This window comes from Panthera onca, chromosome D1 (genome assembly GCF_046562875.1).
Source record: "Panthera onca isolate mPanOnc1 chromosome D1, mPanOnc1 haplotype 2, whole genome shotgun sequence".
In the NCBI taxonomy this organism is placed as follows: Eukaryota; Metazoa; Chordata; class Mammalia; order Carnivora; family Felidae; genus Panthera; species Panthera onca.
Window position 1 is genome coordinate 102,910,854 of NC_138348.1, and position 71,802 is coordinate 102,982,655.

Below are 71,802 nucleotides of genomic sequence, written 5' to 3' on the forward strand. Positions count from 1 at the left end.
TCTCTATCCCTCCCCACTTGCGCTCTGTCTCTCTCTCTCTTTCAAAAATAAATAAATACTAAAAAAGTTTTTTTTTTTTAATTTTAAACTTGTGTTCTGTGAAAGACTCTGCTAAGAAAATGGAAAGACAAACTTCAGACTGGGAGGAAATATATTCAAAACACAAATCTGATAGAGGACTGTTATCTAAAATATACAAAGAACTACTAAAACTCAATAATAAGAAAATAATTTTAAAATGGACAAAGATCTGGGGCGCCTGGGTGGCTTGGTCGGTTAAGCATCCGACTTCGGCTCAGGTCATGATCTCACGGTCCATGAGTTCGAGCCCCGCGTTGGGCTATGTGCTGACAGCTCAGAGCCTGGAGCCTGTTTCCGATTCTGTGTCTCCCTCTCTCTCTGCCCCTCCCCTGTTCATGCTCTGACTCTCTCTGTCTCAAAAATAAATAAACGCTAAAAAAAATTTTAAAAATAAAAAATAAAATGGACAAAGATCTAAACAGACACCTCACCAAAGAACATCTACAAAATGGCAATAAGCATATGAAAAGGTGCTCAACCTTTCATTAAGAAAGTGCAAATTAAAACAACAAGGGGATACCACAACACACCTATTATAACAGCCAAAATCCAAAACACCGACACTGCCAAATGCTGACGAGGGTGTGGAGCAACAGGAACTCTCATCCCTCGCTGGTGGGAATGCAAACGGTACAGCCACACTGGGAGACAATTTGGCAATTTCTTACAAAATTAAACATACTCTTACATGATCCAGCAATCGTACTCCTTCCAAAGAGCTGAAAACATACGTCTGCAAAAAAACTTGCACGTAAGTGTTTAAAGCAATTTTGTTTATATTTGTCAAAACTTGAAAGCAACCAAAATGTCTTCCATTAGGTGGACAGATAAACAAACTGTGGTACATCCAGAAAGTAGAATATTATTCAGTGATGAAAACAAATTAGCTTTTAAAAATGAGCTATCAGGGTGCCTGGGTGACTCAGTTGGTTGAGTCCCTGACTCTTGATTTCAGCTCAGGTCATAGCCCCAGGGTCAGGAGATGAAGCCCTGCATGGAGCTCTGTGCAGAGCATGGAGCCAGTTTGACTTTCCCCCTGCTCCCCCTCTCTCCTACTTGAGCATTCTCTCTCTCTCTAAAAAAGAGAGAGCCTGCTTCAGATTCTGTGTCTCCCTCTCTCTCTGCCCTGCCCCCACTCGTGTTATGTCTCCCTTTCTCAAAATAAACACTAACAAAATTTTAAATTATACTTATTTATATATAAGGTATATATGTTACCGGACCTATATAGTCTGTATATTTTGTAAATATGCTGTATGTACACAAATATAATTTTTAACGATATAAGTAAAAATAATCTTTTAAATAACTATTATATTTCATTGCTGATTTGGTAACTAAGAGCATTCTGCTTCATCCTTTCTAAAACTTGAAAAATATTTTGAAATTTTTGAAAAACTCAATTTGGAGGTCTCATTTTAAGTTTTTTTTGTTTGTTTGTTTGGTTTTTTTTTTTTAGATTTTAGGGGCTGTTGAAGTAGAAAGTGATCCCCTCATAAATATTCATAGAAGTTCATAACTGACTCTGCTTTCTAAAGCATGATACTGTATTTCAATCCACACCTAAACCGTAAAAACAGACAATAAATATATTACACACTTCTCTCATGAAAATCTTTACTCTTGAAAACTAATTGAAATTTTAGTTTTTATTTTTCACAAATGGGGCCAAGACCTACCAAAAATCTCCCTTTAAAAATATTTTTTAGGGGTACCTGGGTGGCTCAGTCGGTTAAGCATCTGACTTCTTGGTTTCTGCTCAGCTCATGATCTCGCGGCTTTGGGATTTTGAGCCCCACATTGGGCTGTGTGCTGGCAGCAGGGGGCCTGCTTAGGATTCTCTCCCCCGCGCCCCCCCCCCCCCGCCCTTCCTCGACTCGTGCTGTCTCTCTCAAAATTTAAATAAATAAATAAATAAATAAATAAATAAATAAGATTTTTTAAAAGTTGGATAACTTGGGGCGCCTGAGTGGCTCAGTTGGTTAAGCCTCTGACTCTTGATCTCAGCTCAGGTCACAATCTCACTAGTTTGTGGGTTCCAGCCCTACCTCAGGCTCTGTGCTGACAGTGCAGAGCCTGGGTGTAATTCTCTCTCTCTCTCTCTCTCTCTCCGCCCCCCGCTCTCTCTCTCTCTGCCCCTCCCCCACTTGCACCGTCTCTGTCTCTCTCAAAATAAACAAACCTAAAAAAAATTTTTTAATAGAAGTTAGATAACTTGATGTTCTTATGTAAAAATTCCTTTAGGATGATATAATCCTTGAATCCACTTAACTGGGCATGAGTCAATTGTAATCTGTCACAATATGCTGAAAGCAAACAAAAAAATGGAGGGAAGCACCATTTTGGTTTCTAGAATTCCCTCTCTTGTCCTGTCCCCAAGGCCCCTGTGGGAGACAGAGCTGTCTCACAAATGAACTGAGTAAATCGACTGATTTTAAGTATGCTTTTAAAAATTTGTGTGTTAAATTGAAATCAATGTTCTATTATCGTCTTCCTTCTATTTTGGATATAGCTGGCTTAAATTATAAGGGCTTTGCTATCACAGACTTGGAATTAGAGAGTGGTTCCAAGATGGTTAAAACAATGGCCAAAGCAATCGCAAAGACCCGCGTTCCCTCCATTGTTATGCTGCGTCATCCTCTGTATGGTTTTTATTTTTTGTCCTCAGGTCTGTCCCCCTCATGGCTGCAAGACGGAAACTTCAAGGATCCCATCTTCATCCCATAATATTCAAAGGCAAAAAAAAAAAAAAAAAATTGGTTTCTTCTCTATTTCCTTTGGGAGTGCAGAAATCCTCCCCAGAAGCTCTCAGGTCAATTTCTCCTCGTCTCTCATTGGCCAGTTTACACCAAACATTCACGCTGCCTAAACCAATCGCTGGCAAGGAGTAGGAGATCATAGGCTACTCATGATTCATTTACTAGGCTCAAAGGGAACCACGCAAAGAAAGTACTGCTCTGTTAGCAAGAAAGAGAGGGAATGTTATTGGGTAGGGAACCAACTTTGGCTGCCTCCAGCATGATGCAGAAATGATAGATACGATTACAGAGGGAGTGCTTGTGTTAACCAATGTGACAAGCACTCAGGTACTAAAGGAAAACTCTTACTGGGTCTTGCATGAAATTATGGAATCATTTTTTTTTCTTGTTCATAAAATACCTCCGGTGAGATGTGGGGTTATTTCAAGAATAAGCATTTCTGGGGAGTAACCTCCAAACACCCCCAAATTACACTTAAAAGTTCAGAGTTTCCCCTTGAAATTAAGTACTGTGCTTCCCACCTGTCACTAAAAAAATGAAAAAACCACCAAAAAAAAAAAAAAAAAAACCAAAAAACCAAAACCGGCCTGGTCATGAATTCTGCCACATTTGCTTATATGTTGTTAATAATCTCTTGTTTGTTGATTGCTGCTTCCTGCCAACGCAAAAGTTAGCAAAAGTTTAACTAGAAAATGCTGTGTTAATGTCAGATATTAGTGGCCATTACCAAAACAAACTATATTTCTTTCCACAACTGTGATCCGTGTATAGATGACCTTAAACTTGGGGTAGTCACCCCCAAAGAGTGATATCTAACATCATTCTGTGATGTCCTGACAGAAAAAGCCAGATCTAATTAAAGCAAACAGCATGTATCCTGAAAACTATAGAGGACAAGATTTAAGTGCCATGAGAACAGAAATCTTATCTTTTCCACAACCATAACCCCAGTGCTTAGGGATGGTAACTGATAAATAAAAGCGGCTCAATAAATATTTGCTAAATAAATGGATACATGAATACAAATGGAATGAAATTGTTAATAATGTAAGCATCATTAATCCAAATCAGTTAATATTTCATCATTATTAGAATTGCTTTATCACTATCGGAATAATGAATTTAAATTTTATAAGGAAGGCAACTGAATAGTAAGAACATGTCAGTGCTTAGCCAGTACATTCCAAAGGAGAGTGGCTACACCTAGTGAGCCCAGATTTCCCCATCACTCCTCTTTCTTCACAGTAAGAACGCTTCACGAGGCTTTTGTAGACTGAATGAAATCCCTCAAGACCATCCCAGCTCTAAATTCTGATTATCTGACCACCGAGCAGCCTTTTGGCCCTTGATACAGGTGGCCAGCTACTCAGTACCATAACGGGGCTCCTTTGAAAGAAGTCACTTCCAGTCACTAGAAAAGTACAGCCACCACCTTAAGTTAATAAACTGACACTCTATGGTATATAAGAAACATCATGTCAATGCCTAAGTCTCTAATTTTGGGGGGAGATGGTCAAAGAAGGCCTGTCAGTGGTGCCAGTTAAGAAGTAGGCTATCATGCTCGGGGTTGTTTATTGCTCCCAAATCTCCAATTTTGTATCTGTCTCAGAACCGCATCTTGCAGGTGCTAAGGTGGCTCCACTTACCTGGACCTATCTCCCTGAGTGAGTGCTGAGTGACAAGCTAACTCAGTTCTCCTTTGTGGGGCCCTCAGATCTGAAGAAGGTCCGAAGTCCTAGGTAACCCATCCACAGGGGTTGTCTATCTCAAACATGAAATGACCCATTTCTTCACTTTCCCACATAATCATAGGTCCCGGCTATAAATATTTATGATTTGGGGGCCCTGAGTGGCTCAGTCGGTCGAGCATCTGACTTCGGTTCAGGTCATGATCTCACAGTTGGTGAGTTTGAGCCCCACATCAGGCTCTGCGCTGTCAGCTCAGAGCCTGGAGCCTGCTTCGGATTCCGTGTCCCCCCTCTCTCTCTGCCCCTCCCCACTTTCTCTTGCTCTCAAAAATAAACATTTAAAAAATAAAAATAAATAAAATAGCATAGATAAAGAAATACATATTTGTGATTTGTAGCCGTTTGGACAAGGAGAAATTATTTTAAATTATCTTAAAGTGTTTGGGGAGTTAAGACTATCCCAAAGTCTCCACAAATGACACGAGGAACAGAACCTAGGTGTGCAGCGGTCCTGTCCTCGCTTCTGCTAATTACTTACTAAAGGTGGCCACCTGCCCGCAGAGTTGGCTTTCTCTACTGCACTCTGTCCAGGGACTACAGAGCACGTAGATCTTCTCACGCCCCCACATAGGTATGGCTCTAGAGCTGATGTGTGTCGTAAATATCTGCCATCCCCTGGAACTTCCTGGGAAGACACGTGATGCCTCTTCTCATGTAGGTTGCATCTCAAGGGACCATTTGAGCAAAGTTCTACCTGAGGAGGTTTAAGATGGGAACGTCTGGGGTGGAGTCTGGGTCCTTGCCATGGAGGGGATTGGAATAGCAGCAAGTTGGGAGAAGGTGATGAGAGGCCCGGGCCATTGCTATAAAACGCATGAGATGTTTCCAGGTTAACCTCATTGGTTACTAGTGGCACGGAATAGGAGTGCACTTTCCCCACATACAGATCCAAGTCTGGTTGAACATTCTCAAACACCCTCTGCCCAGCAAGGTACTTTTGAGACATCATCGGGCTGTCCCGGTCAATGCCTGTGATGTACTATGGATATTCTCAAGGTAGTTTTTGGTTCCCAGGGCCACTCTTTGGACAATGCCTTCACCACTGCATCAGACAATGGAACTGGCGCTGGTTCTGGGGAATACGGCTCCTATTCCACTGCATCCACTTCGGGTTGTAGAGAGCAGCTGAATTACGGTGACTGGCATCTGCTTAGGCCAAGGCACACAAAGAATGTTTACTAGGTAAATTGTGCCTTCATGGTGGGGAGAATGAGCGAAGCAAGAGATCAGAGAAAGGAGGGTCCTAGAAGGTGTCCCAAACAGTGTTGGCAGTTTGACTCTTACTGTTCAGCTTCTTGAGAGCCTAATCAACTCCAGACAAATGGATAAAACTCACTTTGTGGGTATCAAGAGCTGGGACCGTAACCTGGATCATTTCCCATGACACCATCAACGTTCTGACTTTAGAACATCCTCCTGTACCAGTGGCATTCCTAGGTAGTAACGATGATATTTCCTTTTTTTTCTTCTCGAAAATATCTGAGATTTCCTTCTGATAATTTAAAATTCAAGACTTTAAGAATGTTGTATTTTGGCTATCTTATATTTGTTATTGAAGGATGCTTCAAAACTGACCTCGAGAGAAAGAAAAAGATCAGCAACGGAGCCACTAGGCATAGACCCAGGAGGGCAGGAAATAATCAGAAAGCGCAGCTGAGACATTCTCCATAAGCAAAGATAAAAATACACATAATACCTCAAAGCTAATAACCCAGGAGGGTAACTGGAAGAATGGCTTTTCACAAACCTTGAAGACGATAAAGTAGTGATAAGGGTGTGGAGCGGAGGAGGGTGGTTACAAGCAGGACTGCAAATTGAAAGCATGGCATATAATTGGTTATACTAACAAGGGGTGGGGACGGAGGGACACCGTAGTTAGACATTTTGATAAACCAAATAAAGGATGCTCTGTGGGCTCCAAGGGAATTTACTCAGTAAAGGCAGACGGCTTCTACTACCAATTAATTAAAAGTAGGAAGGGACTGTAATTGTGGCTGAGTTTGTACCCAAGTCAAAATGCATTAGGAGTGATTTCAAACAGTGGTTCTCAAACTTGACAGTGTGTCAGAATCACCTGGAGGGTTTATTGAACATAGATCACTCAGAAACCCCACCCCTAGAGTTTCTGATTTGGAAGGTGTGGAATGGGGCCTGAGAATTTATGATGCTAACAAGTTCCTAGGTGATGTGGGGTGCTACTGGTCTGGGACCACTTGCTGAGAACGACTGATGTAGAAGAACAGTAAAAAGGCTTAAAACAACCCTGTTCCTGACTTATACCCTCACGTTCCACAAAAATAAGGGACTTTTCATGTTGTGTATGTCTATAAGAATTAAAAATCATATTATGAAAAAAGGAAATAGAATGCTTTTTTCAATGATAAGGAGATTATTCCTCTTTATGATTTAAGACACGGGAGAAATTCAAAGTAAAAAAATAATGATGTGTAGAATTACATAAAAATGAAGACTGTGCAGTAATGAAATTCCACAAAACCAAGACAAAAAAGAGATGTAACAGAATAAGAAAAAATGTTTGCTATAAATACGGCTGCATATTTAAAGTTTAATGTCCATAATGTATTGAGTCATTCAAACCAGATTCCCAGTGGAGACATAGCCTGGGACACACACAGGCAGTTCATAGACCAGGAAAGCCAACATAAACCCACATTTGGAACACTAAACCTCACAAGTAATTAAAGAAATCCAAATGAAAACAATTATAAGGGGCCATTTAACACATATCAGATAAACATGTATAAGGATAAATGATAAAACTCAGCACCACTGTGACGGATGGGAATTGGTTGCTGGTACAAGAGTAAATTGCATTTTGTTTTGTTTTAGAAAGAGCCATAAAAATGATCACACCAGAAAATGTATCCCATATAAGTAATTCATAAGAAGAGCAAACTTATAATTATAAAATATTTATAGCGGAATTATTTATAATAGCTAAAGAATGAAATTACCAAAATACTCAATAGTAGGGAAGTAGTAAAACAAATAATGTTATATGAACCTAATATTCATTCATTAGGAATGCAAGCACACGCAGACTACACACAGAGGAAGCGTCTATGCCGCACTGAAATGTTAGGGGGAAAGTACTGGGTTTGGAGCCAAGAGTCCTGAAATCAAGTGACCTTCAGCTAAGGATGTAAACTCTCCAAAGGTAGTTGTCTACCAATGCAGTTTTGCTCTAGCCCAGCAGTTTTCAACCATTTTGATCAAAACCTTAAAACTTTATATTCTCATCTACTACACACACGCACACACACACATGCACACACACACACACACTACTGGTAACACATGGTGGTCTATTCTGTTCTGTTCCCCATTTCATTCCTTTCCATTCCATTTTAAAATGCGGGTCACTACATCGATTTCAAACCCACTAATATATCACAAGCAGCATCCGTCTCATTTACCGGAGTGCTCAGACTTTACTGCTATCCCTTCTCCACCTCTCCATTCAATATCCGCACCCTCCCGCAACCACACACACATACACAATATACCCCAAGAAAGCTCTATGAAAGGTCGTGGCCCAGCAGAGCTGGGAGATGGCAGTAACCGTAGTAGGCATGCAAATTTTATACCCCGCTAGGTATGAGGGCCTATATACCAGGAGGAATGGTGGTTTTTAATGCAGCTGGGGAGCTTGTTGCTCGGGTGGTATTAACAGCGATCTTAAAACTTTCTTAGGTTATTTCTTCCTTCCTATGCTCTCCCATAACTCCAATCTCAGGAACCACATGACTTGGAAAAAGTCACATGATCAAATGCACCTACTGCTTCTCCAGGCCTGAAGGTATTAACCGGCTTCGATAAGGATCTGGCTGCCCATTCAGCTTCTAGTCTTGGCAAAGTCTGTGATGGTCCGGCCTACCTCAAAAGCCCTAGTTGGTAGCAGTGCTGCTTTTCTCTGTGTATCTTCCATGACTTAAGCTCTTCAAAGCAGTGGTTCTTGAATTTTAATATACTTAAAAGGCACCTAGGTAATTATTCAAGTTGCAAATGCATATGTTGCATCACCAGAGAGTCTGATTCAGTGATGTGGTGGGTCCTGGCAATTACATTTTTAACAAACACTCCAGGTGCTTTCTCCATATGTGGATAAATCCTTCTGTGGGTCCCACTGCCAAGGGAGAAGGCTGACTGGGATCCAGACCTGGGTTGTCTTGGCCACTGCTTTTCTTCAGGTATGTCTAGCGACCCTTAGTTTTCTAATCTGTAAAACATGGGGAATATACCCTATCTCTAGGCCTTTTGCACCTCTACTCTTATATGCTTTGGCTATGATATTCAATGAAAGAACAAAGAATTTTTTGTACATTGTTTCCAATTCCATTTTGTTATAAAAAAACTATAAATATAGTTAAAGTCTAGAAGAGATAATATAGATATGCAACTAACTGCAATATGGAGAAACTGGAGATGTGGCTTTAAAAATAAGCTATTGAAATAGTACGTAATTTTTTAAGAAGTGGTCAAAAACAATGACAAAGACATCAAGGAAGGTGAGAACCAAGAATAGACCTCTGACTTTGAATGCAATAGTTACACCATCGCTGATGACCTTAGAGAGAGCAACTTAGTACAGCCATGGGCATGAACATCCTTCTGTGGTTCGACAGTAATAGTAAATAACAAGAGTGAGCAGTAGCTCAAGGGATGAGCAGAGTTAAGACAAGATCTCTTTCAAGGTAGAAGAGCCCTTTGTAGCCAGATCAGAGTCCCAGGAGACTCTGAAATTCAAAGGATTGCAAGGAAACAAACTTAGCAAGAAGATGGGTTTCTCGGAGAGGAGGTAAAAGAGGATTTTCTACTAACTCCTCCTCCGACACGGGAACATCGGTCAACCTGCGAGCAGTGGACTCCTCTTACACCATAACACACTTTAATTCAAGCCACATCTTGGAGGAGAAAATCTTGCAGCTAACAATCCAGGTGCCGGTGTCTGGAATGGGAATGTTCCTCAGAGAACGGACATCTGCACAAGGCCAGGTCCCAGGAGAGGGCACCATGCCTCACCTTATCAGTTTGGAGACTAGCACTACCTTAAATGTGTGCTCAGCTTTCATTTCCCAAAGACTCATATATGTAATTTCAATTCATCTCCACAACACAGTGGTTAGTGTCTGTTTCTTCCTTCTCTCCTCCTCACCCTCAACTCCTCAAGTCCAAGGTTCCTGCCAGAGGAGCCCATGACACAAAGGTCGGTAGCCCTCTGGAAAGGTCACTAGTTATTCAAGCTGGCAGGATAAGAGCCCGCTATTCCACGGTAAGGTCTAGGAAAGCTGAATTGGGAGGGCTAAGCCCAAGTCAAGTGGGGTCTCCTCTCTCCAAACTCCTATCCAAATTTCAGAGCTGCACTCTCACGGGTACCTGTGGCTGGAGGGTTGGCCAGACCCCACAAGGGGTCTGTGTACCAATTGCACTACAAGGACGTTTGGGTGTGCAAGACAGATCCTGCTGGTCCCTCTCACAGCAACGGGAGGAAGAAGATGCAGAAGGTGTGCCGGTCTAAGCCCTGACCTCTAGTGCTTTCACACATACCCCCACCCTCCGGTGTAACTTGAGGAAGGATACATGACCCACATATCAAATCTGTAACTCTTCCTTCCTTTTGGGAAAGGAGTGCAGAGTAGGTGGAAATCAGGCTGGGAGGTCCCACTTTTATGGGCCAAGACTGAAACATGAAACAAAGAACAGAAACAGCCCCTCTTTCTTCACAAAACAGGCAAGGAAGTTATTGCGATCCCATTATCCCCATTTTACAGATGATGAAACGAAGGAACGGGAAAGTGAAATGATTGAGTTATTATCACACAGCTGGTAAGTAGTAATCTTGGTCTGCTGATGCTGATGCTGAAGGGCGAGAAGATGGCCAGCGCCCCGAATCCCTGACGCCCACCCTGACGCCCACCGGCTCATCAGCTTCCTACTGGTGCTGCTCTGTGGAGATCGCAAAGCGAACCTAGACAAGGAGGGCTGGCTGAGGCACGCAGTCTTGCTCTCAATCTGGTCTTCTGAACAGGTGAGCTGGGAGGACATCTGTGAGCCTGTTTGTCTCTTCAACCCCAGGGCTAGGATACAGGATGGCCTACTCCATGCTGCCTTTCCTCCCTAATAATACAGGGGCCTCATCCCTATCTGGACTGAGCCCCCATTTTTCCCCTCTCAAGACCAGAGGAGGGAAAGTAAAGATGCTTCTCTCCTGAGCGAATATGCTGTTTTGGAGCACATATCATCAGGTCCCACTGACTCAGTACCCTGGTTTCCATCTAGGTGTCCAACCTCCACCCCCTCCAGCACCACCCCCCACCCCGCCCCCCGCGTAGCCTGTGTATTTAAAGGGAAGCACACTCAGTCCCAAGGATGGACGGACTGAAGGCCATCAGTAGGTCCCACCCCTCCCCCATGACCGTGACTGGAACAGGAATGGCCATACAACCTAATCGGGTCAAGGACACACACAACAACAACAACAACAACAACAACAACAACAACAAAAACAAAGACACATTTCCTAGAAGATTCTAGGGAAAATGACTTCACTTTTCCTTAGAAACGACTTGAGGGGCATTCTCTTTCCTTCGGATGTGAACACGCAGTACTTAGTCCTCAAAGCTACTTGCAGCCATCTAGTGGCCACTAGGGGAAATACATGTATTGGAAGGCAAAGAGGAGGAAGAAAAACCAGCTGGGTCTTGGGGTCAACGCCAAGTTGCCGGAGAAAGCCTTGACTGAGGCCTCGTATTTCTACTCTTTTCAGACATGTGAGCCAGTAATTTCCCTCTAGTGCTCTCAACACAATTTGAGTTGCGTTGTCAGTGACTGCAGATTTACAGTTAACATGTACTGCAAAAAGGATATGAATTTAGGGAGCCTGTCTCACTGTTTGCCCGATTCCTGCTTTAGTTTTCCAAGGATAAGATGACTGCCAGAGTTGGAAGTCAAATTTTCCTGTATCAGCCAAATGGGAAGGAAGAGGAAACCAAGCATAAGAATACAGATCTTTAATAACATTCCTCCAACATGCACAAATTTAAATGAAATAAGAGACTGGTATAGAAGCCTACACTCAAAACCAAATACCAATATTATTATAATTACTACCTTTGTAACACCCCCAACCGAATGTTCTATCCCCTGCAATGGTGGCTCAAACTCCATAAATTCTATTGTAACCTTGTTCTGCTGCTGGTGGGGAAAGGCAAGCTTTCGACTACTATCATATCTTAGAAAACCTGACCACTAGACCCCACTCGTGCTATAGTGTCTGTAAAAGATACAGAGCTCTGCCACATCAGATCTTGTGTCATCCCAGAAACTGCTTGTTTTCTTAATCTTTGAAAATGAAGCCAGTGAGATTACTACCTAGGACTCTTCAAATTCAAAAAACAAGAAGGATGATTCTTCAGCTTGCTTCGAAGCAGAAGTGGCCGCCACAAGCCTGCCAGGTGGGGGGGAAGAGAGGGCAAGAGTAGGTAAACACGCCAGGGATCCTTTCTAAAGGAGGTCTGGGTCCTCTCCCCTCGTAATCAGCCATTTTTCTTACTCTAATGAAACCCAGATGCTTCCGATAAAAGGAATGGCTGGTGTTCAAGCCATTTGCTGATTCTGCCTAGAGGTAGAGGGAAAGCAAAAAGCTGTGCCCCACATCATTAATTTTAAATATCCTATTTTGTTTTATTTTCAGAATGAAATGGTATGGAACAGTGTAATGAGCAAGAGAAATATGGAACCAAGAAGCAATTATATCTTCAAAGGAACAAAATGAGAGCAAATAAAAGGCCTCGCACACGTTAGCACACAAACAGGCAGATCAGAACATCATTTACAGAGTCCAAATACATGCCTTTTGGTTATGTCTGTAAATTATCTTCCACAAACATCATGTTCTATCACTGAAGACTCATTTCTGGGTTACAAAAATTGGGTTTCTCGAGAGGCCCTAAAACATATCAGATTCAGTCTCACCAGTATTGAGTACCTCTGATCTGCAACCATTATGTTAGGTGCTAGGACAGCAAAATAAGTAGGGCGTAATCTCTGCCCTCAGAGTGCTTACCGTCTAGCTATGCACGAGTGACCATAACACAGCAGGTGCTGGGTGACACAAAGCAGCGTACCGTTAATTCTGTTTGAGAAGACAGGAGGAGGCTTTACAAAAAGGTAGGTGGGAGCTGAAGCCACGCAGTATAAGCAAAGCATGGGCTAGATAGAAGACGTGGAGGCCAGGTCTTCGAACTCTCCCTGAGAAGTGCCAAAGACCATTCCAGAAGTGGATGGGAATCAGAACCTAGCCTCCTGCCGGAAGCCTGGGGCCACACCAAAGCCATCCACTGGTGAACTGAAAATAAGACAGTTCCAACTAAATTTTTAGAACTGTTCCGGTTGGGATGACAGGAAGCAGGGATTCCTGTGTAGAAACAGGAATTGAGCCTGGGGCACCTGGGTGGCTCAGTTGGTTAAGCGTCCAACTTTGGCTCGGGTCACGACCTCGCCGTTCCTGAGTTTGAGCCCCACATCAGGCTCTGTGCTGACAGCTCAGAGCCTGGAGCCTGTTTCAGATTCTGTGTCTCCCTTTTGCTCTCTGCCCCTTCCCCACTCATGCTCTGTCTGTCTCTCTTTCTCAAAAATAAACACTAAAAATTTTTTAAAGAAAAACAGGAATTGGGCCTATGTATGGCATCCAAAATGGTGCTATATGGAAATGGTCAAATATTGGATCAAGTGGACATATGATATACATTGGACCAAATGTCCAACTGTGTGCATCTCAGAGGACCAGACTGAGCCATCAATGAAATCATTAAATAGGGAGGAGCAAGCATGAGAACAAAATTCCCATGCACAATCAGTTTTCATACAAAAATTACAGAGCACATAATGACACACATAACAACGAGAGCTGGCTAGCAGACCCAAGAAACAGGACAAATCACATCTAAGGATAGACATAATGGTACCACTCACCAAGGTGTTTAAAACAAGTTAGCTTAGGATCCTTAAAGAGATAAAGAAATAGCATGCTTACAATGAGAACAGGTCATTAAGTTGGAAAGGGCATATATGAATATGAACCAAAAATTACAGAAAAAATAAAAACTGAGAAAAAACTGAGTAGGTGTGATCAATAGACTAGTTAAGGTAAAATGAAATCCATATATTGGCAAAGAGAGACTGGCTAGATTCTCACCGAGACCCTTTCCTGTACCTGGGCACATAAGAAAACCGTATTTCCCAGATGCCCTTGCTGCGACATCAGGGCCATGTCACTGGAACAGGAGTGAAAAGAAACTTTATCACTCCCAGGCCTGGCCACAAAACATCCTGGATAATTGTTGTGATGGTGGTGACATCACAAGATATAGGTCATACATTGGAGGACACCTGTCAAAAGAACCACCCCCCCCCCCAACCTGCCTCAAACTGTGACAAAGGCAAGAAATATATCTTTTTAAGTTTTATTTATTTCTTTTGTGAGAAAAAGAGAGACAGCACAAGCGGGGGAAGGACAGAGAGAGAATCCCAAGCAGGCTCCATGCGAAAACGCGGAGCCCGAGACGGGGACTGGTCTTGTGAACCATGGGATCATGACGTGAGCCAAAGTTGAGAGGTGCTTAACCGACAGGACTATGTAGGCACCCCAAGAAATAAATCTTTGATCTGCTTTCTGAGTTTGTTTGTTGTACAGCACAGCATAGCCTGGCCTGGATATGCAGCAAATCACTCTGAATACAATAACACCAGATAAATACATGGAAAAAATGAAAATAAAGGTATAGAGAAGAGACCAAGAAGCTCCAACATACATAGAATATGAAACATATGTGTTCCAGGTAGCAAGAGTTGTTCACGTGGGGAAGAGAAAATACTACAATAGATAATCAACTGAGAGTGTGCCAGAAATACAGAAATCCTTAGGATACAAGAAGTCATTCCGTGTACTGGTATATTTGCAGTAGTAATTTTCACAATAATGATTTTAAAACTTGTTGACCAAAGCTTAGAAATACACTGTAATCTTTTTATAATTCTTCATTCATTCATTCATCCATATAAGAAACATCAAGAGCCCATTACCTGTCTGGTCCTTGTAAGGAACTGGGATTTTATAATCTAGTGGGAAATGAGAGAAGTCATTGGCAGTTACTATATGGGGCACACTACAGAGAAGAGTGGGCATGAGAGCATTTGGACAGAAAATGGCACAATACATTTAGGGGCGCCTGGGTGGCTCAGTTGGCTAAGCATCCAACTCTTGATTTCAGCTCAGGTCATGATCTCATGGTTTGTGAGTTTGAGCCCCAAGTCAGGCTCTGCACTGGCAGGGAGGAGGCTGCTTGGTATTTTCTCTCTCTCCCCCCACTTCTGCCCCTCCCCCACTCATGTCCACACATGGGCATGCCCTCTCTCTCTCTCTCAAAATAAGTAAATGAACTTTTAAAAAATAATAAGAAGAATTTAAAAATTTTTTTAAAGATGTTAGGGGCACCTGGGTGGCTCAGTTGGTTAAGCGTCTGCCTCTTGATTTCAGCTTGGGTCCTGATCTCATGGTTCACTATAACTGTGGAGCCAGTTTGGGATTCTCTCTCTCTCTCTCTCTCTCTCTCTCTCTCTCTGTCCCTCCCCTGCTCATGCTCTCTCGCTCTCTCTCTCAAAATAAACTTTAGAAAGAAATAAAAATAAAAAAGATGCTAGTAATCAGGAAAGGTTCAAGTAAAGGAAACATGTGGGCAGGTAGCTAGACGTAATACCAGAACAGTACTCAGGAGCCCGATTCTGAACTAACGCATTTGCAAAATAGCTAGAAGCCTTAGAAAGAACGTGCTTCTGGGATGATTTTAAGAACAGTAGAAGGTTTTCCTAAAATATCCCTGGCCCACTCACCTACCTGAAAGGCCAGCGCCACTCAAAGCAGCCGTGGACCTTGACTGGGACCACACATCCTGCATTTCCCAGCATCCACACGAGAGCAGTGTGTCTGAGCCAGGTAACAGCACTGCTGTGATCCAGTCCCCTTATTTGTGACAGTGTCTTCTTCACCACCTCAGAAGTCTTCCTTCTGTAACTGTACTGCCAGGCTTTCATTGTGACAAGTGGGGGAACGGGTCAAAATGTCAAACTGAAGAGGCCCAGAAAATGGGCAGAGCCTGGGGCTGCAGAGGGAAGAATGTCCAGGAAGCAGAAAAAATGGGTATCCGTGGGGTGTGACAGCCAAGTGCTCAGGGCAGAAAAGCTTAGGGGAGACAAAGGAGGAAAGAGGAGAAAATTGCTGTAGGGCTGCAGGAAGAGTTTCAAAAAGAGAATTTCTGGGAGGCCTCAGAGAAGACCTATGTTACTTTTTTTTGTTTGTTTATTTTTGTGAGAGAGAGAGACAGACCATGAATGGGGGAGGGGCAGAGAGAGAGGGAGACACAGAACCCAAAGCAGGCTCCAGGCTCTGAGCTGTCAGCACAGAGCCCCTCTCAGGTCTGGAACCCACGCACCATGAGATCATGACCTGAGCCAAAGTCAGACGCTTAACCGACAGGCGCCCCAGACCTGAGTTACTTTTCAATGCTTCTGGACTCAGGTGTTTTTGTTTTTGTTTTTGTTTTTATTTTCAGATGACATTGGTAGAGCTTGGCCACAAGTTTTACTTGGGTTACATATTCATACACTGTTTCCTCACCGTGAAAGTCCCGAGGAAGCAGTGCCCATCACAGTCAAAGGAACCTGTTGCTGCGTGAGAGACAGAGAAGAGGCAGTTAGCAGCCTCTCGTGAGCAGGAAGTTTCTAGAGAAGGAAGAGAGCTGGGCGGTGTGGGTTAATGGAGACAAATTTCATCTGCTTTGTCATTTTGACCAGATCCATTCTTGCTGTACAAATGATCCCAAGTCCATAGGCCAAGGCCTTGGAGAAATTAGATTGGTCTGAATAATAGAAAGTATAGTCAAGGGAGAATCTGTTGAAGGTGAAAAAGTCACCCGCAGATCCAGGCTGTGGCTGTCACTGTTCTCAGGTGCCCCCTCAGAATGAGGGGGGAGTGGGGCGGTGGTTCTTGGAGAGGGTCAGTTACTTTAGAAGCGCTGGGAGTGGGGAGAGGGGAAGGGGGCTTGGGTTCTTCCACGGGATGAACTCATCAGAGCGGCTCAGGAAGGTGGCCTGTGAGAGAAAGGAGGGTCCTCTATTCATCTGACGTGGCGGGGGGGGGGGGGGGGGGGGGGGGAACAGAGACCAATGACAAGCATTCCCTCTGGCAGGAAGAAATGTAGAAATGCGCATAGGCAGTGGCCACCCCTTCTCTAGAGATCCTGGCCTTTCCATTCCTGAAAAGATCTGAAAACTTGCTCTGAGGTGTGGAAATTGCTCTCACCGGAGACATTCCAGAGCCTCCTTCCAGCCACAAACATTCCACGCTGGCTCCCCTCATCTCCTGTGACCACTGGAAGGACTCAAAGGAAGATTGTAAGCAGCTCATAGTGTGAATGGGGACAGTGTCTTGGGGAATGGAGTGAACTTATGTTCAGAATCAGAACATCTAGGCCACAAATAGGGCTTTGAGTCTCAGCTCCCCTTTGGCGGGAGGAGTCACGCTGTCCCTGTCCCCAAGGTGATACTTCTTTTTATATCCAGCACAACGGCCAGTTCCTCAAGGGTCAGTGGATAACGGCAGAGGAGTCGATAGCCAGGGCTCTGGCCTGGTCCGAGGCCCAACTCGGACCCCAGAGAGTGTGGGGGATGATTACTAAGGCGTCTTCCCTGGGTGGGGGGGCTTCCCTCCTGCTACACGTGGCCTTTTAGATCCTGGGTCATCAAAGCATGACCTTACCCCTTCTCACATGACCCGGTGCCGGACTGCTACTAAAAGACTCTCATGGCCCAGGGTCATGCCCCCTCTGGGCCCCAAACTTTGCTGTCTGGGTGCCAGCCTTGGTCCCCACCCAGGTCCTGCAGTGCCTATGCCACTGTCTTCGGGCAAAGAGTTCAGACAACTCACCTGCCACAACTGACTACAAACCTTTCTTGTCTCCCCCCCAAAGGAGAAAACTCTTCCTTTCAGACAATAATAGTCTTGGCCGTGTGCCTCTCCAGCCAGTGAGTGAATTCAGTTGTGGCCACACCTAGCTCTCCTGCCATCATTCCCACTGCTCCTCCCTCCCTCTCTCCACTGGGGTCTCCTGACACTCTCTGAGGCCCACTGGCTGATTCTGCTGAAGGTCCTCTATTTCCTTTCCAAACATTTCTCTCCCAGGGCTTGAATTCACAGTCAGGATAGTCCACCAATGAAGCACGTGGGCTCTTGAGTCAGAGAGCTCTGTGTGCAAAGCCTGCCTCCCGCACTACTTACGATGTTACCCTGGGCAAGAATTACAATCGCCACTAAGTCTCGGTTTCCCCACCTGTTAAGCGCGAATGATAACAGTACACCATTCAGAGAATTCTTGTGCGAAGATGCAACTGTAACACCTCACAGAAAGATCTCCCTGTTTTGTCGTCATGATTTTTGACTGCACACTAAGCACCTGAGGAGCTCACAGTGTGGTCACGGACACCAGCAGAAGAAATAGACACATAAATTACAAACTTCAACTCAGAGTAACAAGTGCCATAATAAAAACACAGTTGATTCTCATTATTCACAGAATCTGTATTTGCGGATCTGCCTATTCGCTAAGATGTATTTATAACCCCCAAATCAATATTTGCAGTGTTTTAGGGATCATTCTTGGACATGCACAAAGTAGTGACACATTTGAGGTGCCCGACATACACATTCCTAGCTGAGGCTGAACAAGCCAATACTCTGTCTTATTTCAGCGATCCTACTTTGAGTGTCCCTTTCATGGTCTATTTAGTGCTGTGTTTTTTGCAATTTTGTGCTTTTGTCAGTGATTTCACTGTTTAAAATGGTCCCACAGCATAGTGCTAAAGTGCTGAAGTCTCTTGTCACTAAGCAAAGAGCTTGTGATGTGCCTTACGGGGAAAATACATGTTACATAAGCTTCGTTTGGGCACGAGTTACAGCGCTGTTGGCCATGAGTTCAATGTATGAATCAGCAATATATATTAAATAAGGTGTCTTTAAATAGAAACACTCATAAAACCAGGTTGCGTATTGATCAGTTGATATAGATGTTGGGACTAGAGGCTTTCAAGACACTAACCATGTGTTTCCCCCAGGAGCAATGGCTCAGCATTCGCTCAGTGTTTGCGATGACTAGATGACCGTATAGACTGCAATCACCAAGAATAACCAAGAATCACCAAGAATAACAAGAATCAACTGTAGGTACAAAGAGCCCAGAGAACCCAGAGGAGGATAAGTCAGCTGTGCCAAGGGAAGAAGCTTCTCAGAGGAGGGACTTGAGCTGATTTGGCAAAGGAAAACTGAGAGCTTCCTGGTGGATCAGAGGGCTAGTGCGATTGAGGGAGGTGAGCCAACACACTCAAGGCTCGAGGGCCTGGAGGCAAATCTGTGAACTACTGAGCTAGAAGTCCAAAGGCAACCCATCATTCTTTCATTTAACAAGGAACGACCGAACATATCCAGAGCCAGGCAGGCATGGATGGGGGCTGAGAGTGGGGGCAGAACTAGGTGGGGCCATTGAGAAAGACCCCAGACACCACGCTGAGGGGTCGGAAATTAATCCATGAGCAACTGGAGGGTCACCAAAGGATCTCAGGCAGAAGTATAGAGTGACCTAGTGCAGCCATTGTGCAAAAGGCTTAGGTAAAATCAAACGTTGTCTTATAGTTGCAAAGTAGACTAAGTCACCCAAAGAAGCTATGACATTTCCTTCCCCGGAAACGTTGAAGGGCAGTGGAATCTATGTTTCTCAAGACCAGGTTTTGTTATTCCCTCACTAACAGCTTCGAGGGTCTCTCATCTGAATTAAATACAGATGCCTCCAGCCTGTCTGACTCGGCCCGCTTCTCAGAGCCTCTCTTACCACTTTTGCACTTCAACCCTGCACACCAGCCATAGGCAAGGCATCTCAGTTCCTCAGTGAGCCATGCTTTCTACTGCCTTAGGTCTTGGCTGCATTTGGTCTGGAATATGGTGGCCCCTCACCCCAGCCCTATGCCTGCAACACATGCTTTGCTTACCCTCCCTGTCCTCCAGTCTCAGATTAAAAGTCACTTTCTCAGGGAACCATACCCAAGCACGTTCCTACGGGATGCTTTTCACACTGCATTGCTTGACTTGATTTATGGTCCATCCTTGCCAAATAGGCCGTAAGCTCTGAGCGGGCAGGACCACAGGGTTAGATTTACTATCTGTATTCCTGGTACCTAGTACCTGGTACCCTAAAGGTGCCTGTGAGCCCAAAGGCAGGGAAAGAAAAGATTTACTCAGGGGACTTTGGCCTCCAGCTCACCTAATCTATGAATTGGAGGTTTTTCATCACATTGAAGGTTGAAGGTTCCATTCTGTTCTATGGGGATTGCATAGTCCCCCAGGATCCAAGCTTCCTTACACCCCACATTCTAATGATTATCGAGTCACTGAGAATACAGAATTTGCCCCCCAGCCAGCAGGACCCTCTGTGAACTGTGCAACAATTGATTCTTCTCCAATGCACTAAGTGCACTTAAATGTCTATAATTACAGTTGTATTCTCTAGAAGGACACTAATTATCTTTAATTCATGGATTATACTTATTGCCTAGGAGCAAGAAAGGAAAAAACACATTGCAGTGGTGGGGAAGTGTTCTGCTTCTTTGATTCATAGTGGGGTTTTGTAGAATTCTTTCTACTCACCATTCGATGTCCAGCTGCCATCCTGTTCCACTATGGTAGGTCATTCACCCTGATATCTAGGGGCTAAGAGGAGAGAGGAAAACATGGAACACTTTCAGGTTAGTCTCCAGTTAACTTATCTTACTTCAGTGTGTGGTCTTCTAGGCTCTGAAACTTAATTTATCACTGTGTCCATGGCCGCTCTGGTCATTGATTCACAGTATTCAGACTCCTAACAGATGGAGTCATAATCAGAAAGCAGACTGTTTTCACCTGGTGAGAGGAGTGTGCATTGCCAGAGTTGGTGGTTGTGATCCAGGGGCATTCCTGTTCTCATACCCCAGGTCAAAGGACATTAGATATCTTTGAGGTGTGTTTTAGTCTAGTTTACCCTGATAAAGCAGAGAGCATGATTATTCCCACTTTTCAAAAAGACTAAGGCTCAGAGAGGTTTCACCCAAAGGTCATGATTTTCTGGATCTTGTCATCCTTTAGAACAAATTCAGGTACAGGCCTAAGTTTTATTAACTGTGATCTAACAATCAGAAATATAAATGGATATATCATATGTGAATTTTTATTGAAAGCCCTAGTAACTTAAGTCAGTGAAGCCTTAACCTGCTAACAGGTGGGGCTCAAATTTGAACCGAGTGCATATAAAGATTTCAGTCTCAACAATTTTCTCTTTGTCACTGTCACTTTGTGACTGTCACTACAGTCACTCACCCTGTGTAGTATCCCTCTCATCTCCAGGCATTTTGTGCTGTTCTTGTCTCTGCCAGGAACTTGTTTCCCTCCCCTCTGCTCGGATAAATCTTATTTCCCCTTTAAGCCTCATCTTACACATAACCTCCTCCAGGAAGCCCTTGCCAACCTTTCAAGACTTCTCTAGATTCTCTTCTGCTTTCCCATCTATACCACATGACATATTAAAGCTGACTCCCCACTTGCCCATGCCCACTTGACTGTAAGCTTTGGGAGGTCAGGCACCAGGTCTGACCTACGTTCCTCTCTAACCAGCACTTAGAACTGTCCCTGGCATTCAATAAATACTTTCGGAGGTACAGGAATTAATAATAGCCTTCTAAGGGTTTAAATTTGGAAAAAATGAAGTTGCAATTTGTTAGAAATAAGTCCATCAATCCAGTCAATGGAGGGACACAGAGACTCCGAGCACAGTGAAGCAAGGCTTTAATCAACGTTCTTACAAGAGCCAGTGTCTGATGGAGAGGCATGATCTGGGCAGTTTCAGCAGACAATTTATCTCCTAGTGTGCAAGTCCCTCCCCTGGTTGCTCATTGGCTGAGCACTACAGAGGTAAGTCCCTCCCCTGGTTCCTCATTGGCTGAGTACTACAGAAGTTACAGCCTTACCAGAAGTCACCTATGCCCATGTAAGGCAAAAAGCAGTCTGATTGCAACAAATGTACATTCCCTGAGGTGATGCAGAGAATTTCAGTCCCCCCTCCCTTTATTCTTTGGCACATGCTGATTGCAAAGCCTGCAAAACTAAGTCGGCAAACAGAGAGGGGAGGAAGAACCAGGAAGTGAAGTGTCTAAGGGTTTGGGACTCCACTGGGGGAGGGGGCAGTTTGTATGCATTTCCAAAAGATTGTAAAGCTACCGTTAAAGTAGATAGCACTGCTTTTTACTTGGTATTTCCGAAAATGAATCATCTCCCTTCTCACAGAGTGCACCACAATAGAGGCAGGTGGGTGAGAGTTGATGTCGTTTGGAGTGCTGGGGTTCAGATCTGACGGCCAAGAAAGAATTCCTGAGACATCTTTGGTGCAAAAATGTGGTTTTATTAAAGCACAGGGACAGGACCTGTGAGCTGGACTGGGATTGTAAGGAGTGACTGGTTGTATACTTGGGAGTTGGAGGAAGAAAGGATAAGGGGAATTTTCCCACAAGATTTTCATATGCGAAAGAAGACTCCTAGGATCCTGGAGGCCCAGCTATTGTACAGCTAAGGTTCTTTTTCCCTCTAGAAAAGCATTAAGACAGTTGGGAGTTTCTGGAAGAATGTCATTCTTGGCCTGTCTGAAATATATGTCAACGGGCTTCAGATTATAAGGAAATTTAATTTTATCTACATTTCTTTCTGCCTTTATTTCCCACATCGAGTGACATATACATTATTGTCCCATTATCATGAACAGCGGGAGAGTTTTCGGGCCAGAAAATGTTGTCCTTATGCTGAACAACAGCTGGCTTGTTTTGAAGTGACAAGCACAGTGAACCTTGTAACTGACGTTTTCCCTCTTTGCTTTGGGGGCTAGGAAGCTCACAGAACCAGCCCCCGATGAAGCCAAGAGGGCAAATTTTCTAATTCTAAATATGGGCACTAAAGTTTCTTTTAAGGAAAACACCCTGAAGTTGTGAAGGAAGTGAAGCCACAGGGGTGAGGTCTAGACCTGAAGCAGCCAAGTGAAATGAAGAGCTGGGTACAGATATTTGGAAGGGGAGGCAAGAAGTCAGGGAGGAGGGGACTGGAGACCAGAGAAGGGACAGCAAAACCACCTGATGAGAGGCAGCTAGAGAAAGTGAGTCACTGAGAAAGTCCCCATAAGGTTAAAGGCAAGGGTGCCCGTATTTTAAGCTGCCGCCATCCCACCACATGAACTCCTTCCATTGCCTCCAAGCCTCAGCAAAGTCTGTTATTCATATATGTTAAGTGCCATGGGATTCCAGAGAATGAAGGGATCGGGAGTGTGGTCAGAGCATCACGTGGTACAGAGAAAGATCAGCACATGCTCAAAGTAAGATGATGCGCAAACCGGAACTCAGTGCCAGCAGGAACACAGACTCAGGGGTCACCTGAAGAAACCTAAGTCACCGCCCCCCAAGGCCCCCCTGGAGGAATCATGGATTGTGTGAAGGAGAAAGTTTTGAGCCAACTTCCCTTGAGCCTTGAAGAATGGGATAAATGTAGGTGGCACTGTGTTAGAACTCTATTTTAGTATTATTCTCTGATCCAGGAATCATCCAATGCTGGACCTCACAGCTACTTAATTCAGCCTCTCACTTTACAGCAGAGACACCGGCACGGGAAGAGGAAGTTCCTTGCCCCTGGTCACCGTCTTAATTTTGTCCCCCCTAAAATAGGACGTTTTGACTTTCACTTTTGTAAACCTGAACTCACAAGGAAGATTACAAATTCCATGAGGGTCAGGGTCCCTTCAAGTGAGTGGAATTTCCATGGCATTTAACTAATATTATAGGGTCATGAGAAGGAGACAGAAATACCCTCCTCCTGGAAACATCTTCTTCTTATGGCGCATGGGCACTCACTGTCCCTGCTCTTAAGGAAAATACCAGTCACCCTGCCTTCGGCTTCAAAGTGAGTTGGTCCCAGTACCGTTGATCTTTCTGAAGAGAAATCTTACCTTTGACAGTTCCCATCTCCTCTCCTTTTTTAAATGTTTGAAAACTCTTCTCTGGTCACTGCGCCCAGCGGTCCCCTGAATGTAAGTCTTGCTGCAACAGTGTTTGGATTGAACACACCCAGGGAGGCGCCTTCTTCCAGCCCCCGATCACCCTGCAACCTCCTCCATAGCAGCAGCCTTCTCCACCACCTTCACGCCCCCTGCCTCTGGGACCAGCCAGCACCGGCTTTTGAGCTTCGCCCCTATTGCCGACCAGCCAGGAGCTCCCAGATTTGCAGAACGATTCCACCCACGTGGAGGCCGTGGCCAGCTGCCTGGCCAACCTGCATCTTGCGGGCCTCCTTCCCTACCTCTCTCTGGGCTTCTATTCGCACCGCGACGATGTGGCATTTCCTCCGCCAGTGGGCAGACGACCAGCGCCAAGGCACTGAGAGCCCCTTGATGCCAACACTGCACCGCGGCTGTGCCCTCTTCCAGGACGAGCAGAAGCCTCCCAAGACTGACAGGGCAAAACCCTGAGCTCAGTGGAAGCCTCCGCCACCCCGCCCAGGAGAAAACCCTGAAGCAGGCCCTTCTAGATCTGCAAGCCCTGGGCCCCGCCCACACACACTCGGGGTCTTGCCAGAGGACCGAGTCCTAGAGGAGCAGGTGAACCTCATCGAGAAGATGGGGTGCACCTGCCTGAGCTCCGGGGGCCGGGCTGCGCAGCGCCTCTTCCAGAGACTCACCCTCCTGCCCCCTAGCAGCCTCCAGAGCCCACGGCTTTTGAGGGGCCCTTCTGCACCCCCTGGCGTGGGGGCTTCTGCCAGAGCCTCTCCCCGCAGCCCCTAGGCAGCTTTTTAACCACCCTGGAGCCCTCTCCCAAGCCCTAGGCCAGATAGAAGCAATAATGCTTTTTGCGGGGGGGGGGGGGTTGGGGGGGGGTGGAGCTTTTCTCTAAATAGAGAAAGACCTCTATAATAACCAACCAGGGAAGAAAGTATTTCCTGAGGTCGGAACAAAGGCAATATTAACTCCCAATTATTTGGGGAGGGTTTGAAATTCAACTCTAACTGGTCCCCTGAATTCATCAGACACTACTCAGCTAAAAATTAAAGTTTTAAGTATTGCGGTTTGGCCAGCAATTATAGAAAGATTTCTTCACTTTTAAATATTAAAATTAAAAAAAAAAAAGCTGGGTTTTGAAAAAGCACAAAAAACTTCTTTTTCCTTTTTTTTAATAAACAGGAAATAGAAGGCGATGGTGAGTTAACTGCATAATCTAATATTTAACATTTCTTATGCTAATCTCGCCCAAAGCCTCTGTATGGTTTTATTAAAATTTGTATGTTGTGTATAGGCCTAAAAAGGAAAGTTTTACATGTATGTATCTATAAAAATAATTATACATTTTTTTTGTTAAAGAAAAATAGGTTGACTTCTCCCTTCCCCTTTCCCTGGCAGCCTCATAAGTGGAGTACACAAAAGGAAATAACTGTGGAGAGGTTTCCTGTTTTGGAAGGTTTAACTCAATTTAAATTCCTTGCAAATTCAGAAATGAGGGTCTCCAAAAAGAGCCACGTGCGCCCTCTGCTGGCGGCCGTACAGCCAAGGAAACATCTCCATTCAGGGCAAAACTTGCCTAACAAGAGAGAAGAGACAATGGTGGAGAGGTTCCGGAAAACCAACTCACTGCTCCCACTGGAAAATGTCAAGTAGAAAGCTTCAGTGATTTTGCTCACGGTGCTGTTTTTCTTTGTGACAGACTTCCTTAAAGACCTGGAATATCTAGCACTTATCCTAAGGTTCTGTGAGAGTGTGTTACTTTCTGGTGTCCTTCAAAGGGATGTAAGTCCCACGATGCCAGAGTCTGTGAGACCTTCAGTATAACATCCACGGCACCCAAACCCAATGCATGGCACATAACAGGGACACAATAAATGTCTACTGAATGAAGGAACAGCTATGAACAAGGCTCTGGATTCGAGGTGCCCGTGGTGCTGACTTCGATACGATGCATACTCGAGACAGGTTTCCCCAGTCATAGCTGGAGCCTCTCTATGACGTGATGAAGAGCTTTTGAAGAGCTTTTTAAAGAGCCTTTGAAGGCCATCCTTACTGATTCCATGAAGGGAATCTTAATGAACTTAGCAACATGTGGCTCAGCAGCTTTCCTAGCAGGGGTATCAACGTTAATCTGGTAGCTATGTATCCCTTAACAGATTACAAAGTGCCTTCACAGGTATCTCATTTGCTCTCAATAGCCCTGAGAAATGATTATCACCCCTATTTTACAGAAGGGCCCTGAGCCCAAGAAAGGTGGAATGATGCTTTCACAGCAATCAAGTGATAAGCTAAGATTCACACAGGTTCTCTGTGTCCCAGCTCTGAGCTGTTCCACCTCTGCCTAAGCTCCATAAGATGTAATGGTCCCCTTGTATTCTCCGTGTGGCTGAGGCTAAAATTAGATGGGACAGTCACAGCTTTTAAAGATCATCCCTGGGGGCACCTGGGTGGCTCAGTCGGTTAAGCATCCGACTTCAGCTCAGGTCATGATCTCGAGGTCCGTGAGTTCGAGCCCCACGTCAGGCTCTGTGCTGACAGCTCAGAGCCTGGAGCCTGCTTCGGATTCTGTGTCTCCCTCTCTCTCTGACCCACCCCCGTTCATGCTGTCTCTCCCTGTCTCAAAAATAAATAAACGTTAAAAAAAAAATAAAAAAAAAAAAAGATCAGCCCTGTAAGTCAGCCCTGTAAGTCATGGGCACCTCCTCTTATTAGTCTGACAGCCAGATGATGGGAATTACAAAGGCTGGGCTGGTCAGGCTTCATGACACCAAATGGGTGAACAACCTTTTTAATAGCTTTCTCTTCCCCGGTCATTGACCAGGACATTACACACAGACTTGCGTCTTCCTGCATCATAAAAGTTGGCTCAGGGGCAGACTGTTGAACGCTTCCCAGAAAGTGGACCAAAAACACTTGTGCTGGGTCAGTGGTCAAAGAGATTTATAAGTTAGCACCAGAGTGACCCCAACTCAGTGTTTGTTACTGACTTGGTTGGTCTGTTTGATTTCAGGGAAAGCAAACAAAACCCAGCAGCCAAATGTTTGCTTAGGTCCTGACTTCACTTGGAGAACAAACCTATGAGGATCGTGATAGCAGGGAGTCATTTCATGGCTTCGTACGCAGTGTTCCTCAGCTTCCCTTTCACTTTCTGTCTGCCAAACACACCCCTGTTCGGCCGGCAAGACCCAGAGCAAATGCCACCTTTCCTGACATCCCCCGTCCAAAGCACCCTGTGCTTACTCATCTCAGAGCTCCTACTGCAATGATTTTCACCGTTTCACCTCAATTTCCCCCGTGACTCACATTTCTATAAGAACAGAGGTCGTATGTTTCATCTCTCTGTATGGAACACAAGTGTTGGCCTCCAGAGAGGAGTCCCAGGAGCTTCCAAACTTTTCTGATCACAACCTACAGTAACAAATACCCTAATCCAGTAACAAATACTTATGGTTATATGTACATACATGATTGTTTTACAAATTCGAAGAAACTTCACAAAATCATGCAATACTGAATTGCTACTATCTGGGATTTTTGTCTTCTGGTTTATTCTCTATTATTTTTTCAAATGTTCATTGATTCATTTTATGACACACGAATGACAATCTGCAGCTTGAAAAATTTTTGTATAATTGAGTTCATCTGGCCCCAACTCCAGGTTTCTGTCTGCAGCTACGGGATGGCTTCAGATGGGGGGGAGGAGGGTGGGGTTCTGACCCAGGGATGCCACAGGGAAGAGAGTAATGAGCTCGGGCCAAATAGGGAGAAAACAATGTTCTTCCAATTCCCTTTTCAGCCCCTTGACCTGGGTTTGGGCTCCTATTAGTAGGACTGAGTGTTAGAAACTACTAGAATGTGGGGACCCCTGGGTGGCCCAGTCGGTTAAGCATCCGACTTCGGCTCAGGTCATGATCTCACGGTTCATGGGTTCAAGCCCCGCATCGGGCTATGTGCTGATAGCTCAGAGCCTGGAGCCTGCTTCACTTTCTGTGCGTCTCTCGCTCTCTGCCCCTCCCCCACTCCCTCTCAAAAATAAATAAACATTAAGAAAAAAAAAAAGAAACTACTAGAACGTTATAAAACTTTGGGCACAAACCAGGCTACTTCGGGGTTCTAGATCAGGAATGAGTAAACTACAACCTTCGGGCCAAATCCACCCGTCCACCTGTTTTTATAAATCATGATTTATTGGAACACAGCCATGCCCGTTAATTTGCATATTGGCCATGCCTGCTTTTGCTACAACTATAGATCTGGGTAGTTGGAATTGAGACTGCGATCGCATGTACTATTTGTAGATCGAGTAGGTACTATTTGTCCCTTTGCAGACCAAGTTTGCCCACCTCTGGTATAGACGGAAAGCGTCCCCTATGTCTCTGCGAGGAAACCAGCCTGGCTCTGAGACACCCAAAGGGCAGCTTCCTTTTCCAGACAGGCGATGTCATCCCTTCCCCAGCGTTCAGAGGCCAGGGATGTGCACCAGCAGCAGCAGAGCCCAAGCAGGAGAGGCTGCCCGGGGCAGATTCTGGTGTGGACCACGGTTGCAGGTTGGGGAGTGTCTGGAAGCACTTGGGGTGTTATTGCCGTGAGCCGGCTGACACTGGGGGTTCCATCTGCATTCCCACTGCCTGGTTCTAAATCAATAGTAAGTAAATGTATGGCTTCAATGAGAAAGGAATTGGCAAGTGACACAGAAACTATTATCAGAGCTCCTCTGGCAGGCGGTGCCGGAAAAGAGCCTGCGTGCCTGCAGCCCAGGACGATTTCAATTCTCTCTCCTACGTAGTGATTCAGGACAACTTTGCTCTGCAGTTTTGGCAAGTAGTTTGAAAGATGAAGACTACAGTTGGGACGCCCGAGTGGCTCAGTCAATTGGGCATCCAACTCTTTTTTTTTTTTTTAATGTTTATTTATTTTTGAGAGAGAGAGAGACAGTGCAAGCAGGGGAGGGGCAGAGAGAGAGACAGAGGGAGACACCAAATCTGAAACAGGCTCCAGGCTCTGAGTTGTCAGCACAGAGCCCGAGGCGGGGCTCCAACCCACTGACCGCGAGACCATGACCTGAGCCGAAGATGGATGCTTAAGGGACTAAGCCACCCAGGTGTCCCTGGGCATCCATCTCTTGATTTTGGCTCAGGTCATGGCCCCACCGTCATGGGATAGAGCCCAGTGTTGGGCTCTGTACTGAGCATGGAGCCTGCTTAAGATTCTCTCTCTCTCTCTCTCTCTCTCTCTCTCTCTCTCTCTCAAAAATAAATAGGCCTGGGTGGCTCAGTCAGTTAGGTATCTAACTCTTGGTTTCAGCTCAGGTCATGATCTCTCAGTGTGCATGTTTAAACCCAGCATTGGGCTCTGCATTGACAGGGCAGAGTCTGCTTGGGATTCTCTCTCTCTCCTTCTCTCTCTGCCCCTGCTTGCGCCCTCTCTCGACTCTCAAAATGAATAAAATGAACTTAAAATATACACAAACAAACTTAAAAAAAAGATGAAGAGTATGATTATCACTGACAATAAATATGATGTGTTTACCAACTGCTAAGCATTATTCTAGGTCTGTTATATGTAGCAATTCCATTTTTTTTCTCATGACAAGAAATTCTACTTGAATCTCAGTTTACAGTTGAGGAAACCAAAGCACAGAGAGGTTATGTCACTTGCCCAAGGAGAAACAGCTACTTGCTGGCAGAACCAGAATCTGAAAACAGGATGATCTTTGTAGTTGAAAGAAAGAAAAAAGGATTGCTGCGATGCCACAGATGTTGGATCATTCATCAAATCCGGTGGGTTTTCTTGCTTGCTTGTTTGCTGTCACCTAAGAATTCGCTTAGCAAATCACCAAGCATGTGCCTATGTTTGTTCTCTTTCTATCTGTGATTGGTCTAGAGGTGGACGTGTTACTCATCTGGGTCAATAAGCTGTCAGAAACCTGCTGTGGGCTTCTGAGAAAGATCTCCTCACATGAAAATCCTACTCACAGGCAAAGGCAAGTGGAAAGATAGATGTGACCTGGCTGCTTAATGATGCTCTTGAGCCACCATTTTCTCCTGGAAGTGCCTACCTCTGAATTTCTTATTAGTGATACCAATAAACCCCTACTGTTTGGACCATTTTTAGTCAGCTATTCTGTCACTTACACAGTCTCCATTCCATTCCACTGTACTTTGTCCTTCATAGCTCTATTACAATCAGGAAGTATCTTATTTATTGATTTCTTTCCTTACCCCCCACTTTCTCTTCTAACACACAAACTCCCTGGGGCGCCTGGGTGGCTCAGTCAGTTAAGCGTCCAGCTACGGCTCAGGTCATGATCTCTGGTTTGCAAGTTGGAGCCCCACGCCGGGCTCCGTGCGGACAGCTCAGAGCCTGGAACCTGCTTCAGATTCTGTGTCTCCCTCTCTCTCTGCCCCTCCCTTGCTCGCACTCTGTCTCTGTCTCTGTCTCTCTCTCTCAAAAATAAATAAACATTGTTTTAAAGAGCTTTAAAACATAAATTCCCAAGAACGGAGTTCTTTCATCCACCACTCACTGCTCTGTCCCTGGGGTCTAGACCATGTCTGGCCAATCTAAATGTAAACCCAAGAGTCTCACAGTGCAGTGGGGAAACAGAAAAATCAAGTTATAATACCATGTAATAAATGTAACCTTCGAGGTAAAAATCAGAGAAGATTGTCCACTAAGGGGCTGTGCTTTATAAAACTGTTGCCAGTGTGGTCTCAGATTTCCCCCTTTACCCAAATTCTCATAGATAAAAGCTCTATTATTTGAAAGCTTGCTTTTAAAAGAGATCACACAGCATCCATTTAAACCAGGCAATCCAGTTATGCAAATGTGAGTAAGGACTGGTCCTTTGGGGAGGTGACCCAAATGCCTAAAGTTTCAGAAGCTGTGACCTTTGTTCCAGGCTAGGGAGGTACATGGCACTTGAGATGGACAGGACCCCAGTCTCCACAAACTTCGTTGCTTCTTTGGGGCCCTGGTGGCTCCTGGGGAGTTAAGTGCGTTCTTGCAGAAAGGAGGCACAGGCCTGGTCATCCCACCTGCTTACAGGAACAGGGATGGACTTGGCCTCCTCCATGCAGCCTGGGTTGGCCTGTTCGTGTCCTTCAGGATGGAATCTCTAGAAATTGCAAATGTGAATGTCCTATGAGATTGAACAATTGTAAACATCCCCAAAATGGACTGATACTGTGTTGTGACATGATCAGCCTACGCAACCAAATGAACAAACACGTGCTGATAATTGGCTCTCATGCTCGGACTGATTGCCAGTGCAGGTGGGGGGATGGGAGGGAAGGACTCTCGCTTGTGGGAAGCAGCGATGTCCGCTGTCAGCAGTCCTGGGAAGAGGGAAATCTAGGGATGAGAAACAGACCGGAGAGATGGGTCTCAGGCTTGAGGGAGGACACTCCTCTCTCTAGGAAAGGGGTAGGCAAACTTCCTCTGTAAATATCCAGATACCAGATATTTTAGGCTTTGCAGGCCACACCTCTGGTTGTTGTCACAATTACTCAACTTTGCCATTATAGCATGAAAACAACCATAGACAAGACATAAATGAACGGGCCTGGCTGTGCTCCAATAAAACCTCACAAGACAGGCAGCAGGCTGGGTTTGGCTCATGGGCCATAGTTTGTCTACCTCTGTTTTAGAGCACCGGGGTGAAGGGATGGGGCCTAGGAACCAAAGGAGGTAGATACACCATAGGCAGGTAAGCCTAACTCCAAGTAGGTGCTTGCCCAAGAGTTATGCCAACAGGCTACCTTCCAGAACCCTGTAAGGATGTGAGCTCTGAAGATACCTGTTTCTTATAGCAGCTATAAGACAGTACCTGTTATCTCTCTTGCTAACTCCTAAACTTGCCTTCAGGTAGAAGTCACAGCCTTGGCCTAGTGTCTTAAAGGAAGCATGAGAAGGGTCTGCCTTATATGGGGGACCCAGGAGCAAAAGGGATGGCTGTTCTCTGACCCCAGAGGCGGTGGTGGCACCAGTGGACCCCAGCAGAGGATGGGGTCCCCAGAGAAGGTGGCTGTCGAGGAATAGGAGAAGCATGTTCCTGAGAGAGAAGGAAGCAGTGGAGCCCTAGGAAAGAAAGCCAATCACCGCAGACACTGCTCTGTTGGCGTGTGTGAGTGTGGGCCGCCATGACTAGGATGCTTAAGGAAAATGAGGTCTTCTTTTCTAATCACGGGCAGTGAAGACTGGGTGTGCTGGTTGCTCGTCTTCGGACACACAAAGGAAGCACGGAGTAGGTGGTCAACCAGTTGTTCCTTCACTGACTGACCGTGCCCATCCCATCCTACATGAGCTGGAGAGCCCCTGCCGTTAGATTCAGCTCAGCATAGTGACCAGGCAGTTAGAACCAAGAAGTTAACTGCTTTATTTTCAATCACAGGAGTCATACAGATTTGCTCAGCTTCCGCCCCACCAGAGAGAAAAGCCCTTCGTTGTCGCACATGGTGGAAGAATACCTTTGAGAGATCACCTCAAACTGCTCAACTGAGAAGCCAGCCTCTCTCACGGCAGCTTCTATTGCCTCCCGGCCCAGGCAGAGGCTGGAGAACTTCTGCTCGCCGATCATGTAGTAGCTGCTCTTCAGGGCATCCACCACCACCAGGAAGCCCCCCGGCTTTAGCAGGCTGCTGAGGTTCCGGAGGGCTGTGCAGTAGGCAGGGAGGTCTGGGCAGGCGGCATCCAGGCACAGCGTGCTGAGCAGGCAGTCGGCTAGGGGCAGGGGGACGCTGCCCAGTGGCCGGCTCTGGGTCACGTCGCACTTGAGCACCTGTGTGACCACACGCCTCAACTTCTCCTCCTTCTCCAGCTCCTTGATTCTGAAATACACAAACCAACAGATACCACTTGCTACCCTATACTCATGATAACCCCGGATCTCTGCAATCAGGGCTGAAAATGGCAGTATTGTCCCAAATGTTATATCCTTGGGGCCATCCCTGATGGAAAAATGGAGGAAGAAGAAAAATGAAGGATGTTTAGTCATATTAATGTGACTACGTTACCCTGTGCTGGATTAAATCTCTTTATAACGTGAGTAATAATATGGAAATGATAACAGAAGTACCTAGCTGCCCGCTTCGACCATGGACTGTCTCCAAGAAGTTATTCTTCCTCCACTGCTTAGGATAGTGCCTGGCTCATTTATTACTGTTATTGTTATTATTATTATTATTACTTATTTATCTGTTTGTGTATTCATTATTACACTGGTCTCTTCTGCCAAACTGCAACATGGTGGTCATTCGACCGATACATATCAGGTAATAATGGCTTTAAAATGTGGAAACGGTATTTTTGCGTAGCTGCTGATCAGGCTGGGGCATGGGGTCATCCACAGACATTTAGAGAAACTGTTGATAAGCACCAAACAACGGTGGCCAGGGCCCCTCTAGAAAGAAAAGAACCTCTAGTTGCCATTCTCCAGCCACAAAACAAAATGCAGAGAGTGTGTTTTATGAAGGGGCTCATTTTCTTGGTAGCTTTGCTCAGAATACTTTCCTTTTCTGCAAAATCAGTGGGGTTTCCGGAGAGAAAACTAGTTCACGAAAGAGGCAGAGAAGGTGAGAGCTGGAGATGAAATAGAGTGTCTGGGATCCTTTCGGAATTTGTTAGGGGAGTCATGAAGGAACAGGCGGACAGAGGATCCAAATTAAATAAACATGTAGAGTGCACAGGAGAAACTGGAGAAAAAAGAAAAGGAGAAAAAAGTAGCAGAAAATCAGAGGGGTAAGAGAAAAGCAAGAATGAGTGTTTAAAGCGCCCAGAAGGCCACAGAGCCCAAATAATAGGAGCGATGAGTGGGTATCTAGTGCTTTGAGGAAATTAATCAACAGAGCCCCAGGGGTGCAAATCTAGCCTTACGTTCAGGAAACACACAGTCCATTTGCTGCAGGAGAAGACAGCCTCTTCTTGACGGAGACCACAGAGGAAGGCCCAACATCAGAGCAGGTGAGAGAGGCACGTACTTCGGGACCACTTCGGGTCACAAGGAAGTCAGTGGTTCAAATAAAACTTGAAGATTTACCTCCACATGGAAAGATCTGAGATAATATCAATCGGTTGTGGACCTCCTATTTAAATATTTAGTTAAAATCCTAAGTCCCATGCATAGACTCAGCTATTTATAGACATCCTATATGTTATAATTTTCCTAAGTTTAGCAATAAGCCTATGAAAAAAATTCTCAACATTTTTGGCCGTCAGAAAAATGCACATCAAACCATGAGATAGCACTTCGCATCCACTAAGATAGCTGTACTAAAAAAAAAAAAAAAAAAAGAAAATAACAAGTGCTGGCAAAGATGTGGGGAAACAGGAACCTCCACACACAGCTGGTGAGAATGCAAAATGGTCCAGCTACTTTGGAGAAAGTTCTAGAAGTTCCTCAAAAGATGAACACATAGTGTTGTGGATGACCATTGGATTAATTCTTTCTCCCCACCCCCTTCCGCCCTGTACTGGAATCCCCAAGAGGATAGGATCCGTTTCTCATTCCTTCCATCTTGGATCCCCATTGCCTGCCTCTTTCCTGCCACATCACAGAGGTTTTAAAAAAACAAATGTAAAATAAATGACTGAAAATGGGAGTTGGGGTCAGATGAAGTCAATTACACCAATATTTTTCAAACTGCAATTTGTCATTCATTCACGTCTCATAAAGTTAATCAATAAATACGGGGCACCTGGGTGGATCAGTTGGCTAAGATCTGACTTTGGCTCACATCATAATCTCCTGGCTCATGAGTTCGAGCCCCGCATCGGCTTTGTGCTGACAGCTCAGAGCCTGGGGCCTGCTTTGGATTCTGTGTCTCCCTCTCTCTCTGCCCCTCCCCCGCTCATGCTCTGTCTCTCTCTGTCTCTCAAAAATAAATAAACGTTAAAAAAATTAAAATTTATCAGCAAACATTTGAAAAAATAATGGAGAATAAACCAGAAAACAAAATCCCTGATAGTAGTAACTCAATATAGTATTATTTTGTGAAGGTTTTTCAGCATCACTTTGTTTGTAACAGCCAAAAGATGGAGACAATCTAAAAGCCCATCAACTTACGAAGGGATTAATTGTGGTATACCCACGCAGTAGAATAATACTCAGTCGTAAAAAGGAATGAAGTACTGATTCATGCTACAACGTGGAAGAACCTTGAAAACATTATACTAAGTGAAAGAAACCAGACACAAAAGGCCACCTATTGTGTGATTCCATTTACATGAAATGTCCAGAAAAGGCAAAGCTCTAGAGACCAAAAGCGGACCAGTGGTTTCCAGCAATTGAGAGGATCCAAGACGTGAGAATGACTGCCAGTAGGTACAGGGTTGGTTTGGGGAGTTATGAAAATGTTCTAAAACTGGCGTAAAGATTGCACAACTACGTGAAGATACTAAGAACTATCATACTTTAGATGGATGGGTCTTATGCCAGTTTTATCTCAGAAAAGCTGTTATGCTAAAGAGAGAGAGAGAGAGAGAGAGAGAGAGAGAAGTAACATAGCAAGGTGTTAGTTTGAGGGAAGTCCTGCCAGACAATAAACTGGTCTACACAGGGAAAATTACCTCTGGTTGGGTCTACCTACTCCCCTATCAAGGGTAGAAATGGTAGTAGGGTAACCAGTTTGTCCCGGTTGGTCTGGACTTTCCCTGTTTTCCCACTGAAGATCCCATGTCCTGGGAACCCTTCTCAGTCCAGGCAAACAGGGAAGGTCAGTCATTCTAAAAGCAGGGAAATCCATTACAAAGCTGCCATTCAGCCTGATAGAACGGGGATGGTGTGGCCGAACTTTTTAAGAATAAAAGATAACAGTTCAACCTTATGGAAGTCTGTGTGAAACACAGATTTGACTAGGTAAAATGAATCTAGAAGAGAAACATTCAAACAACCTATCTGCACATATGGATAGCCTGGGTGTATACAAAAAGCTGAAGAAGTGGCAACGTGGCAGGTTTGAATGTGTTTAGAGATGATCCTTCATATTCGGAACACCACGGGCATGTGTGTTTACGTGATTATGTCAGAAGCAGGTGGACCTCTGGGCCCTGTTGTCTATGAAGCTATTTGAAAGATACAAGTTACCACAGAACGAGTACCTGCCAGTCAATTTACGATGGAAATTGTTCCCAAACTGGAAGATACACTGTGAAGTCTAGAAAGCTCATGGAGAATGTGCCAATTTGAGAGCAAGTTGGCTGGAAACACCCACTGTTGTGGAGACCTGCTTGTCTTTGGGCATCGAGCAAACACTGTAAACTTGGCTGCCAAGGTAGCTGTGTACAGATTACATCTCAGGGCTTCTCGGCACCAGGGAAATGGACTCGCCTGGAGACACAGGCAATTACCGCTCAGCTTCACGTCCAGCTCCAGGGGTAAGGAATAAACACACACCAGAAAAGTGTTAGGCAGTTCTACAGGGAGATAACAGCAGTGTGGCCATTTCTGTAGTTCCAAAGATCTACCCTTTCAAATGAATCACTATGCAAAAAAGGGCAGGTGTTTCTTCTGTAAATAAGCAATCCACAGAAGCTGGGGAGAGAGGGGATAAAGAGTAGGACTCCTGGGAAGAGCGCTTTGTGAGAATGTATTCCTGCACTCCAAGAAATTACCCCGAGGTTTACAGAGGTTCCTCCTGCCCCATCTCTGCAAGGCAGGTAGCGGACCAAAGCCCCGGGATGAGATCTTTCGATGACACTCACTGCCTCCCCCAAGCCCCATACCCAGAGGTTCCAGCAGGCCCTCCTGAGGGAGAACCAGCAGAATGTATAAAGGATATAAAAAGCTTCACACACTTGGATATCAATATAAGAATTGTGTGAGCCAGGAATAATCATTGGTAAGCCTCTGGTACAGGCAATCGCTGACTCAGGTGAAAGACAGACATTTCAGGAGGGAGAGGCTGGAAAACAAAATACATGTAGTCATTTGTTTGACTTTTTTGTTTTTTATAACCTCTTTGATGTGACAGGAAAGGGGCGGGCGATGGGGACCCAAGATAGAACAAATGAGAAATGGATCCTATCCTCATGGGGATCCCAGGCTGGGGCAGAGGGGTGCTGGGGAGAAAGAACTTATCCAATGCTTATCCACAAAAATGACAAATTAATACTAGGAAGCAGAGGGCCAACAGAAGAATGCTGGGAGCTTGACTTGGTCTGGAGTATCAAGGAGATCTCCTCCAAAATGGAGTCAGGTAAGCAGAGGTGCAGGAGGTAAATAAATAAGAGTTCACCAGGCCAAGGGGAGTAGGAAAGGGGAGATGTTCCAGCCAGGGGCAACAGCATGTGCAAAGGCCAGATGGTGGGAGGAAATACGGAGAGAAGGCTGATGAGGCTGGACTCAGAAAACAAAGCACAGCGTGGTAGGAAGTGAAGCAACGGGGTTTAGCAGGTGCCAGACGAGACGAGGTTTTGGGGACCAGGTTAAGAACTTTGCTTTTTACCCTAAAAGCTGTGGGAAGTTACGAAATGGTGCCACCAGATCTACATTTGAAGGTGATCGCTTTGGGACGAGAGTGGAGGTGGAAGGCCACTTAGGAGGGAGAGGATGGGGTCTTGGACCAGGAAAATAGCCTGGAGAGAAAATATTGGAAAACATACACTGGTTTGAGAGAAACTCAGAAGTAAAATGGACAGAATTTGGGGCACTGGGGTGGCTCAGTCGGTTGAGCGTCCAAATCTTGATCTCAACTCAGGTCTTAATCTCAGGGTCTGAGTTCAAGCCTTGCTGGGCCCCGCACTGGGCGTGAGACCTACTGAAAAAAACAAAATGGACAGAACTTGGTGCTGATCATAGACCATGACTGACAGGAAGAAGGCAAGAATGGCTTCCAGGCTCCTGGCTTCTTTAATTAATTATATGATGGCAACACCCAGGGCGGGAAGCATGCAGAAGCGGAGCAAACCTGGGAAGACTGTAGCTCTATTTTGGGCACTTTCAGACACATGAGTAGAAATGTTTACAGTTTGAAGGAAATGGCCAGGTGACATTTCCTCAGTCTGCCCTGTTCATTTTCCTAGGGGAAGAATGCAGGGAGAACATCTAAGAGAAAGGGATGCTTTTAAAAGGGAGAAACTTTTCCTAGGGATCGCTGAAACGATCACCATGACCGTGGAGATGCCAATTCTGAGAAGGAACATCCATCTTTTACAAGACATGAAAATACAGACGCCAGTATTTCTCAAACCGTAAAATGCGTACAGCCCCCTGCAGATCTTATTAAAATGCAGATTCTGGTTCTGTAGGGAGGGAGCCAGGCCTGAGAGCCTACATTCCTACTAGACTCCCAGGCGCTATGGAAACTGCTTAGCCTGAGGACCACAAGGCAGGCAATGTGCTCCAAGCTGTAGGGGCCAGAGGTTAATCAGTGCCGTCTTTTAAGATCTTTTCAGGTAAAACAGGCTTGAGTAGTCATTTCTACCTTAGCATTTGACTCTCTGACCTGATAAATAAATAATGCGAAGCCAGAATTTGGTACCGATGGCTTACAACTTTTCCGAAGGTTTTAAAAAGGAGTGGTATTGGGGCGCCTGGGTGGCTCAGTGGGTTGAGCGTCCAACTTCGGCTCAGGTCATGATCTCACGGTCCGTGAGTTCGAGCCCCGTGTCGGGCTCTGTGCCGACAGCTCAGAGCCTGGAGCCTGTTTCAGATTCTGTGTCTCCCTCTCTCTCTGCCCCTCCCCTGTTCATGCTCTGTCTCTCTCTCTCTGTCTCAAAAATAAATAAACATTAAAAAAAATTAAAAATAAATAAAAAATAAAAATAAAAAGGAGTGGTATTCTAAAAGTATGAGTCACACTCCAAAGGCAGAGGACCAGGAGACAGCTCAAATTGTCTTCGGCAGCACTCAGCACAAGAAATAGCTTCAGATAAAGAAGAAATAATCTCAAAGGAAATAGGTTGTGAGCTGATAGAGGTACTTGAAGATGCAAGAAAGACATACGTTGAATGGGATCGCTATCATTCTCAAAATAGTTGAAGCCACAGGATCTGGCACAAGGATAAGAGCAAGAATGCAGAATTTTCCTGCCAAAAATATAGTTCCTTCCTCTAACAGCGACTGGGAAGGGACACTTTCTCAAGAGCCAATTGTTAGGAGCTGACGATTCTGGCAGGAGATAAGCAATGCTTTTAGTATCCTGCTAGATTTTAAGGGTTCACTTCTGAATGAGATGGAAAGGCTTATGATAGCTAGGGAAATTGAGAAGAAAGTTTTAAAAGCCTTCTTGACATATGATTTGGACTTCGGAAAGGTGTATTGTCTGACTGACTGAAAACTCTTTTATAAACTTTCCCTGAAATTCTATAAATCCTGGGAAATTCCGTATTTATTGAATAATTTGGAAATATTGTCCGAATCCTCAGAGTTATGGGTTAGTTTTTTTTTTTTTTTCTAGTTAGTACCAGTTCATTCTGTGGAATCACAAAGTCGATAGAAAAAAAAAAAAAAGAAGTTGGAAATTACATTTATTTTGAAGAATGTATCTTTAGTTTGAAGACTATCGCTAGCATAAAATTCTAAGTAAGGAGTTTCTAGGATTAAAATGGCATTTGAAAGTAGTCTCTCTCAGCTTCTTGCCAGGAAAAAGTAGGGAAATATTTAGCAACATTAAACAGTTTTGCGTTGTTGTTCACTTATAAAGGCTACACAAATATATTCCCGACACACACAGACTTAGAAAATGTCACTTATGTGTTCTTCTCGAAAACACTATTTGAAGACCTATTCTACAGACTAAAAGATGCCTCAGAATTAAAAACTTAAAAACTAGAAAAATCACATTAAATGAACATAAAATAAAACTAAATGTTCATATAACTGCAAATACGATTACAGACTGATAGCAAATATCCAAATTGATCCTTGAAAGGAAATATGAAAATAAGACTTTAGGGGCGCCTGGGTGGCTCAGTTGGTTAAGCATCTGACGTTGGCTGAGGTCATGATCTCATGGCTCATGGGTTCAATCCCTACATAGGGCTCTGTGCTGACAGCTCGGAGCCTGGAGCCTGCTTTGGATTCTGTGTCTCCCTCTCGCTCTGCCCCTCCCCTGCTCTCTATTGCTCTCTCTCGCTTTCTCTCTCTCAAAAATAAACATTAAAAAAATTTTTTTAAAAATAAAATAATGCTTTAAATTACTATATTTGGATTTAAAATCACCAATTTTAACAACAAACACTGGGGAGATAGATGCCAGAAGGACTTTGGGTATCAAAAAATGTTAAATTCCTCATATAATGAGGAACAAAAAAAATTACTGGTTCTTACCTGGCCTTAACAAGCTGAATTTGTTTCCAGAAGACCTGCATTTTAAGAGATACTAAAAAAAAGCTCTTCAGGTGAAGGGAAATGATGCCAGATAGAAGCCTAGATCTGTAGAAAGAAATGAGGAAAACTATGCAGACAGATATGTGGATAAACATCAAAGACTTTATATACGTTTGTTTAAAATACTACTGACTAGTGTGCATATACTTAAACTACTGAACTGTCTACTTAAAAATAGTTCGGGGGTGCCTGGGTGACTTAGTCAGCTAAGCATCCGACTTTGGCTCAGGTCATGATCTTGTGGTTCGTGAGTTCGAGCCCCACACAGGGCTCTCTGCTGTCAGTGCAGGGCCCACTTTGGATCCTCTGTCTCCCTCTCTCTCTACCTCTCCTCTGCTCACAAGCCTGTGTTATCTCTCTGTCTCTCCCTCTCTCTCTCTCTCTCTCTCTGTCAAAAATAATAAATAAACATTTAAAAAATAGTTCAGATGCTAAATTTTATGGTATGTGTTTTTTAACCACAATAAAAAGTAAAATAAAATAAAATAAGTAAAAGCACTACTGACTTTTTAAAGCAAAAATAGTAACAAAATATCATAGTATTATCCTAGAAATAAAGTAAAATCTAGGACTAGTGCAGGGGCAAGAGTGGATGTAGGAATTACACTGTGGTAATGTCTTACATGGCTCATGAGGTAAAATGTTAAAAATATAGGGGCGCCTCGGTGCCTCAGTCGATTAAGCGTCTAGTTTCAGCTCAGGTCATGATCTCACTGGTTAGTGAGTTCGAGCCCCCTGTGGGACTCTGTGATGACAGCTCAGAGACTGGAGCCTGCTTCCGATTCTGTGTCTCCCTCTCTCTCTGCCCCTCCGCTGCTTGTGCTCTGTCTCTCTGTCTCAAAAATAAACAAACATTAAAAAGTTTTTTAAAGAATTAAAAAATATATATGTACTGTAATTTCTGGAAAAATTACACATGCACACACACGCATACACTCACACAAAACACAAAAGAGGTCAATAGAAAAAAAGCCAATAACAGAAGATAAAAAGGAATACTAAAAATGTTCATATTTATACTAACTGGAATACCAAACATTATTCCATTCACCAAGGAGAAGCAGGAACAAAGGCACAAATGAATAACAAAACAGACGGGACAAATAAAAAATACATACCAGGATGTTTGACTGAGACTCAACTATACAATACCAGTAATTACCTTAAATGTGAGTGAAATAAAGAATCCAGCTAAAGGACAGAAATCATCACACTGGGTTGAAAAGCAGGGCCTACTACATACTACTGGCAAGAAAAACATTTTAAGTATAAAAACACAGACAGATTGAAAACAAAAGGGTGGAAAAGATAAACCATGTCTATTAGTTTTCTATTGCTGCATTATAAATTACCCCAAAACATAGCAATTTAAAACAGACAAACATTTATCTCACAGTTTCTGTGGGTCGGATATCTCGGTACCAATTAGCTGGGTACCTCATGAGGCAGAGTGTTGGCTATGTCTTCAGTCTCACCTGAAGGTTTGACTGGGGGAAAATTTGCTTCCAACTCCCTCCAGACAAGCAAGTGAGAGGGAACACCCAATAAGGAAGTCATGGTCTTTTGGTAACCTAATCTTTCAGAATTGATGTGCCAATACTCTGTTAGACTCTACTTGTAAGCATCTAGTCACTAAATCTGATGGACACCCAAGGGAAAGCAATTAAAGAAGAGATGAATATTTGAGGTAAAGATTACTGGGGACCCTCTTAGAGGCTAACACTCCATGCAAACACCAAGCATAAGAAGGCTAATGTGGTCATATTAATATCAGAGTAGACTTCAAGACAAAGTATATTACTGACAGTAAAGGGAGATATTTCTTAATGACAAAATGATCAATAAATCAAGAAGACATAACAATCCTAAAAATATATGCAGATAGAGTACAAGACTTCAAGCTATGTGAAGCAAATATTAACATAATGATGGGGAACAAGAGATAAACCCACAATCATAGTTTGAGATTTTTAATACCTTTCTCTCAGTAATTGATAAACAAAAAATCCTGTAGAAAAATCTGAAAAATGCTATCAATCTACCTGGCCTCATTGATATTTATGAAACTATAACTTACAACAGGATGATATACATTCTTTTTAGTGTAGAAAGCACATAGATTATTCACCAAAATAGACCCCATGCTGACCATAAAATAAATCTCTGACTACAACAAAATTTAAGTAGAAACCAATAACAATATCTAGAAAATCTTGAAATTTTTGGAAATTAAGCAACACAACTCTAAATAACTCACCGTCAAAGAAGAAATCACAAAGGAAATCAGAAAATACGCCAAAGTGGATAATAATAAAAATATGACATACCACAAATCACGAGCAGCAACTAGAACAATCCTGAAGGAAATTTAGAGCTTTAAATGTCTACATTAGAAGAAAGAAATATGTGAAATCAGTGATCTAAGCTTCTATCTTAAGAAGCAGGAAAAAGAAGAGTATATAAAAACTAAAGTAAATGGAAGAGAGAAAATAAGGGAAAAAAAGAGCAGAAATCAACACGACTGAAAATGGAAGGACAATAGAAAAAAATCAACAAAACCAAAAGTTGGTTCTTTGAAAAGATTAATAACATCAATCAATCTCTAGCAAGATTGATCAAGATATTTTTTAAAAGACAAATTGCCAATATCAAGAATGAAAGAAGGAAGATCATGGTAGATCCTACAGACATTAAAAGAGTAGTAAAGACGGGCGCTTGGCTGGTTTAACAGCTCAATTTAGTCTCAGGTCATGATCTCACTGGTTGGTGACTTCAAGCCTTGTGTCGGGCTTTGTGCTGATAGCTCAGAGCCTGGAGCCTGCTTCACATTTTGTGTCTCCCTCTCTCTGTGCCCCTCCCGCACTTGCACTCTGTGTGTGTATGTGTGTGCATGTGTGTGTGTGTGTGTGTGTGTGTGTGTGTCTCAAAAACATCTCTCTCTCTCTCTCTCAAAAATAAACATCAAGAAAATTTTAAGAGTAATAAAGACATATTGTTAAAAAACTTATGACGATAAAATTGACAACAAAGATGAATAGGATAAATTCCTTGAAAGATACTATTTATCAAAACAGACAAAGAAGAAATGGAAAATCCAAATAGCCAGTGAAAAACATTATTCTTAATTTTAAAAACATCATACACATGAGACAACCCTTCAGGTACAGGTAGCTTTGCTAGTGAATTCTATCAATCATTTAAGGAAGAAATAATACTAATTATACACAAACTCCTTCAAAAATAGAGGAGGAAAAAATATCCTCAACTTACATGAATCCAGCATCATGCTGATAACAAAATCTGCCGGGCATATTTCTGGAAAAGAATATTACGGCTCAATATCGATCATATTTGTAGATGCAAAAATCCCTACCAAAATATTAGCAAATCACATCCAGTCATACCTAAAAAAGATACTACCTCATGACCAATGGGTGTATTCCAGTTAGATTTAAACAGTCAAAAATCTTCCAGTATAATTCACATTTTCGGAATAAAGAAGAAAAGTCATATGGCCATCTCAATGAATTCCGAAAAAAATTGACAAAGTTCAACATTTGAGTTAAAACTCCCAAGAAATTAAAATGTAAAGAAATTTAGTCAGATAAAGAATATCTGAAAAATCTAACTAATATTATACTTAATGTGGACACTAAAATTGGACATTTTTCCTTATGATATGCAAAAAGGTACATAGGTCGACTTCCAACCTTTCTATTCAATATTGTTTTGGAAGTCCTAGCCAGTGTAGTAGACCAGAAAAATAAATAAAAGGCATAGAGCTGGAAAAGAAGTAAAACTATTTTTATTTGCAGATGATATAAGAGTATACATAGAAAAGACTAAACTTAATTAATGAAGTCAGCAGGACTGCAGGACACAAGGTCAGTATATAAAATGCAATTGTACTTCCATATACTAGGAAATTTTTATATTTTATATTTTTTCACAAGGAATATCATTTTATTACTGTAATCACAAAATCGTAATTTTTGCATCTACAGAAATGCGTAAGTGGACATTAATCAGTGAATTGATAATTCGCTTCATAAAGAGGGCAAACATACTACAGAATGTATTGTAAAGAAAAAAAGATTGTAAAATTCTCTGGCCTTGCAGTGCACTTTTTAGTGCAAGTATTTAAGACACAATAGTGTTCAATTAAGCAAAGTATATACTAGCAAATTAACAATAACATTAAAAAAACATAAAACAAGATTTTTTTAATGCTTAGTTATTTATTTTGAAAGAGAGAGAGGAGAAAGCATGTGCATGCAAGCTGGGGAGGTATAGAGAGAGAGAACCAAGAGGGCTCCACGCTGTCAACACAGAGCCCAATGTGGGGCTGGAACCCAGGGACAATGACATCTTGACCTGAGCTGAAATTAAGAGTTGGGCACTCAAATGACTGAGCCATACAGGTGCCCAAAACACAGGAAATTTTTAACAAAACATATATAGAATATGAGAACTACGAAACATTACTGAAACTAAAGAAGTCCCAATAAATAGGGGCGCCTGTGTGGCTCATTCGGTTGGGCAGCCGACTTCGGCTCAAGTCATGATCTTGTGGTCTGCAAGTTTGAGCCCCGTGTCAAGCTCTGTGCTGACAGCTCAGAGCCTACAGAGCCTGGAGCCTACTTCAGATTCTGTGTTCCCCCCATTGCCGCCCCTCCCCCACTCGTGCTCTGTCTCACTCTGTCTCTCAAAAATAGATGTTAAAAATGTTTTTTAAATAAATAAATAAATAAAGTGATAAACCATGTTTATGGACTGCAGATTCCTTATGTCCATTCTCCTAAAGTGATATGTAAGTTCAAAGATCACAATCAAAATCTCAGCAGCCTTTTTGGAAGAGATTGACAAGTTTATTCTAAAATTTATATCAAAATGTAATGGCACTAAAAATGCTTTTGCACAGTGAAGGAAATCCTCAACCAGACAACAAGGCAGACTACTGAATGGGAGAAGTTATTTGCAAATGATATATCTATTAAGGGGTTAATATCCAAAATGTATAAAGAACTTATACAACCTGACACCAAAGAAACAAATAATCCAGTTAAAATGGGCAGAGGACCTGAATAGATATTTTTCCTAAGCAGATATACAAATGGCCAACAGACACATGAAAAGATGCTCAACATCACTCATCATCAGGGAAATGCAAATCAAAACCACAACGAGATATCACCTCACACCTGTCAGAACAGCTAAAATAAAAAATATAAGAAATAACAAGCGTTGGTGAGAATGTGGAGAAAAGGAACCCTCATGCATTGTTGGTGCAGCCACTGTGGAAAACAGTATGGAGGTACCTCTAAAAAATTAAAAATAGAATCACCATAGGATCCATTAATTCTACTACTGAGTATTTATCCAAAGAAAACAAAAACACTAATTTGAAAAGATGTACACATCCCCATGTTTATTGCAGCATTATTTACAATAGCCAAGAAATAGAAGCAACCAAGTATCCATCCATAGATGAACAGGTAATGATATGTGGGGTTTGTGTGTGTGTGTGTTTGTGTGTGTGTGTGTATCCAATAGAATATCACTCAGCCATAAAAAATGAGATCACCTTGCCATTTCCAACAACATGGATGGACCCAGAAGGCATAATGCTAGGTGAAATAAGTCAGACAGAGAAAGACAAATACCATAAGAATTCCATATTTTTAAAATTCCACCATATGTGGAATTTAAGAAACAAAACAAAGAAAAAAAAAGACAAATAAAAGAAATAAACTCTTAAATACAGAGAACAAACTAGTGGTTGTCAGGACAGTGGCGGGAGAGGGGTAGGGGAAAAAGGTGACGGGGATTAAGAGTACACTTATCATGATGAGCACCAAGTAACTGAATCACTATATTGTGCACCTGAAATTAACATAAGACTGTATGTTAATTATACTTCAATTAAATATATATATTATACAAATATATACAAAAATTGCCAAAATAATTTTGAAAAATAACAGAGTTAGAGGATTTATACCCTCTGATTTCAATACTTACTTTCCCTAGTAAAAAGGATAAAAGACCCAGTGGAAGTTTAGTGACTCTACATGCAACAAAAACATTAACTGGGAAACACAAAAGAAAACTCCCAGTTCGTTTATATCACTACAGTCTAAGGAATTGTATAATCAGTGAATCACCTGGATAACTTATATCCGACAATCCACACTATCAGTTAGTGTAGTAACAATATGTAAGAAAACAAAGTATAGAATATTCCAACTAAGCTTGAATTCAGCACAGCATTAAAAAAATGAAAGGATTAAAGAAGTAGAAGCAGACTATAGAGTTAGTTTCAGAAGAGAACCTGATTCAGGAATAAATAAATTTGGTAGAGTGAAGAGGAAGAAAATTTAAGCGCACATATAGAAACATGAGTTGACCATAACTCCAGAGGAAGAGTATGGAGGTAGGCATACCCCTGGGGACATGTTAAGACCACATGATTTTAAATTTATCCCTGGAATTCCAGAATATTACTTCACTCCTGTTTCTCAAGTTCAGAAACATCGGAGTCATACCTGATACTTACCTCTCATCATTCCCCATGACCAATCATTACCAACTCTTATCCATTCTGTCTCAAAAATTCATCTTAAAATCATCTTCCTCTCTCCATCACCAACCAATCCATTAGTCCAAGTCATCATCATCTCTTACCTGGATTAAAGTGTCTCCTTTCTGCATCTCTCATTCTCCTCTAAACACAGCCATTCTCCACACAACAGCCAGAGATCTTTGTAAATGTAAATGGGGTCACATCACTTTCCGGGTTACACCTCTAATGCCTTCTCATCACACTTGAAGTACAGGATCTTTAGCCTGCCCTCAAAGCCCTAAGTGATCTGACACGTGCCTGCCTTCTCTGATATAAGGTCTAGGAGACACAGGACTTCCTCCATGTTGCCCACCAGTCTATCCGAGTAGCTAGAACTGTGTGGCACATCCTACATGCCCAATATGGGTTCACTGAATGAACAAACACTAGTTCCTTTAACCAAGAACCAAAAAGTGTTAGCACCTGTTTCTTGAGGGAGATTGTCTTGCTGGGAAATCAGAGCCCTTTCCTGACCAAAGAATGGGATATGTTAATTAAAAATACGTGTGCTTTTCCATTGTGAATGAAAAGCCAAGAACAGGAAGGACAGAGGATGATGTGCTGTGCAACACACAAAGTGTGCAGTCCATGAGCAAGGGTGGGGGTGCAAATACAGGAAGAAGTGGATTGGGGAAGGAAGGGAGTTATGTAAAAATTAAATCATGGGGAAGAAGGTGTGGAAAGACAGGGGGAAATGCACAAAAAAACATACAGTAAGAGCAGGGGGGAAAAAAAGAAATGTAAAGATAACTGAGCCTATAAGAAGTAGTGGACAGGTCTAGTAGGATCCTGGGAGGAATACTGAAGTGGTCTTTTTAGACAGTTTGCGAAGAAGCCTGTGGGGCTTCAGCAACATGCTTATAACAGCAAACAGTCAGGTGGGCGGGACAGCGGAACTGGGCTGAGCCACTGCAGGACCATTGCCAGAGGACGGAGGTACATCAGGACAAGGGAAAGACAAAATGAAATGCAGACCTCACCCTTCTGGTTAGTAAGCCATTGACAATTTCTCATGTGGAGAGAAATTAATCATTTAAATAAGACTTGTCCACATAAACTGACTTGTAGACAGAGTCGGCTAAGAGGTTGATCATTAGTCGTGAGTAGGTAAAGCTCTGATTTTTGTGGATGGAGAGGAACACATTCTTTTCAGATACTTCCTTTATGCTGCTAATCCCAGTTTAAAAACCTGGGCAGCTTTTAGTTGTCTCTGGTGGTGTCAGCATTAGCCACCCTCACAGCAGATCCCTAAGCACTTGGGTAGTTAGCAGCAGGATGGCACTGGGGAACACCCAAAAGCTGCTGGTTGAGGAGACAGTTTCCCCTCTTTGTTGAACTTGGATAAATGTCATTGTCTCATGGTATCTGACCTGCATGCTGTGCCCCCACACTGGTCTGGGAAGATTTTGTCTCCTCTTGGCTCAGTGGCCATTTCTTCAATTCTCGTCTGTGCCTTCTGCTGTTCTGGTGGGCACGCGTGCACACGTACACGTCCCTCTATCTCGTTCTCTCTCTCTACCTCTTCTTCTCCATCCGGATTTCTCTTTGGCCTCTCCCTGTTCCCTTTGCTTTTTAACTTGGGCTCTAAAGATAATTCTTGGTTCAGAAAACTGAACTGTCACTCAAGGACCGTCAGAAAGCCCGGAAGCAGACCCTGGTTTCTCTACCTGTTCCCTTCAAGCTCGCACACGTAGGTTACCACTGGGGACCAGTCAAAGGCCCCTGGTTCCTTCTTTAGCCATTTCTGCAGCTCCTGCAGGTTCTGCTCAGTGTAGTCGGTGACAATGATCTCCTTGAAGGATTCACAAGCAGAGAGGAGCTGGTAGATGGTAGGGCCAGAGCCAATGTCGATCAGGAGGTCCCCCTTCACACCATCTGGTTTAGAGAAGGGAACAAGGAAAGGGGATGAGGCCTCATATGACAGTGGACAGAGCTGGTATGCACTGTTTTCACTGGGACTGTGCTAGAAAGTCGCAAAGACAGACCATCTCTCTACTCACTCCTCTTCCCTCAAAGGTTTTTTTTTTTTTACATGATTGCATTTTCCATTATCCAATCCAAGCTGGAAGCATGTTGCTGGAATATTTTTAGGTGTAGGAGAAGAAAAGATTGACATCTGATGTACAGACCTTTAATCCAGATAGAATGCTACACAGAGAATATAAAAACTATTAAGAAATACTTGGGGAAAGTTAAAATTTTGTTTTTGGTTTTGACTTTGGTTTTGGGGAGAAGGGAGTTGAAAGTTCAATTAAAATAAAATTGACTTTTCATGTCTCTCTCTAAAAAGCATCCAATTCTTCACGTATTGGGAGGTCTTTATCTCATGCACATGTGCAACATTCCTTTGAGTTAGGAACAGAATAAGTATTAGAATCTCCATTTCTTAAGTGGCCCATCATGGTTCAATGGCTGGCTCTGGTCACCTAAAGAATTGATGTAGAATAAAGGACAGAACGCCTGTCTTTTGGTTTCCATTTGGCACAACCAAATGAGACAACACATAAAAAAGCACTTTGTAAATGGTAAGCTATCCCTATCAACATTAGTTTTCATCCTTGTTAAATAAATGAGTGATGCCAAAAGGGCTGTCACATCGCAATGTCTAGACACCAACCCAGCAGTGCCCTGAGATTCTATTTATATGACGCACATTTTGGTGGGGAGACATAGGGATAACACACACACTTACCGAGGCAGAATATCTTGAAAAGATTTTTCAGAAGATGCCTAAGTATCTCATTTTCTGCAGAGTGTCTTGACCCAAAGTTGTAATATTTTTCTAGGTAATCCCGAGGGTTAAAATGTCTCAGATAAGTGTCCTTGGAGGTGAAGGTCGATTCCATTGCGTTTTGCTCCTGTGTCCACTCTTGCTCTCTCTTTCTCCCTCTCCTCCAGGACTCAGGGACTCACCCTGCAGAAGTTGTCTTTTTAAGTCTCAGGCTTCAATCCTTCTGTTAGTCCAACCTACCCCTTAGAGACTGTTATTTGGTTAAACACTAACTGGCAGAAACATCCAAGAATGTTCTGGCTGTTCTGGGAAGTGATGAAATTTTTGGGTAAGGGAACCTAGGAGAAGTGGGTGTGGGAAGGGGAGGGCCATGAGCTGTATGCAATTCTCGGCCAAGGGGTGAAGTTCAACTGCAGGAGAAAGCATCTGGGCTCATCGGGGAAATCATTTGACTCAGAGAAGAACCACTAAGGCTAGAGAGGTGTGTCATGTCCCCAGAGCACCATCAGTTCTTCTTGTAATGATTTTCCCAAAAAAGAGCCACAAAGAATGGTTTAAATTAAGCAGTCTTAAAGAAAGCAAAGAGGGGAAAGAGGAGGATTAGGAAATGTCTTTAAGGGCTAAGAAATGTTGGCTAAAGAAGGAAACTCAGAGGAAATTTGGAAAGAGGGTAAAAGTAATTTTAAAAATGGGATGAGGCTTCCTCCAATGTCTAGGCAAGCCACAATCCTGTGATCCTCTCCTCATGCTCTCACATCCCTCCCTCCCCTCCCTGTACATCTGCAGAGTCCCAAAGCTACCAGTTTTCAGCAGCTGGCAACTACTTCCTCCCTAAGCCTCCCCACTCATTTCAATCCATTGAAATCCTGATGGTTCTTTCAAAGTGAAATGTATGTTCTCTACTTCCTTTAAGAATGCCTTATATTTCCTTTTCTGAAGCTCGCATTGCCCTTAGAATTCTCTCACCCAGCCAAGCCCTTGATTTTGTCATGTCATGTATTTGTTCCTGGTTTTGTCTGTGTCAATCCTTCTCCCAAAACTAATTTTTTACATGAATGATACACTAAGCTACCAGCTCCTTTAGATCAAGGACTATGGCTCAGTTCTCTTTGTGGTCCCCTGCCTATCACATCTACATAGTAGGTTTCAAAACACTGGTTGATGAGTTGACTCTTGTCATGTTGCAGCAAATGCAATCGCAGTGAGTGCCCTATATTCCATGAGTGATGACTTAGTAAGGGACCATCTGGCTACAAAGCAGAGAAACTCACTCAAAGAAGCTCAAGGAAGAAAGGAATTATTAACAGAATATAATGGAAACACACTGGGGCACCTGTGTGGCTCAGTCAGTTAAGTGTCTGACTTTGGCTCAGGTCGCGATCTCGTGGTTCATGAGTTCGAGCCCCACGTCAGGCTCTGTGCTGACAGCTGAGAACCTGGAGCCTGCTTCAGGTTCTTTGTCCCCATCTCTCCCTGCCCCTCCCTTGCTTGCATTCTGTCTCTCTCACTCTCTCAAAAATAAATATTTAAAAAAAATAATGGAAACACATTGCAGGGTATCTCACTGGGTCTCACCAACCGAAAAAATCATTAGGCAGCTAATTTCTATTTCCCTCTCTCTGTCTTTCTCTCCCTCCTTCTCTCTTTCTTTTTGTCTCTCGTTGGAGGTATAGGGTCTTGATTCTCCACAAACAGGCTTCTTTTGTTCATCTACTACACATTGCTTCATTCTGACTGTTCCAAATGGTGGTCTCTGTGCCTGACCTTACAGAATCTTCTAACCCATCTCCTCACAGCTGGCTAACTAGGTCTGCATGGTCCAAATCCACAGACCTTAGAGAGAGAACCTGTCTGGTCCAGTATGGGTCAGTCATCGATGCTTCTCAGTAAGTGTTGAGGTACAAAAGAGGTATGTGTGATATTAAGACTGCCCATTATAGAGACTTAGATGGAACAGACAAGTTGTCTCAGATTATGTAACTGTTGGACCTTCAAAAGTCAGATCACAGACTGGAAGCACGTAGAATCAACACGAGGTATCCTTGTGAGTGGCTCGGAGGCACGGCTGCTGCAATGCTGATTATTTCCTGCTTCCCCCAACCACCCTGGTAGTGGAGTACAACCACCAGGGAGCATCCAGAACTCAAAGTCAAAAGACACAAATTGCCATCCTGATTTGCCAACAACGGTTTGTATGACAATGGCAGTTAGAAAAACTAATTTTTGGGTTTCTGAAGCCTCAGTTTCAATAGGGATAATAATATAGGAGAAGAGAAAAATTCTCTTTTCCATCTTGGGATCTCTGGCTGGGCCTAAGAATTAAACTGACATGAGACAGATTAATAGGAGAAATGAATGTGAATCTTAGCAATATTTTACATGGGAGACTTCACAAGAGAATGAAGACCTCAAGATGTGGCCAGAGTGAGAAGCTTTTATATATCTTTTGACAAGGAAACAATCAATTTGTGAAGAATTGACAAGACAAAGGGGTTTGGCCTAGGGGTAGTAAGTGATAAATAAGTAACTAAGAAAGTAAAGATTGGCTTAACAAGGTTTGTACAGATTTCTCAGCCCCAAATTTCCTGTGTCTGGTGATAAGAATGCCTTCCTTCCTCCTGGTACAGAGAGGGTACCTTTCATATGGGACTTTCATCTCCTGCTTACAGGAAGAAAAAGGAGGATCAGAGCAACCTTCCTATACCTACTGTTTTTTAAATGCCTTTAATTCAAAATAATCAAACGCCAAAGTGACATGTTTTGGGGTTTTCTTCAATAGTATCTATTCTGTTCAGTGTTCCCTGTTCAAGGTATTGAGAAACTTAATTCATAGTTTCCCTTACACTGAGTCCTTACCTTGGGAAATGTCCCTTTTTCCACCCATGAGTCTGTTTAACAGGGAATTTTAAAAATAGTGGTTATGTAGCTTATATGTGGCCTTGATACAGTAGTACCCCTCGCCCCCTCGTCCCGTCATTAATTTTTTTCCTACCCTTTTCAGAAGCTGCCAAGATGGATGGTCAGAATCAAATTTTACTACAGATAGAAACCCGCCCCCGTGTTGGCCTGCTGCCCACTGTTCCATGAATGTCTGTTACAATTATGAACGTATGAATATACAAATACACACGTGGTGAAGACGTCCTTCCAAAATCAACAGCCTCTGGAAGCTTTTCTGGAAGGAAAATCTTCTTTTCTTTTTTAGGATTAACATATACTCTATGAAAACAAACTGTGTAATCATATAAAACAAAGGCCAGATTTTTAAATCAGATCCTGAACAGTTCAAACAAAAATTTAAGCGTGTGGCTTATTTCATTATCCCAAACTGAATTTTTCTTTTTTCCTTCTAAATGGCCCACTATGGAATTTTTCTTAGAAGCAATTAAACTAAAACCTCCAAATCCTTTCCTTAGTAGTTGTTATGAAAAAAACTAGAACCCCGTATCCCGTGTCTAAGAAAGATGCATAAATGAAATGCTTCCTTCTTTATCCGGATTATTTGGAGTCTCCGGAAGTCTTAGTTTCCTTTTGGATATGAATTCAGGAGCAATTCAACATCCCAATGGTGAAATGGGACCAGTCCTTGAGTGGAGTTGCAACAGTACCCTCATGGGCATCGAAGGGCACATCTGCTCGTCCACTGGCCTTCCCACTGGAGCTAGATTCCACAGTGATTCTAACAGGCTTCAGTGAGCAAAGAAATTTAAAATGCCTAGGGTATTGGCTCAGAAAGGCAATCCTCTCATGGAGACAAAATGTAGTGAAGACAGAGTTCCAAAATCAATAGACTCTGGAAGAAACAAAGAGCACGAAGGAAATAGAAAGGGAGGAAGAGAGGCAGGGAGAGTGGAAAGTAGGGAAGGAAGGAAGGAAGGAAGGAAGGAAGGAAGGAAGGAAGGAGAAATGAAAGGACTCAAGAAAGCACATCACTGCCATCTAGCCTGGGAACTTGGTCTACTGGTAGCTGCTCTTCCCATGAGGTCAGTTGATAAAACATTTGCTTCATTACCTCAGGTCATGACCTCATGAGAAAATAGTTCTGCAATACTAGTGTGCAAACGATCAAGGTCTGAGATGAAAAAAAGAATGAAGAACAAGTAAGGACACTAACTTGTGGGTAATTCTAATGGATGTATAAAAAATAATGTCATATGTGGTTAAAAACAAGCAAGATGGAACTAAAATACACAATATCAATAGCCTATAAATTTCAGGGGAGGGTAAATACATGGAGTTGAAGTGTTCTGGATCTTTGAATTGTCCAGGAAGGGTAAGACCTTGCTGAGGGTAAGACGTTAGTTAGGCCTTGCTAAGTAGATTATGCATATTGTAATTCCAGGCAGATGATTATACACTGCCCATACTTCCTGAGCCTGAGAATTGTCTCTGGTTGTAGGAGTATGTTTGGCCCCTACATAGAGCAGGTGAGAAAAGCTGGGCAGCAGCCCTCAGGCCCTCACCCAGTGACAGAGGAGAGTTGCTGAATGATTATACTGGCTTCCTTGGTCCTGGGATGAGAATGCCCAAACAGGTTCTATGAACTCTTGCAGAGGTCCGAAGCAGAAGTGAGCCCCAGTTGCCCACAGCAGAAACTGGTTCATGAATGGGGCCTGATTGCCTTCCTTTCTTTCTTTGTCTCACTTTCCCATGCCCTCACCAGTGCTTTGGGGGATCCAAAGTAAAATACCTACACTGCAATCTTAGGCACCACAAAAATAACACAATCAGATTAGTAGAGGAGAGGAAATGGAATGACAAAAAAAAATTCAGAAGGAGGCAAGAACTAAGAGAGAGAGGGAAAAAAACAACAACAACAACATAGACTTGTCAGACAAATATAAAGCATAAAATAAGAAGGCAGTCGATGGAGAGTTAAAGATAGATAAAAACATCAGTAAAAATATGTAATACGTGAGTAGCAGGATTCCTCGACTAGACTTAATGGATGCATATAAAATACTTCACCCAACACCTACACACGTGTTTTAACAATACAAAGCACATTAGAAGTTACCCTATACTAGCTTACAAAGCAAGCCTCCACATATTTCAAAGGACTGAAATGAAACAGAGTATATTTTTGACCAACGTGTTGAAGTTAAAAGCCAAAAAACCAAAAAGATAACTAGAATACCCTGATTTGTTTGGAAGTTAAGGAACATGCCAATAAAGAACCTGTGGCCCCCAAAAAGCAATCAGAGTGAAAATTATAAAATAGTTTGAACTCAGTAGTAATGGAAGTACCACATATCAAAATTCATGGGTTGAAGCCAAAAGAGTATTTAAGGGGGAACTCTAACCCTCAAATGTACATACAGTAGCGTAAATGGGGGTGTGGAAAGAAAATAATATCATAGAGAAGAAACTAATGAAATAAAAAGCTAAAATACAATTGGGAAGATCAGCAAGGCTCATAAATCGGCTCTCTGAAAAGACAAATATAATTAGCAAATTTCTGTTTTTAATGATCAAGGGGGAAAAAAAACAAAGGAAAATGCACATACACCCAATGTCAAGAGTGAAAATGGAAACTTCATGGCATATGGTACAGACCTCGCAAAGACGGCTATTAGTTGCCGTGAATAGCTTTATGCCAATATACCGAATATTTAGATGGAGACGTTCCCAAGTAAACGTACAACACATGCAAAGCCTGAACTGACCTGTAACCATCAAAGAACTTAAGTCGAACATTGTTCCTTCATGAAACCCTCCCGGCAGATGGCTTCACAAGCGAGTTCTAGCATATATTCAAGGAATCGGTCATTTTATTTTTACCCAAACTCTTTCAGAGGATAGAAAATGAGAAAACACCCCTCAACTAATTTTATAAGTTGAGCAAAACCATAATGCCAAGGTTATTTATGAGAAAGAAAAATTATAAGCTAAAAATCACTCATGAACACAAATACAAAAATCCTAAACAAATTCTTGTCTAGTCCATAAAACAGCAAACTCTTATATGGTGCTTACTAGGCGTAGACACCGGTTTAAGCATTTTGGATGTGTTACTAAACCTTACAATAGTTCTGTGAGTTAGGTACTATTATCCCCATTTCAGCGTATAAGGCACAGAGAGGTTAAGTACCCTGCCCAGGCCACACTGCTAGGTAGCTGTATAGCTGGGGTTCAGACCTACAACAGTCTGACGGGACAGCTTATTCATTTAGTGGTTACACTATGACCAAGCGGGTTTATTGCTGGAGTACAAGGCAATTTAACATTCAAAAATCAATTAATGTAAGGGCGCCTAGGTGGCTCAGTTGGTTAAATGTCAAACTCTTGGTTTCGAATCAGGTCATGATCTCGCAGTTTGTGAGATCCAGCCCCACAGTGGGCTCTGTGCTGATTGGGTGGAGGTTGCTTGAAATTCTGTCTCTCCCTCACTCTTTGCCCCTCCCTCACTCATACTTTCTCTCAAAATAAATAAATAAATTTAATAAAATCAGTTAATGTAAATCATCATATTTACATACTTAAGGAGAAATGTCTTCTGATCATTCAATAGGTATATGGAGGTGGGGGGAGCTCAAAATCCATATTCATTCACAACAGTAACAATAAAAACCACTTGGCAAATGGAGAGTAGGATGGAACTCCCTTCATGTGAAAAGGATTACCTACAAAAACTTCAACAAACATCATACTTCATGATGACACTTTTAAAAGCTTTCCCTCTGAACTGAGGACTGAGGTGAGAATGCTAACAATTGCCAAGTTTTATTTCTTCTATCTTAACGATTACCAATGTTATTCAACATTCTACAAGGGGTCTTGGACAGCACCAGAGGTAAGAAAAATAAAAGGTAGAAGCATTGGAAATGAAAAAGTTAAAATTATTATTAAAAACAGATAAGATAATATATAGAGAAAATTTAAAATAATCTACAAAGAAACTACTAGAATATAAAAGTCTAGCAAAATTTCTGGATACGAAGTGAATATAAAAAATTAAATTCATTTTTAACCAGCAACAGTTATAAAATGAAATTTAAAACAGACTTCATGCACAATGGCATTAAAAAATGAGAAGTACCTAGGAATAAATCCAACAAAATATGTACAAGACATTAATGGAGAAAATTATAAAATTTTATGAAAAGACATTAAAGAAGACCTAAATAAATGGAGAAATAGACCACTTCATGGATTGAAGGACTCAACATTGTAAAGATGTCATTTCTCTCCAAATTGATTTATAGACTCGGTAAAATCTCAATTAAAATCCCAATAGGTTTTTGTTGGAACTTGACAAGCCAGCTCTAAAATTTATATGACAGTGGCAAGGGCCAAGAGTAGCTACTCTTGAAGAAGAAAAATAAGGTAGGAGGGCTGGCTTTACCAGACATAATACTTATTATAAAGCTATAGTAATGAAGACCGTATGGTATCGGTGTAAGGACTGACAAATAGACTAATGAAATAGTAGAGAGCCCATAAACAGACCCATAACTTTATCAACCCTTGATATACAGCGGAGGTGATATCCCAGATCAGTGGGGGAAAAGATATACTCTTCAGTAAATAGTGCCAGGGTAATTGAGTATCCATAGGGGACAAGATGGAATAGGACCTTCTTTGCACACTAGACACAAAAATCAATTCAGGTGGATTAAAAACCATAGACGAAGGGTAAGTCTCTGAGGATTTAGAAGGTAATGTAGAAGAATATCTTCATGACCTTAGGGGTAGAGAAGGATTTCTTAAACCGGATACAAAAAAACCATTCATCAGAAATTTGAGATTTTTTAAGTTTGAGTATATTACAATTAAGACCATCTGTTCAACCAAAGACACATTAAGAGAGTAAAGAGACATACCACAGAGTGGGAAAAGTTCTCACAACTCATAAAACTGACAAAGGACCAGGATCCAGAATTTATAAAGAACTTCTGTGAATCAAAATGAAAATAAAGAACAACCCAGAAAACATGAACAGACCCTTTATAAGAACCCTATGAAAAGATGCTTAATCTCATCAACGAAATGCAAGTGAAGTCACAATGAGATACTACCTACAGAGCCATCAGATTGGCAAAAATAACGTCTGCCAGCACCAAGGACCTTGAGCACAGATATTCTCATGTATTTCTGGTGGGCAAATAAACCGGTGCACCGTTCTGGAAAACAGGCTGGCACGAACTAGGAGACTTGAGTTGGGCATACCCCATCTCCAGCAATTGCACACCCAGGATCATACCTAGAGCAAACCTGGCACAGGCACGTGACTGTTCTTAGCAGCATTGTTTGAAGTAGCCCCCAGCAAGAAACAACCTAAATATCCAGCGACAGTCGAATAAATAAATCAGAGTATACAGTGATGGAACTGCACCAATTATAGCTACAGGTATCAGCGTGGATTGTTCTCCAAAGACGGAGAGGGAGAGAAACAAGAAGATACACATTTTTATTCCAATGATATAAAGCTCAAAACAGGCAAAAGTAAACAAGCTTATCTAGTGATGCATAAAGGAATGGCAGACTATAGAGAAAAACAATCATTACCTTAGACGTCAGGATGCTGGTTGGCTCTGGAGGGGAAGAAGGGGGTGCTACTAAGACCCTTCACTGTTCTATTTCTCAACTTGGGGGGCAGTTACCTGGTGTTCATTTTATATTCATCTTCAGACTATATGCAAATGTTTTATGAGCATTTCTATATATGATCAAGCTCATGATAAAAAAAAAAACAAAAAAAAAACATCCTGCATGTCTAGGTGCAGGACTGCTTTTGACATGTGCACAGATGTAGTGATAAAGAATCCTTGGTCATTTAGGTGGCCCCAGGTTTCCTCCCTGAGGCGTGCCCAGAGAGGCTCCTTTTACTCAATTTCACCCAATGGGGTTACAGCATTCAAGGGCACCGAAGGATAAATGACTGGTTCAACAAAAACGGGGCAAGAATGGTGGGGAACATAACAGAAACTACCACTCAAGTTTCCCTTCTCCAACACCAGAAAAAGTCTGTGCTTCAGACATCAAGGCCTACTTGAGATCAGAGGCCCGGAATGCTCCAGAAATGATTCAGACTCCCGTAGGCAGTGATCTCGCCTTTTACTCTCCCTGGCTTCTGCTTATCTCCAAGAGCGAGCCGCACCCCCAGGTACACCGCAGCAATTAGGAGCCTGCTTCTGCTGCCAGCGCGGGGCAGGGGTTTGCTCCTGCTGTAGAGATGGGCCTGCGCTGAGCCTCTTCCTCGTTCTCTGCTCAGACCAGAACTGAGGCCAGGTGTGAGGCCTGAGATTGGAATCCAAGGCAGAGCCAAATTGAGCAACTCCCAGAGTCAGAGGAACCAGCAATTTGGAGCCTTTCATGTGCTTGGTAATTAATAATAAACAAAATTACAAGCAAAATGATAACTCATCAAATTTGATGCGGCCCCACAGGGTCTGCTTTAGGTTTTAATGAATACGGATGGTGAGTCCAGGGATGATTCATCTGAGCCTTAATTGCAGTGAGGCGGGGAGCCCTTTCCTTGAGTCTATCACCTCTCTGTTCCCCTCTCTTGTTAGAGTCATAGCTCCCTGTGGGCAAGAAAGGAGGCTGTCCCATCAGAACGCGAGGGGGTCCTGTGTGTGCGTTTCTTAGGGTTCTAACAGCGCATCCTCTCACGGAGATTTGGGTTTTCAACCTAAAGCCACACAGCTACTGGTTCAGCCAAAAAGTTTAGTTCTCTACTTATCTATACTCACGATTTCCAGATTTCTTTTTTATGCTTATTTATTTTTCAGAGACAGAGTACAAGTGGGAGAGGGACAGAGAGAGGGGGAGACACAGAATCCAAAGCAGGCTTCAAGGCTCTGAGCTGTCAGCACAGAGAATGACGCAGAGCTTGAACCCACGAACAGCGAGATCATGAGCTGCCATCAGACGCTTGACTGAGCCACCCAGGTGCCCCGAGTCTCCAGATTTTAAACTGGCCACTGAATCCATTGCCTGGGGTGCAGGAAGCTTTGAGAAGGATGCCAGAGCAGGGAAGGAGAGGAAGGACACAGGATGCGAGCTCTTCTTGGAGGAGAAAAGAGAGAGCTGGGGTGGGGGTGGTTGAGGGAAGAGAAGGAGATTCCTGAGCCTCAGCTGGGTCCAGTTCCGTAATCCAGCAAAGAGGTGCCCAGCCCCAACTCACCCCCTTGGCATGGTTTGTGAACTGCAGCGACATGGCATTTGGGGGCTTTTGGCAAAGCTGGGGACCAGCGGCTTGGCCGCGGCAGGTGGCCGTCAGTAATGACCAAGTTCATGAGGCTAAAAATCATGGCGGGGCTTCTACAACACCCACCTGGCAAAAGCTGAGAACTGGGGTGGCTTCTGGGCTATACAGATGATTCTGCTTTGCTTCCCTGTGGTGTGATGTCCCTTTGTCATGCACTCACTTACCATAATTGCTACCTTCTGATTTAGGTCTATAGTCTCCGTTTCCACTGATTTTTTTCCCCCTTGTTTCCTGCTAATTGCCATTCGCAGTATAATACATATATTTGAAACACCTGTCCTGCCAGGTTAATGTATGTCACTCTTTTCCTCTGCGTTTAATACAGATGTGAAAAAGCAGCTAGTCTTACTTCTTGTGTAAAAAAGCTAGACTAAGACTTGATGTTGTAATTCTGCTGTTCTTGTACCTGTCTCCTGTTTTGTTTTTGAGAAACCATGAGGTCAGGCGATTAAAAGGGAATGCTTAGGAAACTGGAAAATTAGCAGTGATGGCTGACCGTGGGGTTTTCAAAAAAAGTTGAGGAGAGATGTCACAGCCTCATGGGAATCCGACTCAGTAAAGGAAACCCAGTCTAGGAAGTAAAAGCTGTGACTGTCTGTCTTCGGTCTCTTGTTAGAAAGCTTCGGAAAAGAACATGTGTAGGGGGAGGGGATCCCTCCGTTCGATCCTATCTTCTTGCTCCCCACGCATCTCCCACCCTCCCGAGGATTTTCTAAGAGGTTTAGTGCGTGTTCTTTTCGTTATGTGTATTTCCGTGAAATAGGTACTGTTGTTTTGTATGTATATATCTTCATTTACATCGTTTTCACTGTGCCCTTAAGGCCCGTGCACGTGGCTATGTGGACATGTGGGCCATACCTTCTTGCCACTCCGTGACTTGAATCCCCCCATTTATGTATCTACTCCCCCAGGGATGGACACCCAGATTGCCTCTAACTCCCCCACACAACGTTTCTGTAGATGCCCAGGTCTCCTCTGTGCAGACCTGTGTGGGAATTTCCACAGGGTATATTCCCGGGAGTAGAAATGCTGAGTCACAAGCCAATTAAATATTTAATTTTAGTGAGAACCACCAGGGTCCGCCCCCCCTGACAAGCCTATACCAGTCTACATCCCCAGCAGCAGTACATGGGAGTTCCTGTAATCACCAACACACCCATACACACCTCTAACCCCTACCAAAATTCTTGGAATGATCTACCTTACCAGTTTTTTCAAGTCCAATGAAAATACATGAAGTTACACAATTTTTTTAAAGTAGGCTTCATGCCTAATGTGGGGCTTGAACGCACCACCCTAAGATCGAGTCACATGCTCTACCACTGAGCCAGGCAGGTGCCCTTATAATTTTTTAAATTTCACCTTTCTCTAACCAATTGGAGCTCATCTAAGTGTGCACATCGGTGAGGTAAGTTCACTGATGTAACAACCCACACATCTCAGTGGCTTCACAAAGTAAATGCTGATACATCTCTGTTCACTTCACAGTCCGGTGTGGAGGGAGTCCGGGGAGGGATACAGCTCCAGGCGGTCAGACTTCTACAGTGCAGCTGTCTCATTTCCTAGGGGCCAGAGGTCTCCACTGGATTCTCTGCATCCAGCCCTTGGAGTAGGCATGAGATGCGTTCACATTCCTGGGGCCAGAACCCAATGCCACAGCCTGAGGCAAAGGACCCAAGAAATGGGTGTGCCAGAGAAGAGAAGACAGAGAAATCAGTGAAGAGTTACACAATCTGCCACAAAATGTTTGCTAACTTTGGAGATTCCTCTTCTACAAATTTCCTAATCACACCCTCACTCCTTTTTTTCTTTGGACTTCCTCCTAGTCCAAATTTGTATATTTTGACTTGGCTGTTTTTTGTATATTCTAGAAGGTGTTGGTTTTATCCATTGCAAAGATTTCTTCCAGTCTGTCTGCCTGATCACTTTGGCTACGGGTCTATCATCAATCAGCAATCTAATTTTTACGTAACCTAGTTAAGCAGTACGTAGCCTTATGGTTTTTGTTTTTGAAACTGCGTTTGTTATTTGCTTACAGGCTTAACCTCTGAATTCCTCTTAAATGCACCTTGTCACTTGTTAAGGCAACATGTAGTAGAAAGTCCCAAAGGAAAAAGCCCACCCCAAAACTAATTGTCCTGCTATCAAGTCTTTCCCCCAGCATACAGTTTCTCACAATCCTATAGGTCCTAGCCTGGAAAAACTCAATTCTCTGAAGCTTCTGTCTGAATGTACAAAACTGTTCAGAAAGCCCTTTCTACTGGCTGGAGAGTTGGGTGACAGCCAGACCACAGAGCGCGTGCCATTAAAATGGTTGCAACCTTCAAGGGTGTTGCGTTGGAAATTTTTCAGACACACTGGAATGTCTTTTAATCTCCCTTCCCTGTTGTTTCTTGACTTTGATCTCTTGCTCATGTTTTCCCCTTGCCTAAAAAAGCCCTTGGCTAAACCTTCCTATTCTTAAGACTCAACCTGGGCATTGCTTCCAGGAAGCCTTCTGTGACCTCCCTCGCCCCACCCCACATCTACGTTAACGCACCTCCTCTGTGTTCCCCAGTACCTGTCCTACTCTCGTGCGGAACAAACCACTCCGCGTGGCAGTGGCCATTTGCCCACCTAACTGTGAACTTTTTGGAAGAGCTGAAGCCAATTCTCCTTTGTTTCCTTAGCACCAGCATGAGACCTGACACATGTATTGGCATTAATAGCTGTCGAGTGGATCTGATGGACTTGCTGGGCCCTATCCACTGCACTTGACCCTCCTGCCCCTGCCTCATGAAATTTGGGGAGATTTTCACTACAATAGAGAGGGCCCAGAAGAATTCCACTCCAGCAGCCAGCTAGGGCGCCTCTCCCTTGCTCTTTGTCCAAGCTACTAATGGGCTGATCCTTCAGCACAAGGACCTGGGCTTTAGTTTCTGTTGTGGAAGGGGAGGGGGGCATTCATCCTATATATGGTTGAGTGAAGGTCAGTGAAAATCAGGGTCCTCTGGCCGGGCCGTGGCCCTCCTCTTCCTGATTCCCACATTCAGAGGTCAGGTTGAACAGGAGAGCAGGCCTCAGGCAAACAAGGTTGAGGGAAGACTGTCCTCTGCCCCATGGACCTTGCAGTCCGCCAAGCTCAAGGCTCCACTGCCCCCTTGTGTCCGGAGAGTGAAGGACAAGGGAAATAATCCAAAACAGGTTTAGGACTGGTCCCCAGGGAGCCATCTTGCTGTCCTGCCTCCTTCCCCTGAAGGACACACTCACATACAGAGACACATGGTCAGGTGGACGGCCTGCCTCGTCTTCCAGGGGTGTGCCACCCATCCCCCTCACTGCCTGCTCTTTCCCCTGGAGGTCTGAGTGCCTGGGATCCTCCTCTGGAAGCCAAAATAAGGGTGGGGGGGGGTTTGAACATTGTAAAGGGGGTTTCTCCAGGGGAGGCTTGCAGACAGGATGGGAACAGGTAGGAGGGCAGCTCCCTTCTGCCTGTAGATTCTGCATCCAGAGGCGTCCTCCCCTGCAGCTTTGGGGAGCTCTGTTATAGAGAGAGGGACACTGCTGGGCTTGGTACCTCCCCTAGGTGCCCCGCCCTCATAGCCCTGTCCAGCTGTGCCAGACCTCAGTCTAGGTCTGTCCATCCCAGCAACTGTCTGAGCCCTTCTCCCACCCCCTCTGCCCCGGTTACTCTCCACAGCACCTCCCTGCTGATTTCCTTCTTAGTGCTCACTTTTTTTTTTTTTTTTTTTTTTTTTTTTGTCTATTCCTTTATTGTCTGCCTTCCCTTCTCCAAAGTTGAATGAGGGCAGGGCCTTGCTGGACTCATTCACCATATCCTCAGAAGACAAAACAGGGACAGGAATATAATGGCCACTTATTCTGTTTCCTGACTGAGGTTCCCCAAACATGACTGATGTCCCCGCCCCCCAAGGCTCCCACCTTGGCCAGGCTGCTTCTTCCATCAGAAATGCTTTCAACACCGCAGCCTACCTCCACCCCACCTTCTGTTTGCCTGGCGATCGGGTACTCACTGTGAGTTCAAGACTCACTTTAAACATTACCTCTTGGTTACTGGAGGGGGTGTGGGAGGGAGGATGGGCTAAATGAGTGAGAGGCACTAAGGAATCTATTCCTGAAATCATCGTTGCACTAGATGCTAACTGATTTGGATGTAAATTGAAAAAAATAAAATTAAAAACTAACTAAATAAAAATAAACATTACTTCTTTGTGGTGTGCCTGGGTGGCTCAGTCAGTTGAGCATCCGACTCCTGATTTCAGTTGACGTCATGACCTCACGATTTGTGGGACTGAGCCCCACATCGGGCTCTGCACTCACAGCGTGGAGCCTGCTTGGGATTCTCTCTCCCTCTCTCTCTGCCCCTCTCCCACTTGTACTCTCACTCAAAATAAATAAATAAAACTTTAAGAAGAAATATTGCCTCTTTGTGATGCCTCCCTTATCTCCCCCAGATTAAGAATGACCTTCTGTGTGCCCTCCCCTCTTAACACTGCTGTCATACCGTCTGTGAATGAGCCCAACAAGGGCAAGAATTGTGTCATATTTGTTTTCACCTTCTTAGGGCCTGACAAATGGCAGGTTCTAAATGAGTATTTATTGATGAACTCTGATTACCCCCTGGAGAGTCCAATGCCCTGAGCTACCTTCCTATCCTTCCTTGTCCCCCAGCGTTCTCTCATAGGGATCCCGCCCTCCAGGCAAAGAAAACATCACATCATTTACCTGGTATCTTCCTAAGGCCATGTTTTTTAGCAGTAGAATTTCTTCCAGTGGGAGCACTTTTCCAACCAGCACCCTCTCTTAAAACTCATCTTGGCTACCACTTACTCCGTGACACCTTCCTCAGTCCCTGAGCAAGAATGAATCCTGCCCAGTGGCGTGGTTCCCATCACCATCCCTCTCCCAAATAAAGCCTGCCTTGCAGTAGAGTCCCAGGCTTACTCAGTGTCAACTTAACAAAAGTGTGTCTCTTGTTACTCCAGTGAATCGTAAACCCTTTCCGTACTTTCCAGGCCACGAGCCACATCTTGCACATATTGGTATCTCTCTACCTCCCATGAAGCCAAACACAATGCTCACTCACAGCCCACAAAGTTTAAGGGGTAACTTGAATATCACGTAAGGGAGTCAATAGCTCCCTGAGGTGACTGCCCGTGTAACTGACACCAGGACCCCAGGACCCCAGGGGAACACACCCCGGGATGCGTGCCCACACTTGATGCAGTGAGGTAGAGCATTGGGCAAGTCGGTCCCACTGAGACCACCTGTGCCTGGACACCCTCCCCATATGCCCACCCACCTTGCTCTTTGCTTTATGTTTTCCAGCCCAGCCCAGCTTTCTGGCTGCACGCTCCAGTGTGCCCTTGGAGCTCTCCTTGGAGGAGGTGCGAACACTCAGCCCCTGGGTGCATCTACTGCCAGCTTTTAGTAGCTAACTCCTGATCTGATCCTAGCCTTTGAGAGTCAGCTTCTCCTATCACTCATGTGGTGACACCATGGAATGGATCTGACCCACCCTCTACAACCATCATCAGCACACACACACACACACACACACACACCCATAGCCACATATACACACAAGAATATACACAGATACACAGACATGGGGTAGAATGTGATCAAGGGCTTAGATATGGCAAAACTGTGTTTACTGTGAGGACCAGCCCTGGGCAAAGTTTCTGACACACCTAGCACAGTGTCCAGTATTTCGTAGGCACTCAACAAATATTTGTTGGATGAACAAATCACTTGCTTACCCATCTCCCAACCCCCGCCAATCGTCACTGCTTTGGCAAATTCTCTGCCCACTTGAAACGCTGGTCTGCTCTACCATGCCAGTGCCCAAGGTGTTTTATCAGAGATCTCCAGGGGCAGGGCCCCAAATTTTGCACCCAGGTGTCAGTTTTTCCTGCTGAAGTTCAGCAAACACAGCATGTTCTTTCCCCTCTGGGTCTCGGCACATGCTACTGCTACTGACAATTCCTGCTCTCCACAGACTATTCCCGCCCCGTTCTTTCTCCTGGCTTCCTCCCGCTCACCCCTCCCATCTCCCGGATCTGCTGCTACTTCCTTCAAGAGTCTTCCCCAAGGGCCCCGTGCCCGTCCGCAACTGGCTTAGGTGGGTCGCACTGGACAAAAGAGAACAACGCCTCCAGCTCCCTTTAGAACTGCTTATTACCGGGGCGCCTGGATGGCTCGGTCGGTTAAGCGTCCGACTTTGGCTCAGGTCATGATCTCACGGTCCGTGAGTTCGAGCCCCGCGTCGGGCTCTGTGCTGACAGCTCAGAGCCTAGAGCCTGTTTCAGATTCTGTGTCTCCCTCTCTCTGACCCTCCCCTGTTCATGCTCTGTCTCTCTCTGTCTCAAAAATAAATAAACGTTAAAAAAAAATTAAAAAAAAAAAAGAACTGCTTATTACCTGCACCTGCAAGGTCAGTGAAAACACATACGCCATCGCACACGTAGCTGTTCAGCAGGTGTGTTCATGTTATATATTTGGGGTGTCACAGGAAGCCTGGGGAGGGGTCTTATTATTTGCATTTCAGAGATGGGGAAACTGAGGCTGTGAGATACAAATGACCTACCTATCATCACAAGAGCCAAGTACCAAAACCCATGTCTTCTTGCGCCAAAGCCCGCGTTCCTTTCATTTTGTGGGACGGGGCGGCGGTGTCATCAGCAGGGGTGAAGCTGCAAATGATGAATGAGCTCAGAAGGCGAGCCGTCCCCAGATGCCTCAAGGAGGAGGGCACGGGGGACTCTACCCTCTTCGCTCCCATGCAACCCCAAGGTGCCCTCAAAACTAGGGGAGGCCAAGCTTTATTTTCTGGCCCAATTCTTCCCCAACCCCGGGACGTTAGTGGAGTATACTATGAACCTCTCTGTTTGAGAGGAACATCCCTAATTATCTGGCAATCATATATAATAAGACTCTAAAAGCATTTGCTGGCAAGGAAAGAGTTCTAAATAAAGCCAACTGAGCGCAGAGGGAAGGAAACGGGGTGGCCAAATGACCCCTGCATGCTCACCCCCCTTCCAAGTCCAATACGTCAGTCATTTCTCTGGGCCACGACGACGAACATCGCGGTGTAGTCTGACTGCTCATCCGACATGGTCTCAGCTGCCCGCGGAGCCGTCTCCAGCTTCTCGATGGTGAAGCCGGACTTCTGCAGAGCCTCACACACGAATTTCTCCTTCAGGGGAAGGCAGGGGAACTTCTTCGCCCCCACCATGTAGAAGGTGGTATCAAAGCCCCCGCCCAGCACCAGATGGCCCCTGGGCCGGAGCAGGGTCCTGATGTGGCGCAGGGCAGCCCGGAAGGCCTCCTGGGTGAGGCAGGCAGCCTCAAGGCACAGGGAGGAAAGGACGCAGTCCGCCAGGGGCAGGACTGCAGGTTCCAGGGGCTGTTCTTTATTCACATCACACTTGAGCACCTGGGTCACGGTTCTCCTTAGCCGCTCCTCCTTGTCAGCCCACTTGTCTCTGAGCGGAGGGAAGAGGGAAGAGCGGCCAGCTGGGTCAGGCTCATCATGTGAGAGGCGTTTATCACTCCCGCCATTCTCTGCCTTCCACACAGACTCCCGGAATATCAAGTCACCAGTCTTACAGATCAAGAAACTGAGTCCCAGAGAGGGGCACGCTTGTGAAGCCAGCTGTGGATAAAGTCAAAGCCGAGGACCTGCAAACCCTGACCCCGAGGTCGCTGCTCTTTCCACCCGTGGCCCCTCGCTGAGCAACGTATGCCTTGTGCTTGGCCTGTTCTGTCTCCACTCGGTCCGTGTTTAACACGACCCGGGTAAGTACAACCAGAAATGGAAAGCCAGCCTGAAATCAGCTGAGCAAAGCTATAATGCGAGCTTGGCCGACTTTGCTGGGTCCCCCAGCGTCTCCCCGTGTCTCTTGGCCACCCCACTCGACCTCCTCATCCCCTCATACGTTCTCTTCTTACCTACACCTGTTCTCAGCACACGGGGCTCATTCATACTGAGGTATGCACGGGGACAAGCACTTAAAGGTTTACCCTTTCCAATTCTGTATTTTTAAAAAGTCACGGTCTTAAGCAAAAGGAATAAGAATCCAATGTACATCTGCAACCGTCCTATCTAACTGGGGAGAGTGGTATTTGGGGAGTGGAGGTGCTATGGTGGACCTTCCTGGTGCCCTGAAATGATCCAAGGTAAGTAGATTCTGTTCACTTGTGCAAGATGGGTCTTAATTCTAGGCCCAGCCCCTGCGATCTACAGAAAGATTCCCCAAGTCTGGAGCCACCTGGAGGTTGTAATTGGAACAGCAGGGCCACCTGCCAATCAGAACGGCTGTCTGCCCTCAAACACCAGCTGGCTGCCACCCTGCTCCAACCACATCGGCCTGGGGTCATGCCTTGGCATTCTGGGTAGGCGCTCGTGACAATTCCCTTCTGGCTCTGGGTCTGTCTATAGCCATCTGTTTCTGTTCCCTCTTTTTGGTCTTTATTGTATTCATGTCACACTCTTCCTCCTTTCTTCTTCTTGGAACCCCACTAACTTCCTTCCTTCTTAGTCTCCACCTGCCTCGCCATTTCCACACGAGGCCCATGATAAATTCTTGATTTGGACAGCTAAGTGCAGCTCGCATCGTGGCAACCCCAAAGCAAACAACAAACCCCTTACCTGTCCCCCTCAAGCTCACACACATATTTCACCACTGGGGACCAGTCGAACGCCCCTGGAATCTTCTTCAGCCACTTTTCCAGCTCCAGGCGGTTCTTGTCCGTGTAGTCAGTGGCGATTATCTCCTCAAAAGACTCGCAGGCGGAGAGGAGCTGGTAAATGCTGGGCCCAGAGCCAATGTCAATCAGGAGCTTTCCTTTCAGCCCACCTGTTTTAGAACAGACACATTCTAAGCCGTCAGCACCAAACCACAGCTCTGAGGGCCTTCCCAAAGGCTCCGCTCTCTTTCCCACTTGGAGAGGCTGCGGGGAGTCAACCATCGGGGACTGTAAACTCCAGCGTTAGGGATTTCACCTGCCTGGACAGTCTTAGGCGCCACATCACACAGTGCCAGCACTGAGCATGGGGAGCGTGGTAGGAGGGGAGAGTGAGCAGCAGGAGAGCCTATTTGGGGTGTGTAGGGGGGACAATTACTAGAGAAGCAGCTTTGTCATTTCAACTGCCAATTTAGCACTGTAAATAAGTGTTCAGAGAAGAAATCTGGTCACATTTCCGAGGACACTGGCTTCCACATTCCAAGCACTCTTCGCTGAAGGGTCCTATGACCCCGAGACCATCTATAACATTCCAAAGATCAATCAGCAAACATTCATTGAGCACCGCCTGCATTCCCAGAAACTCTCTTAGCAGTGTGAGGACTAAAAGGGGAATACAGACCTGCCGGCAGAGTCCTTGGCCTCCCCTTCTCTCCAGCCAGGGAGAGACTGGGTTAACACAAAATGGCAGCAGCATTTGGAATATGGCAAGGGGCTTCCGAGATAAACAACAAGGCAGCAAGGACAGAAACCCAGCTGGACCGAGGGATCCTGACCTGCTACTGAACTGAGCCTGCCCCTTTGCTCCTGGATTCTGCTGCTACATTCTGTTTGTTTCCCCTTCATTTGTGTTACCTGGAGGCTATAGTGGCAGATAAATTGAGCAAGCATCAAAAGTTTCAGAAAACGTGATAGCAGGAGATTGTTAATTGGGGAAATTCTATCTATTGGGTTATGTTTCCTTCTCATGTGAATCATGAAAAGATCCCCAGTATTTGATTTTAATAGTTCGGGCTGCCGAGCACCTTTCTTCCCCTAGGGGCAAATCTGAGAGCCACCCACCCACGATGTTATCACGAGCCACAGCGGTAATCACACAAAAGAGCGAACGCTTCCTACACTGAACTTGGAAAGAGGCTTCCTACACTTTCTGATGCCCCATGCAGCTTCTTTTGCCAGGGACTTCTTTTGCTAGAAGATAGGACCACGCAGGACCATGAAAGATCACAGCTCCTCAACTTCATGGGAGGAGAAAATCTTGTCCCAGAGACCTCAGAAAGGTTTAGGCATCCCACCATGTACCATACATCAAGTACATCTAACCTGGTCCCATAGAGCAGTTCTACAAACTCTCCATCCAGGTCGAAAGTTCCAGTCAATTGGCCACCCTTCCCCCCCTCCCACCTCTACCCCCATCCTGAAACTTGCCCTAGGGTTGAAGAAGACGAGCATCTGATTTAAAATTTGCATCGCCACCCTTCCCCCCACAAACCTCCTCCAGGGTTCAAGGAAACTAGCACCTGATTTAAAAATGGTGTTGTAGTGTTTTAGCAGGAAGTAGAGGCAATCATCACCCACAGGGCTCTGGCCCATCTTGAAGTAGTCCAGGTAGACCATGGGTTCAAAATACGTCTGGTAGAAATCCAGCGCTGTGGATTCCTGAAGAGCCATAGAGAATCCTGAGTTTTGTCCAGGAAGGAGCAGGCAGCCTGATGCTCTGGGGCCTTCTTAATGGAGTTCAGACAGTCACTCCGCCGGTCCTAAAATACTCGGGGAAAGACCAGAACAGCCAATGAAAAGCACTCCCCGAGCCCTCCTCCCTTCAGCCATTTGCCTTTGCCACACTTGGCAACTCCCCTCCTGTTCTTCAGCTCCCTCTGCAAGTAGTCGACCTGCCCTTTCCCCCACCCCAGCCCCCAGGCTTTTCAGTGGATTTGGCTTGTGCAGCAGGATTTCTAGGCTCTCTTGCTCCACTATATCGGATCCTCTTCTACAGTGGTTTTGCAAACTATTTTAAAAGCATGTCCAGTTTTTAAACTACTCCCCTGTGAACCGCCAGTATCTCTGGCTGTTAATAGGATGGATACATCTTAGTTGGTTTTTGATCTTCAGCGTTTTGTTTTGTTTTTTAATGTTTTAAAATATTTATTTTTGAGAGAGTGAGTGAGAGAGAGACAGAGCATGAGGAGGGGAGGGGCAGAGAGAGAGGGAGACACAGGATCCAAAGCAGGCTCCAGGCTCTGAGCTGTCATCACAGAGCCCGACATGGGGCTCGAACTCATGGACCTGGAGATCATGACCTGATGCTTAACTGACTGAGCCACCCAGGTGCCCCAATCTTTAGCGTTTTCTGAATTACACCCACTCCCACAACACACGGTTTCTGCCCCAGACAACTTGTTGGATGCGGACAATATTTAGAAAGTAAAGAAGACAAGAAGAGCAGGTTTTAGTTGAGGGGTGAAGAGGACAAGATGATGAACAGAGATGGATTTAGTTTCAGCTTGAGGCTGAAAAACCTAAGCTGACCCAGATCCAAGTCTGGACTGCACAGAGAGATCTGAGCTGGAGCTGCCGATGTGGAATGAATGTGCAAAAATTACTTATTCTATAGCTGAACTGAATTTCTTCTTTGAGTCCCATTCAGATCGTGGCAGACGTTACATCTCAATCACTCAGAGTCCTCCTTCACCAGGCCAGGAAGTGGGGAATTTATGTGGCGCCAGGCAGGGGAAGCTGGCATTTGTCCACACTGCTGGCATCTACTAAGATTCCATTGCATAACCCCGTCTTAGATTACTGATTAACAAGGGTTGCAACATCCCCTTTCGGTAACCTCCAGGCCTCTGTCTCTCCCCATGCCCTATTTCCATTTCCCACTTGGAAACAAGGGAAATCACTCTCCCAATCCCGCAGGATGCTCTGGGCTGTGAAGCAACCACAGTAACATTCCTTCTGCTCTGGTACCATATTGAGAGTCTGGGGTTTTGACCCTTCCTAGCCCATAATCAGGGAAAGGGCCATAGGCTTCGTATGTTCACATTTTCTTCAACAAAGAAGGATAGAGGAGATATTAAAATGGAATTAATAACACAAATTTGGTTGATTTATATGTTGAGCTCTGTAGTCTGAAAACAGAAAGTAAATACCTTTTGTTAAAGCTGTCCATGGAATATTCAGGAATTTACTGTATATAAAACAACAGAGTAATTAGAAAACTCCCCCAAAGTAGAAACAATATACAATAAAATACTCTGATCAAAATGCAACAAAACAGATATTCATTACAAAACCAGAAGAAGAAAAAAAGATACTCTACCACACAAAAAAATAATTTATTTATTTATTATTTACAACATTTTTTTCAGTTTATTTATTTTGAGAGAGAGAGC

The 71,802-nt window shown here is 44.1% G+C and overlaps 2 protein-coding genes across 2 annotated transcripts; both read right to left on the minus strand.

The window, feature by feature from the left end:
- Positions 1 to 32,122: 32,122 nt before the first annotated feature.
- On the minus strand, positions 32,123 to 49,768 carry LOC132660886 (nicotinamide N-methyltransferase). The gene is made up of 3 exons (XM_060604794.3): positions 49,411 to 49,768; positions 48,386 to 48,593; positions 32,123 to 32,597 (listed from the first exon to the last, which is right to left on the minus strand). Exons 1-3 carry the CDS (start codon positions 49,562 to 49,564, stop codon positions 32,165 to 32,167), a joined length of 795 nt encoding a protein of 264 aa, XP_060460777.1. The 5' UTR covers positions 49,565 to 49,768; the 3' UTR covers positions 32,123 to 32,164.
- A 16,365-nt stretch (positions 49,769 to 66,133) lies between these two features.
- On the minus strand, positions 66,134 to 70,158 carry LOC132660887 (nicotinamide N-methyltransferase-like). Its single transcript, XM_060604795.3, has 3 exons — positions 69,931 to 70,158; positions 68,316 to 68,523; positions 66,134 to 67,149 (listed from the first exon to the last, which is right to left on the minus strand). Exons 1-3 carry the CDS (start codon positions 70,079 to 70,081, stop codon positions 66,717 to 66,719), a joined length of 792 nt encoding a protein of 263 aa, XP_060460778.1. The 5' UTR covers positions 70,082 to 70,158; the 3' UTR covers positions 66,134 to 66,716.
- Positions 70,159 to 71,802: the final 1,644 nt, after the last annotated feature.

What these genes read in the sequence shown, in the direction of transcription:
- LOC132660886 (XM_060604794.3), bottom strand. Translation starts at nt 49,564, where the DNA reads ATGGAATCGACCTTCACCTCCAAGGACACTTATCTGAGACATTTTAAC. An exon ending in TTTCAAGATATTCTGCCTCG is followed by an intron (nt 48,594 to 49,410) that starts GTAAGTGTGTGT and finishes TCTCTAAACCAG; the next exon opens with ATGGTGTGAAGGGGGACCTC. An exon ending in TGCGAGCTTGAAGGGAACAG is followed by an intron (nt 32,598 to 48,385) that starts GTAGAGAAACCA and finishes TGTGTATTTCAG; the next exon opens with AATCAAGGAGCTGGAGAAGG.
- LOC132660887 (XM_060604795.3), bottom strand. Translation starts at nt 70,081, where the DNA reads ATGGCTCTTCAGGAATCCACAGCGCTGGATTTCTACCAGACGTATTTT. An exon ending in CAACACCATTTTTAAATCAG is followed by an intron (nt 68,524 to 69,930) that starts GTGCTAGTTTCC and finishes GTTCTAAAACAG; the next exon opens with GTGGGCTGAAAGGAAAGCTC. An exon ending in TGTGAGCTTGAGGGGGACAG is followed by an intron (nt 67,150 to 68,315) that starts GTAAGGGGTTTG and finishes CCCTCCGCTCAG; the next exon opens with AGACAAGTGGGCTGACAAGG.